The sequence below is a fragment of the Lactuca sativa genome, chromosome 4 (assembly GCF_002870075.4).
Source record: "Lactuca sativa cultivar Salinas chromosome 4, Lsat_Salinas_v11, whole genome shotgun sequence".
Taxonomy (NCBI): Eukaryota; Viridiplantae; Streptophyta; class Magnoliopsida; order Asterales; family Asteraceae; genus Lactuca; species Lactuca sativa.
In genome coordinates, this window is record NC_056626.2 from 284,430,474 (window position 1) to 284,502,562 (window position 72,089).

The 72,089-nt window shown below is 36.9% G+C and overlaps 2 protein-coding genes and 1 non-coding gene across 5 annotated transcripts; 1 reads left to right on the forward strand and 2 right to left on the reverse strand.

The window, feature by feature from the left end:
• The first annotated feature begins 3,567 nt into the window (after positions 1 to 3,567).
• On the forward strand, positions 3,568 to 6,913 carry LOC111921565 (aspartic proteinase Asp1). Of its 2 annotated transcripts, none has more exons than XM_023917144.3 (9): positions 3,568 to 3,918; positions 4,745 to 4,862; positions 4,946 to 5,172; positions 5,324 to 5,557; positions 5,654 to 5,792; positions 5,960 to 6,145; positions 6,220 to 6,292; positions 6,375 to 6,462; positions 6,544 to 6,913. In XM_023917144.3, exons 1-9 carry the CDS (start codon positions 3,776 to 3,778, stop codon positions 6,674 to 6,676), a joined length of 1,341 nt encoding a protein of 446 aa, XP_023772912.1. In that variant the 5' UTR covers positions 3,568 to 3,775; the 3' UTR covers positions 6,677 to 6,913. The 2 variants fall into 2 exon arrangements, with proteins under 2 accessions (XP_023772912.1, XP_023772914.1); XM_023917146.3 differs by having other exon boundaries at positions 3,570 to 3,918; positions 6,568 to 6,913.
• Positions 6,744 to 16,399, reverse strand: LOC111921564 (kinesin-like protein KIN-7C, mitochondrial). 2 transcript variants are annotated; one of them, XM_023917142.2, is made up of 25 exons: positions 15,989 to 16,399; positions 15,812 to 15,909; positions 15,190 to 15,279; positions 14,604 to 14,656; positions 14,352 to 14,417; positions 14,182 to 14,235; positions 13,874 to 13,933; positions 13,685 to 13,763; positions 13,306 to 13,373; positions 13,170 to 13,229; positions 12,915 to 13,019; positions 12,043 to 12,147; positions 11,832 to 11,939; positions 11,626 to 11,757; positions 11,348 to 11,530; positions 10,883 to 11,044; positions 9,640 to 9,876; positions 9,227 to 9,367; positions 9,009 to 9,134; positions 8,833 to 8,883; positions 8,703 to 8,750; positions 8,037 to 8,348; positions 7,262 to 7,936; positions 7,093 to 7,182; positions 6,744 to 6,966 (listed from the first exon to the last, which is right to left on the reverse strand). In XM_023917142.2, the coding sequence occupies exons 1-25, from the start codon at positions 16,216 to 16,218 to the stop codon at positions 6,952 to 6,954; spliced, it is 3,348 nt and encodes a 1,115-aa protein (XP_023772910.1). In that variant the 5' UTR covers positions 16,219 to 16,399; the 3' UTR covers positions 6,744 to 6,951. The 2 variants fall into 2 exon arrangements, with proteins under 2 accessions (XP_023772910.1, XP_052626553.1); XM_052770593.1 differs by lacking the exon at positions 9,227 to 9,367.
• A 4,567-nt stretch (positions 16,400 to 20,966) lies between these two features.
• TRNAC-GCA (transfer RNA cysteine (anticodon GCA)) lies at positions 20,967 to 21,037 on the reverse strand. Its single transcript has one exon. It is a non-coding gene; the product is annotated as a tRNA-Cys (tRNA).
• Positions 21,038 to 72,089: the final 51,052 nt, after the last annotated feature.

Sequence of the window (72,089 nt, forward strand, 5' to 3'; positions counted from 1 at the left end):
TTGCTCCCACCTAGAAAAAGAACTTTCTAAGTGTATGGCTTCTGGAATGACAATCAAAGGGATTGTAAAAACTTTATCCTAAACAATCATTTCGGATAGTCTACATAATGCAATTAATAGATCTCAGGTTGAGTTAAGTTTCTTGTATAACATAAGCTCCATAACTCTATACCTTTTAGATAAGGATAGAGAATTCCATCATTAGTCGAATGAAGTTATTTATTCTACTTGTTTGGTTGGAAATATATATTCAATGCGGAAAACTTTGGGGGATGTTGTGCAGTCATGTCGTGCCCTTCCCTTTCGGGCCGAAAGTACCTGAAACCATAAATATGAAAACGTAAGCACAAAGCTTAGTGAGTTCCCCAAAATACCACATACCAAAACGTACAAGTGTCATGGGCTACCCTTTGGTCTTTCCTTGCAATGTCGAGGATCAAATCCCAGTATTACCTATAAGTGTCAGGGGCCAGATCCTGGTCTTTCATAAAATTTCCAGGGACCAGATCTTGGTCTTTCATTCAATTGCCAGGGCCAGATCCTGATCTTTCGTACAATTGTTAGGGGCCAAATCTTGGTCTTTCATGCAAGCATCACAAAGACAACTAGCATTCCACGTAATGGGTCGGCATTGGTGTCTTTGGCCCATGGATATAGTGAGAAAACTCATCTCATAGTCTGAAAGAATAGTTGCACCGATCACTGCTCTAAAAGTTATATCTACCAATCACCTATACAACTAACAGGAACCCAAATCTCAAACTATAAATCAAATTACCCAAAATGCCCTTAGGTCAAACTTGGTCAAAATCCTGGTCAAAGTCAAAAGTTAATCGAGTCGACCGGCTCAACTCAGCTGAGTATGTTGGGCGTACTCAACACATATGTGGGGCGTACTATGCCTTGACCAAAAGTCGAGGGGCTGACCACATGCGCGCAGCGTACCCTTTGGTACGCCCAACGTATGCGGCTACCATCCTCCCAATCCATTAAGAGCTTAATCATTTAAGCTCTTTCAACCAAAATCCAGATCTAACCCTCAAATGATATCATTAACCATAAAGTTTCCAACTTTATGGTCTTGCATGGCTATTAAGTCTTCAAGATCAAAAAAACCCTAACTTCTTAACCCATTAAGACATCCAAGACCAAGCATAGAGGAAAACTAGGGACCAAGGTCACATTTTTATGGTTCGTAATGACTCCATAATGGATAAAGTTTCCAACTTTATCTATTAGAATGATCCAAACATCCAAGATCTGGTCTTTAAGTCTCAAAGGAACCAAAAGTGCATCTTTTTCAACTTAATACATTAAGGCTGTGTTTGGCGCGCCACAGCTAGCTGATAAGCTACTTATTTTTCGAGCTTTTTTATGTTGTCGTGTTTGGTAAGCCAAAAAGTAGCTGATAAGCTAGCTTTTTGAAAAGCTACTTAGACTAGTTTTTTAGAAGCTTTTTAAAATTTTTCCAAATACACCCCTTAATTAATTATAGAAACACATATTCTTACATGTCCTTTTATGTAATTTTATATATTTCAGCTAGCTTTTCAGCTAATTTTACCAAACGTTATTTTTTATTAGCTAGCTTTTCAGCTATCAGCTAGCTTTTTATTAAACAGCTAGCTTTTCAGCCATCAACTAGCTTTTCAGCTAGTCCGCCAAACATAGACTAAGTCCAAGTCTCCAACCTTTAGATTTGAATCAATATGATGTTTAGATGGATAAAGTTTCCAACTTTATCTATAACAAGGTCACAAACTTTCAAGATCTAAACTTTATGCACTAGAGTGACCAAAAGCTCATAACATCCAAAACTAGCTAGATCTAACAAATGCATCATCAAGAATCAAGCTTTTTACCTCTAAAAGAAAGATCAGGATGAACGAAGTCTAGATCTACAAGCTCTAATACAACCAACACTTCTTCAATGAGTTCCTTCATCTCCAGGGTGCACCAAGAACACTCCAAAGCACTTAAAAACACCTTCTTTTTGCTCACAATGCTCACACTAGGGTTAGGGTTTCAAGAGAGGGTGGTGGAAAGATGAAGGTTGAGAATAGAATGGGTTTGGGGAAGTTAAGGAGCTTAAATAGGGTTCATACCATGAAAATAAGGTTTGGGCACTAATTGCATACACCCAGCGTATTCAGGATACCCTAGTACGCCCAACATACTTTGCCCTATACACCCAGCGTATGCGGTTATCCCAAAACTGCCCTAACTTCAAACGGTCATAACTTCTTCATTCCAACTCCGTTTTCGACGATCTTTATATCCACGGAAAGGTATTGAAGAGCGCTACAATATTATCTAAATATATTGGACTAAAAACTTTTCGAACAAAAATCCATATTTTATGCAAGAACTCGACCTAAGACTTTCCAATTTTACCCTTTAACTCCAAAACACAATTCAAAGGTTTAGATCTCATAACCATCATTGCCTCCCTCAAAAAGGTCTAAACATCGCCTCATTAAGACCCAAAGTCTTTACACAATCGACTTACGACCCATGGCCCTAAATCACAGAATGATCCTGAACAGGATGTTATATTTATATATAATACGAAATTTTAACCGGATAATGGACTTTATTATAGTACTTGTATTGGTTTTCTATTTCACCAAGTACTTATATTGTCAAAGTTAGATTCATTAAAGTAATTGATTGCTAATTCACCAAGTACTTATGTTTTAAATTGCATTTTTTTCGGAAAAATTGTACTTGTAGTCTCGGAGAGGTTGAACCTGACCATTTTGATTCAACCCGATTTTCTTGAAAAAATTAGTACTTTCACACGAGAAAAACAGATTTCTGAAACTTATCGTCGTTAAAAAAAAATTAAAAAAAAAAATAAATAAATAAAATAAAATAAAACTTGGGTTTATATAATTTAATTTGTCGGACATTAGGGCCTAAGGGCCTTTTTTGTGGTTCAAGTCATGGGCATTTGAATCATCCAACCAAATCACCAAATGAGAATAGTTTATTGTTGAAGGCAATTCATACAATAATTCGACCAATGTAACGTTATACATTGCAAAAACTTTTTAGGTTCTCTCTTTAAGACCCTCCAATACACACAATAGTACTCTAAATACCTCATTGGATAAATCATTTTGATTTGTACTATATTTAGTTTGAAAAAGTGTGGAAATTACGTCCGAAGATATTGAAGACGAAGATATAAAACTAGAAAATATACAGCAAAAAAGAATCACAATTACACGACATATAATAATTTCGAAATTGGAGTACACAATATGACAGAACTACTTGTCAATGCTTTCTAAAAAACAAAGTGACAAATTACTTGTCAATGATTTCTAAAAATTTAGAGTTTCGATATACAAGTTGCGAAATAATAGTTTGTTTTGCAATCCATTAAATATTTTAAAACGAACCAATTTAAATTTTATGGTCACGATTGCATTGTTATTAGTAGTTGATTAATAGATTAGCGTACAAAACATAATGTACTCTCTAGTTAATTTATTATTTTCTATTTATTTATTTATTTTAAATGTGAAATGTTATATATTTGTATGCAATAGGATTTCCTTATGTGGTATGTAATAAATTAGCGCGTTTAGGTGGAAATAAAGGAGGTTCCAGGAAGCAAGTGTGTCCAGACTCCACTCCAGTGTCCACAGACACGTAGAGAGGAAGCAAGCAGAACAAGTCCAAGTCCAACTCCTCTCTCCACTCTCGTCAATATTTGTCTTCCATCCCGTCGTCTGATCGAAATTCGATTGGCTAATCACATTCAACAATGAACTTCATCACAACCCTCTTCTTCTGCGTCTTACCTCTCTTCTATGCACCATTCCAAGGATGCTATTCAGCAGCCACTCCGCCCGGGGATCACACCTCCTCCGTCGTCCTTCCAGTCACCGGAAATGTTTATCCTACCGGGTACGCATACCTCACACCTATTTTCTTCATTTTAATTTCTATAGATTATTGATTTTAGTTCAAATCTGTTTATGCAAATTCATTGTGGGATTGATTACGATTTACGAAGCTTGTGGAATGTATGTTTTCATCAATTGATGTTCCTCTGTTACATGTGTTATGAATTTCTCTCGGTTTGTTTAATAATTGAACTTTTAGTACCTTTACACCATCTCGCTTTTTTCCTTTTTTTTTCCTTTATTACCCTTTTCAACACTTCTCCTGCTTAAATGTTAATATTAATTTCTTACCCACTTTTCATCTTTCATATACTTCAAGCATTCGTCAAGCACGAATGCATCTTTTTCCTATTTATATACATACAAACATACCTTTCCTGACTTCAAAATGAGGTTTCTGTGAGGACTTACAAATCAGTTACACTTTTTTTTTTATGATTCTAGGGTTAAATACAAGAAATAACAATTAGTTTATTTAATATATCTATAGCAATAGCATTGATTTTAAGTGTTGTAATCGAGTATTTTTTTAAAGATAATATTACAGTTGAAAAAGAATTGAAATTATAATGCTGCCATAATTAGGTAGACCTATAAAGTATGATGTTCTGTTAAGAAAAAAAAAAGTATTATGGAACTTAAAAGTAGGAAAATATAGAATAGTTCTCCCCAAGCATTTTGAGTTTCGAGAAACAAAAAGAGAGGTGAAAGTTAGTTTATAATTCTAGGGTTAAATACAAGAAATAACTTTTATTGCATTTTACCTTTACATATTATGGGTTTAGGCTTTGGTAGGTTATTATTTTAAATAAAATGTTTGTATGCAGATACTATCATGCGACATTGAGCATAGGAAATCCACCAAAATCATATTTTTTAGATATAGACACAGGCAGTGATCTGACTTGGCTTCAATGTGATGCACCTTGCACCAAATGCACCCCGGTAAGTAACTCTTCCCTTAATAAAATGATAAAAAAAAAAAAGTTATGTTTTTCTGTATTAATATTTGGTTGTTGGTTGTGTAGGCACCTCACAAGCCTTATAAGCCTAACAAGGAACTCGTGGAATGTATGGATCCACTTTGCGAATCTGTTCATTGGCCGGAAACACACCAATGTCAATCTCCTAAAGAGCAGTGTGACTACACCGTTCAATATGCGGATGATGGATCGTCTATTGGTGTGTTGGTTAAAGACTCCTTTTCCTTACAATACATCAATGGAACCGTAGCCAAATCCATTCTAGCATTCGGGTGCGACCATCTTTAATCTTTTGACCTTGTTTGTTACACAACATAATAAATTCTACTTGTACTGTGTTTGGCATGCATTGGACTGGGACTGAGACCGATGTCAATGGGACAAAAATTGCAATTTTTAATGAATTGTAGTTTTATGTTTCAGATGCGGTTACAATCAGGAAGTTCCGGCCTCGATGGATCCGCCTTACACGGACGGAATCCTTGGTTTGGGTTTAGGCAAAGCAAGCATTTTACATCAACTCAGGGAACTCGGTGTTACAAGAAGTGTTGTGGGTCATTGTCTTAGTGCAAAAGGAGGGGGATATCTTTTTTTTGGTGATCAACTTGTCCCTTCTTCAGGGGTTGTTTGGACACCCATGTCCACAACCGAAATTGAGTAAGTAACTAACTAACTACTTTTAAAGTATTTGGCATCGCATCATTCATTCTTCTGCATATTACACTTAACTTTCACCATTTTTTATTTTTTCAGAAAACACTACTCTTTGGGAACTGCTGAGCTTTTTTTGGGTGGAAAAACAACTAGGATGAAAGGTCTTCCTATAGTGTTTGATAGTGGAAGTACCTACACTTACTTTAGTGGAGAAGCTTATAAAGCTCTATATTCCATGGTGAGGGAAAAATATTCTTGACTTCTTTTTAACAGACAACAAAATTTTGTTTTCAATCCATTGTTTGTGCAAAAGACGTGAATGTCCTTGTCATCCCTAGAGATTAGGTTGTTTTTACCATTTTGTGATGTTGGGGTCTAATATCAATACCTATGGGTGCACTGCAGCTTATGAACGATATGAAAGGAAAGAAGGTTTATATAACAAATGAAGATAAAAGCCTCCCAGTATGTTGGAAAGGGTCAAAACCCTTCAAGTCAATTTATGATGTCAAAAACTTATTTGAGCCAATAATTTTGAAGTTTAAAAAGTCAAAGTTCCAGTTGAACCCTGAATCATATCTCATCATCAGTGTAAGTGATGTGAAGTCTACAATTTCATTTCAGAATATAGTTTTAAGTTTTAACATTTGCATACCTTGTTCCAGAAAAACGGAAACGCCTGCTTTGGAATTTTAAACGGTTCAGAAGTTGGCCTGGAAAACATTAATGTAATTGGAGGTAAGCCTTAAAAGATAAGTCAACTTATTTTAAATCCTGTGTAGATTATGAATTACAAAGTTTGCTTACTTGGTATTTGCAGACATATCATTTCAAGACAAAATCATCATTTATGACAACGAGAAACAGCAGATCGGATGGACTCCTGCAAACTGCAACAGGCTCCCAAAGTCCTGACTCCTTCTCTTATAATAATTTCTTTATAAAAGAAAATAAATAATAATAATAGAGGAAAATAATTGTTAAAACAGGAACTTTTTCTTGTTTATTAACAGCATGGATGATGATGATGATGATGGTGATGGAGAACCAGATAGTGCAAGCCTTTGCAAGCCCTATGGGTCCAACTTGGGCATTTTACCACCCTATTGTACTGCAAACTGACATGACACCTAGTTAGTTGGTTTGGTTCATAATAAAGAGAGCTTCCAGATTCCGGACCCAATTGCAATTATTATATATGTTATATATATTATATATATTTAGCCAGTAAATACATAATGTTTGTTTAGTTGTTACAAGATGTAACTTTTTAGTACTGGCAAATGTACATTCGCTGACTGAGTACATGGAAATTTTGAGGAAATACAAAACAAATCCCGCATTATCGTTTTTTCTTTATATTTGTAATTCCTCCAACTGAATGTAGCATCATCAAATCACCGATACAATGCCTGCTTCGTTGACAACCAAAAAAACTAATCACAATTTAGCATTAACAAGAAATGTTCAATTGGGATTTATTTCCTTTAAAAGACATTGCTTAAATTCAAGTGTGTGTGTGTGTGTATGTGTGTTACCTTTGCATGGCAGATTTTGGTTATTGCCTCAACATGTAAGTTTTGTAGCTCCTCCAGTGAAGTAATGTCCAAACCAGCAATATCATCACCCTGAAATGAAAAAAATATTAAGTTAATGTAAGAAAACTGCATTATCTGAAGGGAAAAAGAAACAGGTAAATGTATGTACCTTCAATCTTGAAACATAAGTGTCGAGTTCCCGGCACCTTTGTGTTTCTTTATGATACAAAACTCTTAATTCATCCAGATCCAGTGACCTTGTCTCATCAAGACCAGAAAATACATTATCTTCAATAACTTTGTTGTTTTTAGACAAGATGTCCTTGGGCTCACAAGTATGAGACTTTTGTAAATTTGCAACAAGTCCCCACATTTTAGCAAGCTCGGTTTCCAAATCTTCCTCATGTCGCTTTGCAGCATCTAGTCTCTTTCTCAGCTCAATTTCTAACTTATCTCTTTCAGAAAGTGCACCAATCAAAGAAGCTTCTCTTTGGTGTCTTGCATTAAGCTCTTGTTGCAACTCCTCTATAAGCATACCATTACCATTACCATTACCTTCTTCAGGTTTTCTCACACATGTATCGATATTTTTTCGTGAATGAAATGACGTTGATCTTTGAGATAAGGCCTCTTTTGTTGCTGCCAGGTCAGCATTGAGTTTGGCATTATGGTAGGAAAGTTTTGTTACTTCTGCAGCTAAGTTTCTGAGCTCAACAGCTGCAGCTGCAGCCAGCTCTTTTGCATATGAACCTTCATCTGCTAGTTTTTGGCTGCAAATCATAAGCCCATCCTTTTCTTCACTCATTTGCACTTTCTCTTTCTTCAATGTCTCAATTTCTGCAGCCTGGACCATGATAAATTGACAATGTACTTTATTTTTTTACCCATTATTGCAACATACTTTCAAGTAATTAAGAATAATAACAGTATGTATTTAGTCAAACCTGAATAAGAAGCTGAGAATTCAAAGATACATCACTACTACTGCCTTGTATGAATTCATCTTGGGAGAATACTTTGTTTAAACTCATAACACTAGTTGGTGTACTTTCATTCATGTATTTTTCTTCATTTTGGTGAACCCAATCTCGTCCACTGTTTTTCATTTGAAATGACTCTTGAGAACATGGATCAAGTGTGACACTTCTGCTATCTGTACTTTGTTGTTGAGGACTCAAAATGTTATCTGACATCACAGACTCCAGCTGTTGCCTTAGCAAAAGAATGGTTTGTTGCATTTCAGCATTCTCAGATACCTTAACAGCAGTACTTGTTTGTTAGAGCCCAAAAACTATTTTAACAATGAAGGTGATAGCGATACGATACAATACAATACAATATTTCTGCAAATGATTAATTGCAAGAAATACTTTCACTTATTTTCTTTACTATAGCATCCTACTTTCCTTTCCGTTTTATTACAGCAATATACTTTCAATTTTTTTTCTAATAAAGGCATTGTACTTTAAAGATATACATAATTATAGCATTGTGCTTTAATTTTTTTTCTCATTGTAACAGTAAGAAACGAAAGTAGGATGCTATAATAGACGCATTAACAAAAGTACGTTGGTGTTTCTTGCATTTTTAGTACGCTACTACAGTACTACCTTCGCTTGTAGCTGCTCCTGAAGAATCCTGTTATCTGCTGTTTTTATCTTTTCCAGACATAAAATAAAGAGCCATTCTGTTAGCACCATGTTATCAAGAATTTAATCAAGTACATAGAGTAAAAAATACCTCAAGTTCGAATATTTTTTCATTTAGTTGAGTAACAAGCTCGGAGGGAACCTAAATAGACACATATATATGCACATTGAGACAATAAATCCGTATAAGAATATATATTAAGGAGAAATAACAAAAAAGTTAATAACCATATATAATCATAAATGCTATGTAGAGTCACATATTACCTGAGATATCTCAAAGCTATTTAAATTATGTGTGTTCATCTCAACTGAACTGATCATCCGTTGCTCCAGTAGATGCATCTGAAATTTCTTCCCTCTAATCTCATATTTCAAGTTTTTCATTTGTTCCTAATCAAAATAATAATCCAACCATCAATTCCACATTTTTGTAAGGTCAGCTTTATTAATAACCACTGTGACTGTGTGGGAAAATAGCTGACCTGGAGTTGCGAATCGTCAGGTCTATTAGCTGCTTGCTCAGAGAGCCTCTTGAGAGAACTAGTGCAAAGTGCCACCTCACCAGATAACATTTTCACTTGCTCACGAAGAAGGTCCATTTGGTCAGTAATAGTAGTTCCCGTCTGAAATAGTAAATGACCATTTTACCCTTTTGTGAGGAAGTGAGGTTGAATGACAAATGACTTTGTTTTTTACTTAATGCACAAAAAAAAAGACCTAATGGAGAAAGTCAAGGAATGAAGGCTTTCCCCATTAAGTCCTAACTATTTACAAATTTGTCCTCATGTGCCTTTATTTTCTCACTCAAATACTTTTTAAACATGATTTACACTGAAAGCACTTAATGGGGGAAAAAAATACAAATAAGGCAATGAAACAGTAGAATTTCTCTCACCGGAGGTAAATGGCGACCTCCAACAGTTGCACTAAACAAATCACCTGCTTGTGTTCTTTGTGGAAGTGAGTCACCAACTGCCACATCATCGCCTCTTCTTCCAACTGAATTTCTCATTCCTTCCCTCATATCACTAAGCATGATTCTTGTGTTTGATGATCTGGAGGATGCAGGTGAACCACTGGCAGAGCTTTCAAGATCAGTATATGGTGATAAGCCAGCCAAATGATCAGGTTTCTGCAAAAAAAAAAAAAAAAAAAAAACTCATAAATTATAACTAAGTTATTATATTTTTATTATTTCTATAAGTGGGTTAAATGCAAGGAACAGCAATGTACTTTGATTCACTTGTGCATTATAGCATTTTTTCAGTTCCTTTTATTACAGCATTTTACTTTCGGTTTGCACTTTGATTAAATCTACCCAACTATCGCATTGTACTTTTAAATTGTTCTGTTAAGACATTATATTTTAAGAAATCTACCAAATTATAGCAGTGAGATTTGCTTTGATAATGCTATGATTTAGATTTTTTAAAGTACAAGGTTGTAATAGAAAGACATAACACAATATAATCAATGCCACTCCAAATCATGATATTAGAAGTGACAACAAATTTGAAGAAAAAAGGTAGAATAACAAATTTATAATAGTGATCAGATTTCAGAATATCCAATATATACTTCATTACAGTAGGAATCCGCATTTAGTTAACCATTGCTGTTGCAATATTTTCTACTCAAAGTCTAAAACTGGAACCACTACAAGCAAAATTACTACATATTTTTAACCTCATAAGCAAACTGCCATTGACTATGATCAAAAAAGTAAGTCGGAACATTTAATAAAATTAGGTTAAATGCAAGAAATAGCAACGTACTTCCGTTTATTAGTTTAATGTAGCATCCTACTTTCATTTCTTTCGATTACAACATTGTAGTTTGAAAATGCTACCCAATTAAAGCAATGTCAGCCAAAAACAAAGCAACTTTCATTGCTATAGTTAAGTAGAATTTTTAAAGTATAACGTCCTAATAAGAAAATAAATGAAAGTGCAATGGTTTAATCAGGTAGATTCTCAAAGTGCAATGCCTTAATGAAACAAAACTGAAAGTACAATAATACACGGAAAGCAACCAAAACAGAATGAAGTAGTTAAATACCTGATAGTGATTATATATAGAATATTATTTCAGATTATGTTGGTAGTTAAATAAAGAAGTAGGAAACAAGAACAGCATACTTTAAGTTTAAACCATCCAAGCATTCCTCTTCTTCTATTCTTTCTGTAATCTTTGACCAGCTCATCAAGATCAGCCTTCCCCTGTCCTGAAAACTCAGAATCAATGCTTCCAGCATCATCATCAATGAAGATCCCCCGTTTTTTCTCTGGCAAGTATACTAGCTGTAAACAAGTGCAAAATATTAATAGCTGTTGAAGATGTAAGCCCATAATGAATAAGTGATATTTGAACGCAATGTACTTTCTCTGATATGTATATTAGCATATCCCACTTTCCCATTACAGCATTGTACTTTAAAAAGCTAGACAATTAATTATAACAATGTTATCTAAATACAAAGCAATCTGAATGTCCTAATAAAAAAAACAAACTGGAAGTAGGAAAGCTATAATAGGTAAGTTTTTAAAAAGTAGAATGCCTTAATGAGAAAAGAAAGTATGTTGCTATTTCATGCTGTTACATACTTCATCTTCACCAAAGGAATGCCTCCTTCGGTGGTCTGAATTTCCAGGTAGATTTGGTGCCATTGTGTTCTTGGTGGACACCAAAATCAATTTTGTCAATCTTTGAATCCTTCCCATCAAAGCCGCTTTCGCCTGTTCTTCCTCCTCCAATCTTGACTGTAATTTTACCTGTCCAGCTTCCAACTGCCACATCACATCACATGGTAAATTAAATTTCCATTTCTCTAATATCATTTTGGAAAAAGTAAAATTTGTAACTTCTAGTAGTACTAACAAACCTGAAGTTTCATGTTAACCAGATCCTCCTGGTTTGGTGCCATGCCCATACCACGTTTTAATTGCTGAAGCTCTTCTTTCAAACTGGAAATTTCCTTCTGATACTTCTTGATAAGTGACTTCTCATCAATAATCTAAAAATCAAACATATCAGCAGGTAAGGACAGAAAATTTCCAATGAAAGAAAAGATTGCCCAGTTAGTATCACCTTATTCTGAGAAGCCTTTATTTCCACATGCTTACTACGATGTGCAAACTTGAGGGTATTATGTGTTTCCTCTGTATTGCTTGAGGAAGGCGTCACAGTGCATATAAGCTGATAGAAAAATGTTCAAAAGATGAGAGGGACAGAAAAAACTGTAACTTGAGCATATATATCAATTTTGTAGTTACTCTAATAAGAAAATATTTGAACTTACAGAAACTCGTCCATGACCACTAAGGGAAGATTGCAAGAGACGTGTAAGCTTTGAATCTCGATAAGGAATGTGAGCAGCTTTACCATCTGTAAGTTTAGATATCACCTGGAAATGGAATATTACCAATCATTGCTCACAAGTCACAAGGAAAATACAAACATGCCAAGTACAAACTTTACCAAATCTACTCAGTTAATCATTAATAATGTTTTTATAAACTCTAGAAAAAGCAAATGTTGGCATTTATCACCATAATAGTATGAATGACCGATTTAACATAAATAATAACCAAGTTTTGACTTGTTGCAACAATTTCGCAATGGATCTCACTGTGAATTGCAAAAGTGCTTTTTTAATGGTCTCCACCACAAAAATAAACCTTAAAATTTTAAAAAACAGGATTGCAAAAATACACATACATATATATTGTGATTTGTGAAAATATGATTTTTCTTTGAAATATTCTTTTTTGTTGGGGACCATTCAAAAAGCAATTTTTCTATTTGCATTGCACCGGTTTCAACATCAGTGGTCATTTGTGCAAACAGTCATGGAGTTGCTCTTTAATCATTATGTTAAATGGATCACACTATTTTGGTTGTTTTTGTGATTAAATATTATGTTTAGATATAAGTTATATTTTAAATATAATTGCATCTGTATCACTATTATTTTCATTATTTGATTTTTATTTTATTTTTTTCATTATCGACAAGTGGTAACGCATCGCTTCTAGACAGAAGGGTAAAATGGTCATTTGCTCTCATGTCCAAAAGAACAGTTGTTCACACAGCACTTTCTCAAGACAAACTTCATTTATCCTTACAGCAGTTTATTCATTCAGTACTTAATTGAAAAAAAAAGGCTCTTACTGTGCCAAGAGTAAGCAAGCTCTTGTTTATGTATGAGCCCTCTTTTCTTCTCATTCCAGTCGTCTCTGTCTTAGAACTTTCAGATCCTGCCAGATCAATTAAGTGCTACAAGAAAAAGTGTGAGAATAAATATTGGGTTTACAAATTACAACAATAGAGAGGTGGTGAACTGAATCACATCAAACAAATCAACATATGTTGATAGATATAAATACAAAGCTCACAAAGTAAATGAAGATAAATCATATAGCATACCAGTTGTGACAAGGTCACATCCTCTTCCTGATTGTCCCCACATGGACTGCTTTCAATCATCTGGTACAGAAATAGACACAATTCAAAACAAGATACAGATAGAAAGATCATCAGTATAAATTATAAATATAATTACCAAGGTAAAAATAGTATGGCTACGACTACTCAGTAAGTTGAAGTTATTCGATCCCACATGTCTATGCGCTGCAGAAATAAAAACAGTAAATATAATAAGTATGATGTATGTATGTAAAATTCAAAAGTTCAAGTAGAAAGACAATTTAGATTTTAGAAGCAGAAATTTCTGTGTAGCAAATGCTAGTAACATATGGAGTCCATTTATTTTACTTGAGGAATAATTACAGACATGAAAGAATCATGTGGAGTATATCTATATCCAGTAAAACAAAAGGCATTTAAGGACTACAGAAACAATTTCCATGTGTTCTTGCTTACAGATAATATCTTTTCAAAAATGTTTCTAAATGAAGAAAGACAAGTACAAACCAGCATACCTTCCCCAGATGCTATTAGTGAAAGAGCATGAGCAGGTGACAGGACAACTTCCTCCTTGATTCCCTCAACATAAGTTCCCTGTTAATTTCAGAAATATAAACAAGTGTTTTACTAGTTTGTGACATTAAAAAAAACAGAGAGCTGATGAAGAAAATAATGCTAGAGCATAATGATTTCAATATATAAACCTGGTTATCTTCTCGTATTCTTAGATTCTGTCCTGTTGGATTAAGCAAGTCATTTATGACCTAGAGAAAAGAAACACATTAGATTCATAGTGTAATGACATCATAAGCAGCAGCTAAACAATACTAACTAATTAACATTATTAAAGTTTCAGGCATCTACCATTTGCAAAATATTAATTTATATGGTCACAGAGAGTATCTATTACATGTTTAGAAGAACTTTTTAAACATGGGTGTATACTTGTAGTCTTAAACTAATGAAAGTTATATGAAATTCAAGGAAACTAAGGGACAAAAACGATGAGTACCTCATTATAGATCTCCAAATAAGATACACGAAGTAGGAACTCCCTTCCAGGTGTCTGATACAGTAGTGATTTTAGAATGTATCAGTGAAACAAACATATCCCATTTTACAATCAAGTGTCTAAATAATAATAAATAAATAAAGAATGATTAATGGAGAAGAGGCATTTACCTCTTGTATAATTCCAAACACATCCTTCACAGCCAATGGAATAATACCAGGTGACTTTTGCTCACCCTAAACATGCAATAGATTCTTATTAGCAACTACAAGTTATATCTAAATTTTGGCCAAACATGATAAGCAGCATCAACTAATTATCATTTATCTTATAAAATGGTGTAATAACATCAATTTCTCTCCTTGTATTTTGACAAATCAAAAAGAAAGAAAATACAAAAGCATTATACTACAGTAGCATACATGCATCGTATGAGTCTTCCCACTGCTTGTCACACCATATGCAAACACTGTGCCTGCATAATAAGACAAATGTAAACAACTACATTGAAAATATGCAGGTATTCCAATATCCAAGTAGACACTCATTACTTTTTACCATGGTCAATAGATTGTATGTGAATGAAGCAATAAAAGATCTTCTCTATAACTGAGAGAGAGAGAGAGAGAGAGAGAGAAAAGAGAAGAGCTACTAGCCGATTATATGAAAATGATTACACTTAAAACAGTTAAGAAGTTCTTCATGATGAATTGGTGTTTCATATGTCATAAAAAGTATTAAGCTTTCTTTAAGGAAACGAAAAGATTCCAATTTATGACATCTTAGATTCAGCTAATCTGTAAGCTTCAGTTTTTTGAGAAATTGTATGCTCCAAGCTTCCAATGGCTCATAAAATGGATACAAAAAAATAATTATCAAGTGTTATGAGATTTTTGTTTCTTTGAGCATGTTTGAGAAAGATAATGCATGGAACTTCTAGCTTCTATATGTTAACTTAAAACAAATGTTACATTTGGAATATTTCAAGAAAAGAAAAGGAGCAATTACCATTAATTCCTTCCATAGCACCATTGACCACATGATGGGCTGCAACATCATAAACTTGGCGCGTAGTTGTTGCTGGTCCAAACACTCTGTCTGCAATATGAGTGTGATATTGAATGAAAAATCAAGAGAGAAAAAGAAAAAAGCATTGAAGCTATTGCTTGTAGAAAAATGTTTTGAATATAGTTGATTAAGAGTATTCTCATTAATCATTCATGAAATGCATAGAAAGTTGCAGCTTTGGTTCTTAGGATCCCATCCCACTTCCCAACATCCCTTTCAAATTTTGAGTTGGTCTCATGAAGACAACCGATCCATTATTGCAAGGGAACTAGCTTGTTTCTAAAAGGTTAGTTGAAAGTTTTGCACTAATCACACTATTTCAACAAAATACGTGTATAACTGATATAGATTGAGTTGTTGGTGGATCTTTTGTCGCTTATTTTAAAAGTTGTTTGACCTTCGTCCGATCACAATTAAAATGTATATCAGTGGCATAGAAACATTTACGTTTCTGTGTAACGTCCAAAAGGAGATTTGTGGTGTTTCGATGTTTTTGAAATAAAAGCAATTGAAGCATATAAGACCTTTAGTTGAAACTGAGATAGAGATTATCGAAACTGACCGAAGCCGTAAGCAAGGGCGGGATTGAACTCATTCTGTAGTGAATAATCTCCGTCAGCGAACCATGCTATCTCATCCCCTTTGCTGATTTCCCTTGAACTGTAAACAAAACCAACAATTTTAAGTGAAGAAAACGAATTCATTATTACTTCAAGCGACACGGATGAAATGAGCGTACTTTAGGGGCCGAAGCCTCACGGTGACAGTCACATTTTCTTTGATTTTGGCCGAAATGGGACGTTCAGAGAGTTTGGTTGAGGAAATCGAGGGAGTCGACGGAGAAATAGGTGGCTTCGGTGAGTGAGGCTTGGTGGGGCGAGCAGTGGTGCCTTTGGCAGGTGGTTCCGAAGACTTTCTCGACCTGAAAGGCGAGATGGAGGACCTTGAAGATCTGGAAGTGAAGGACATTGATAGGGCGGAGGTGGCGATTGACGGAGAGGGGCCGGCTATAGCACTGGTTTGCCGCCCTTGGTTTATCCCTCCAAATTTGTTCAACTTTGAAATTTTCAGAGCTGAAAAGAAAAATGAACTGAACACTGTTTACACCTCTTTTGCTACATAAATCTCCGTACCGACAAAAAAAAATCAAAAAAAGTAATAATAACTAAAACAGTAGCTTCTTTTTTTTCCTAAGGTTAAATATTTTTAAAAAAATACAAATATATTCATATAAATATATTAGTTTTATATCCTTACAAATAAATGTTATATATATATATACCTTGGTAAATGTTCAAATGAAAATCAAAAAATATTAAAAACCTAAAAACCTCTAATTTTAGATGTTTATAGATCTTATAAAAAACATTTGTATCTATGGTTAAAGAAGAATGGCATGGTTGTAAATAAAATGAAGTTTAATCCTATTTTCACAAACATTATTATTACATCTAAAACCATTATATTTACAGAACTTTATTTATCTCTCACACCAAAGATCAATTCCTTTCCATCACACATCTGGTGGCTTTCCCACGCCACCACCACCTCCGGTGCTGCCACCAACCACCGCGATCTACCTCCGGCAAAAACAACCTCAACCACCACATGTCTACCACTCTTACAACGTTGCTCCCGTGACACATCTTTATCTCGTCTTCATCTTTCTCTCTTGATCTCCATTAAACACCACTAGATCTATTCAGATCTCCTCCACCAAACTATAGAAGCTTGTCGTCAACCTCCAAAGCTTTTGTTTTCATCAGACCAGTAGCGATTTAGTCCATATTTATGATCTGCGGCGGTAGATCTACAAATTACAACGACATATCTATGATTTTTGCTTTTAAATCTATCACTTACGCCTATATATATATATATATATATATATATATATATATATATATACGTGTTCCGGTGAGATTAAGTGGCCAAATCTTGCTTCGGTAACACATTTCTATCTAGACTCGGTTTTTTTCTCGATCTCCATGAAACGCCACTAGATCTTGTGCATATCTGGTCCACCGCCTCTTCTACAAATCGTTGTTGCATGTCGCCTCTATGCTCAGTATTATATGTCGTTGGGTACTCATCTCCAACATCGTTTAAGTTCTACCTTTTTTATTTGACCGGCGGCAGGCTTCCTTGGTGGTTATCGAGGCCAACAAAATTAATAAACATAAATCTTTTACACTAAAATAATGTATAGTGGTAAATGGGTCGAATCCACATAGATTGGTTCAATTTTATAATTCTATGAAAAATCTATTTGTAAAAAAATACTTGTAAAAAAAACAATAAAAAAATGTGGGGGGGGGGGGGGGGTGTTTTGAAATACTTGAAACAAACTAGAATTAAACTAAGATTTAAATAAACAATTTCAACAAAAACAAGAGTTTGATGTAAAATCAACAAGAGAAAGATGATTGACTTGAAGTTTCATCGCTTTGACTTTTTTATGAACATGTCATTAGAATCCAATGGTGCAATACTTGTTGTAAACCTTTAATTTGGCTATAGTAATCCAAGGAGCTTGAGATTACCTAGACTTTTCTTAGTTGTTGAAATGGTTAGAGAAGCTCATAACAATTTCCTTAGTCAAAGTCACAATTTCCATTAAGCATGTAATTAGTGAAAATCAACTAGCATTAAGAACCAAAAAGTCGCCAAATCCAAGATGAGTCAAATGCTTTCACTACCTTGTTGGAGGAAATGTTTTTATGATTGTGTGAAGCAAAAACAACACAAAAATCATTTGTTGCTTGCTAATTTGAGGATCCTTTACTTAATCAAGAAATTATCCAACTAATCACCACAAACACATTTAAACTCATGAATAAAAATACACAAGTAGTGATAATATGTTAAAACACAAAACATTCCCATAAAGATTTAAGAACAAGTTCATGGATTCTTCTAACATTCAACAGAAGTTCAAAGGATTCAACAAAAGTCAACCAATTTTAGTTTAGCCAAGCATGGCTAAACTAAAAGAAACAAAGTTAGAAAAGATTTTACCAAACATTCTACAAGATTCAAGAGCAAAATTGATGAAGTTCTTGAGGGTTCTTGGCATTCCAAAAGCTCCAAAATCTCCAGAGAGTTGTTCAATTTTCGGATGTGCTAGAGTCTCCAAAAGATGGGCACCAACCTTCCTCAAATAGCCTTCCAAATGAAATTCCGAATTTGCCCCTGCAGTGCTGTACGCGACCCGCGTGATGTTGCATGGGTGGCTCCTGAATGTGGACTATTTGAGGTTTAGTCCTCCATAGCTTAGCCCACTTAGCCCAATTCGAGTCCAATAAGCTCCTAGCCCATTTTTTCTTCAAGTTTTCTTCATTTTAAGCCCAATTTGGCTTCTCTAAATCCTCCATAGCTCGTAAACTCTCCCGATTAATAATATACGCATGCTTAAATATTATCCCGCATCTTGCAAATTTAAACTTTATTTCTCTCCAAGCCTTCAAATAATCATCAAGCTCTCTCCATGCATCATCTCCACTACCTGTAACATCCCAAAATTCAAGTCCAAAAATTTCATTTTTAATTAAATTGTTCATAAAACGTTCACTAGAAAATATTGAATCAACATGTCATCTCATAAAATCAAGTATCATGTTTCAACCCACATCATAAGCAAATAACATATCAGAGTACAATCCCAAAAAACACTGTGCGGAAAATCAAATGTGTGTGTGTGATGCCATGCTACGCCGCCGGCTCTTTCCCCTTAGACGAAGAGGTACCTGAAACCAAAAACTGAAACCATAAGCACAAAGCTTAGTGAGTTCCCCCATCATACCACATACCATACAATACCATCGGTATCTTTCAACCGATAATCACCATCGATATCTTTCAACCAGTAACTAGGGACTATTCCACCCTTACCACTAGCATACAATAGCAAGATATAAGCACACAGTCAGGCATATCCGGGTACTGACCTACCCCTTGGTCCTAAGGACCACTATCAGGGAAACTATCCCTATCATGTAACATATCATACAGATATAACTCATAACCAATACGCATACCAGACCAAGATAAATTATCACAAAGACAATTATCTTCTAAATACTCCTCATTGGTGGGCCGACATTGTGGCCTTAGACCCACCACTACTGGAAGGTAACTCACCTCATACAAGTAGCTGTTGATAATCAGTGCGGGAAACCTTCGTCCGCTGCTACTCCAGAAATTCTCCGGCTACAAACCCCACAAACACTCAGTTAGAAACCGATCTCTATACTTAGGGTAAAATGACCATTTTACCCTCAACCAAGTCAAGTCAACGTCAAAGTTAAAGTCAACTTCCAGTTGACCCGACTCGCCGAGTTGGGTCATCAACTCGCAGAGTCCCTCGCTCTCTACTCGTCCCCATCCGCGACCTTACTCGTCGAGTTGGGCCGACAACTCGATGAGTTCTTCTCCCATTCAAAAGCCACAAGGAAATTCATCAGACTCGCCGAGTTTGAAGAACAATTCGCCGAGTCCCACGAGCAGATCCCCTACTCGCTTCCAAATCCTCACCGGAGTATCCATCTTGAGGATTTGGGTTTCTAGGGCTATCGCTACTCGATAAATTGCTAATTCAGCGAGCAGTGACGAAGGGTTGGACCTTCTACACTTAAACCCCTCTTAACTCAATAACTATTCATATGACTCGCCGAGTTTGAAGAACAGCTCGGGGGAAGGGGCCAGATTTATCCTGACGGGAGCAAGAGTAACAATACAGTTTATAATGCTACAGCATCCGGTATAGTAAGCAAAATCCTACGAAAAGAAAAGGGGGGATACGAAATAACCATAGCGGATGCATCGGATGGACGTCAAGTGGTTGATATTATCCCGCCGGGGCCAGAACTTCTTGTTTCAGAAGGCGAATCTATCAAATTTGAGCAACCGTTGACAAGTAATCCTAATGTGGGCGGATTTGGTCAGGGAGATGCAGAAATAGTACTTCAAGATCCATTACGTGTACAAGGCCGAGTTTTTGGTGCGATTGCCCGAGAATTGAGACAGTTCAATTTTACTAAAATAGTTTCATTAGCCCCTGAGGTATTATAGGTATTATAAAATCAGAGCACGATATGGTTATAGTAGGGTATTTAAAAAAAAGAAATATATTAAGATTCATTTAGTAGATTTTGTCTCACGTATATACCTTTCAAAATTAATATTCATAAACAAATACGTAAAAAAAAAGAAAAACATGTTGATTATATCCAAATTTGGAGGCACCAATAATTTTAATTAATCATGGGTAGTGATACTATTGCTGACATAATAACCTCTATACGAAATGCCGATATGTATAGAAAAAGCATGGTTCGAGTAGCATCTACTAATATCAGCCAAAGTATTGTTAAAATACTTTTACGAGAGGGTTTTATCGAAAACGTGAGAAAACATCGAGAAAACAACAAATCTTTTTTGGTTTTAACCCTACGACATAGACGGAATAGGAAAAGGACTTATAGAAATCTTTTAAATTTAAAACGGATCAGTCGGCCGGGTCTACGAATCTATTCTAACTATCAAAGAATTCCTAGAATTTTAGGTGGGATGGGGATTGTAATTCTTTCTACCTCTCAGGGTATAATGACAGACCGAGAGGCTCGACTAGAAAGAATAGGCGGAGATCGCCTTATCTGTTGGGTAAAATTTGGGTGATTTATATCAGCAGATAATAAATTTTGATTCGTTTGTTGATGAGGCGGCACCCGGATTTGAACTGGGGAAAAAGGATTTGCAGTCCCCCGCCTTACCACTCGGCCATGCCGCCAAAACGATACATAATAAGATAAAATTTTATGGGTTGGATTACTAAACTTTAGTTTATTGTACTTGCATCCCTTTTTTAATTTCATCCTTTTTTTTCTAAATTTATAAAAATTCTAAAAGAAACCCTTTTCCCCTTTTGTTTGACCACCCCTTCGATTGATTGTATAGTATCTCAAAACATAAAATGTCGAAAAACTTCCCCTCACTTTTCTATTGAAAAATCAAATGTATATTTTCATTCAAAAAAGCCAAAATTTATGTCACAAAATTTATGACAAATGGGAACCATTAACTATTCGTTGACTGAGAATTCCTGAATGATTCTTGGATTTGAATCTAAAATTGGGGTTGCCTAATGACATAAGAAACTACAAAACATACTTAATTGATTCTTAATCCTTTCAATTTCCATTATAACAAAAACGATAAGTATATGTAAACCCCACAATGGAAATTCTTACACAGATACCAAATTGGGTATCTTTTTTAGAGTATGTTTCCTATACCTATAAATATATGGAATTCGTTGGAACACAAAAAGGCCCGGCTGGGTATTGACCGGGCCAGGCCCAAAAGGCACTTCAAACAAAATAAAAGCAGTTCCAGGCAATCTTCATAGGATTCGCCGAGTTGTTCATCCAACTCGTCGAGTCTAAGACCATCTTCATAGAACTCGCAGAGTTCCACTTTGGGACTCGGCGAGTCCCTTCGACCCACTTCCCATACAGCCCAAATCCGAGACATGCAACGCTTCCAAACCATAGATTTGTGATCCTAGGGCATGCTTATCACGTAAAGTTGCAAACTTTACGTGCATGCATGGCCCTATATAAGCTCAAAAAGGCAAATCCAAGCTCTTTATGAGGTCAAACACTTAATAGGGACCTCAATCACTTCAACCACAGAAACTTTACACTTCTAAGATGTCCATAAGGCCCATATCTGAAGTCCTTTCAGAATATAGAGCATAAACACATAGAGTTTGAGGTTTTGGGGCTTAAAACCCACAAATTAGGGACAAAAGGGGATCTAATGAACTAGAGATCAAGGTAGGAACTTTTCTACCTTAATGGAAGCCTTTCACAGAGTAGATTTCGGATCTACTTCCCCTCCTTGCACCCTTCAACCATCTCCTTCTTCTTCTAAGCTCCAAACTTCCTTCACAAAGCCAAAATCACTCACAAGAACAATATGGGGGATAGGGTTTCGTTCTGCAGCTCTTCTGGAAGTGTTAGGGCAAAGGAAGGCCGAGTTAGAGTGTTTAAATAGGGTGCACACTCTTGGATTAGGGTTTTGTCCACACAGCAGCTTACTCGCCGAGTCTGGGACCCGACTCGGCGAGTCCACAACTTAAACCCCGTGCCCCTTCCCGCTTCTACTCGGCGAGTTGATCCTTTGACTCGCCGAGTCCAAGGCCAAGATACAAAACTCACAAGGAATTAAATAAGAGAATACGTACCAAGAACTAGGTGCTACAAATCTCCCCCACTTATTTTAGACTTCGTCCTCGAAGTCTGCTGCTCGATCCTATAACAGCTCGGGGTAATGCTCCATCATCTTGTCCACTTGCTCCCAAGTCCACTCTGACCCCTTACGGTGCTGCCATTGCACCTTCAGGAGTTCCACTTTCTTGTTCCTCAGATCCTTCAACTTCCGGTCGAGGATCGCTACAGGCCGCTCGATGTAATTCAGGATGTCATCAACCTGAATGTCCTCCAAAGGTATCACAGTTGAGTGATCCACCAGGCACCTTCGCAGCTGAGAGACGTGGAAAGTGTTGTGGATCAGACTGAGTTCGACTGGTAGATCCAGCCGGTACGCCGCCTTGCCCACTCGGGCTACAACCCTGAAGGGTCAAATGTACCTAGGGCCCAACTTGCCCCGCTTCCTGAATCGGATGATGCCCTTTCATGGAGACACCTTCAGGAGAACCATATCCCCGACCTAGAATTCCAGGTCTGATCGGCGCTTGCCGGCATAACTTTTTTGCCGACTTTGAGCAGTCTGAAGCCTGCTCCGGACCTGTTGAATCTGTTATGTCGTCTTGAGCACTACTTCGGTGCTCCCCATTACCCTCTGGCCAACCTTGCCCCAACATATCGAGGTCCTACACCTCCTCCCATACAACATCTCGAAGGGAGGACGGTCGATACTCGCATGATAGCTATTATTATACGAGAACTCCGCCAACGGGAGGTAGGTATCCCAACTACCTCCGAAATCTAAAACACATGCCCGCAGCATATCCTCTAGAGTCTAGATGGTCCGCTCGCTCTGTCCATCCGTCTGCGGATGAAAAGCGGTGCAAAAATGCAGACGAGTACCCAACTCGTCATGAAACTGTTGGATTAATGTCTAAGTCCATAACTATAATTGGTAAGACTTGACCCAACCCGGCATGGTCCATTTGGGTTGCATGGCATCATGCACTTGGATAGACTAAATGAGAGAAATAAGACACTTATGGTTATTAATATATTATAAGTTCTAGTATATTAATAATAAGAATAATAAGATTATTTAATTAGTATTGATCAAGAATTAATCTAGGATTACTTAAGTGATCAAAAGAATACTAATTAAATATATGGGTTGATTGTGTAAATCATCCATACTTGTATAGTGGGCTAATGCTCCATGGATAATCAAGTTGGGCTAAAACCCATAGGATGGTCCATGGATGCTCCATGGTGTATTTGAACCCATGGATCCAAGGAAATGGAAAGTCATGACAATTAGGGTTTACCCTAATTGTAACACTATATAAAGATCTTATTCTTGACAAAATCGGCCACTAGTATCATTCTAGAGAGGGCTAGCCGATTTTCATGAAGTGTAGAATTCTCTCAAGTTATTCCAAGTGTATTTGGTGTTGTGTGAACCATTTGAGGTGTCACACCTGGCACTAAAGCTTCATGAAGACTTTCTACATGAAAGAGGTATGTATTCTATCTTGTTAGATTCATTATTTTATATGCTAGATTAGGATAATACCTTGGATGTTCATATTTGTATGTATAATAGAGAAAACATAGATCCAAGATATTTAGGGTTGCATGTACACTTAGGAGTGTTAGAATGCTCAAAACCCAACAGTGGTATCAGAGCCTAGGCTTGTTTTCTTGTTATACTTGCAAATGGAGCTGAAAAATCGAGTTTTGATGCTGTCTGCCCAACAGACTCGTCGAGTCCATGAATGGACTCGTCGAGTCCAAGGCAAAAAGCATCCAACTCGCCGAGTTGGTTCGTGCACTCGACGAGTTGGACCCCCAGACAGCATAAATTCGACTTTTTTGGCTGGAATTGGACTAGGAACATTACCCTAAGATGTATTTGAACTTATAAACTTGTTTTTGATGTGGTAATGTTCATGCTAATCCAATTTCAAAGATAATTGTCAATAGATTCATGTTTTGTATTAGTTTAAGGCTTAGACTAATGACATGAAAAAGTTTGATTTGAATTATCTTGTTCTTATGAGTTACTTAGATTAATAGAAAAGTTGAGTGAAATAGTTGTTTTCAATCCAAATTAATCTAAGAGTTGATTCTAAAATGTGTTTTTGTAACTTGTCCTCAAGTTATATGAAAAGTCACATTAAAGTTTCATAAAACTCATAAAAGTTGGCAAAGGTTACAGAATGAATAGTCTAGTTCTAATTAAATGGTGTTATGACTCCATAATTTGTCCTCAAGTTATGGAGGACCAAGAGTCTCTTCATTAAATAATAAAAAAAAAGTGTAACCTTAATTAATTCCATAAGTTATAAAATAAAAAAAGTTAATCTTTTTATTAGTTTAAAGTCTTCCATAACTTGTCCTCAAGTTATGGAACTTGAAGAGTTTTTGGATTAAAACTACTTTAAACACATAAGTTATGGAATTAATTAGTTTTGAAAGTTACAAAACTTGCCCTCAAGTTTTGGAATTTGAAAAGTTTTCATTTATGAATATTTTAATTCCAAGTTAGCCCTTGGAATTTTAAAGAGTTAAAATTCAACCCTTATACTTTATAATATTATAAGTTAATAATATATATATATATATATATATATATATATATATATATATATATATATATATATATATGTATAAGAGTAAAGTCAGTCTTACCGCTAGTACGCCTCATTCACAAAGCTGGTCTATAAGGTGGGTATAAGGTTGTTGCCTATAAAATGGAAACTTAATGGGTGTCCACTCTCACCCACCGCTTGCTTGACTGGTGGAGGGTCGTTAGCCGAACGGGTTTGACAGGACTATAATTCTCCCTTCATTAAAAGTATTAATGATAAATACTAAGTAACTAAAATCTTAATAATACCCAATCTTAGTTACTTAGGAAAATGTGAATAAGGTGCTAATCCATGAAATTACACTTTGCACTCTGTTTAAGTCGGTTAGTGGAGCGTGTGTGGTTAACCGGCACACTAAGTCGTATTTAACAAGGTAGGCAAAGGGTAACTTAATGTTTATCATAGTATCGATGGAGCGTGTGTGGTTAACCGACACATCGATTGAGGGCTAAACACTTAAGGGTACCAAGTAATTTGCATGGTTACTTCACACCTTGTTTTGTGATCCTCGGCATCCCAGTCACAAAACCTAAAGGGCACACTCGAGATTGAAACATGCCATTGAACAGTTCAATGAATCTCAAAAGATCTAGGAGTTTCAAAACCAATTAAAACCTAATAATACATTTCGTTTATCTTGGTGGAAATTGGTGAATCGTCATTCACCTACCTTCAAATATTTTATAGCTTGGATTACGGCATACCTCTTCTAAGTTATAAAATAGTTTGTTGGGTCCTAGCCTTAATATTTCATATTGGGTGTCATATTAAGGACTTAAGATCAACTATCTTGAATATCTCCCAAAAGATGTATGGTTTAGACATTTATGATCTTCCCAAATCTCTTGAAACAAGCTTTCCTAATAAAGATGATGTCCCTTGAAAATCATACTTCATTCACCTCCTCCAATTATTCTCCCCAACCCACAAGTTCTTCAAAAGTTTAAGGTCACTCAAGCCCAATTGGCAAGGCAAGGTCTAGGTGTGGTCACGTCTTGGAGATGTAGTCACATATTGACAAGCCGGGAGAGTTGGGTGTCAAAGTCTTGAGAAAATTGGTGGTTCAATCACTTTCTAAGTCACATAGTGAGTTCTTTTGGGACACCTATGAAACAGACTATGACAAGACCCTTAATGATCTTATCTATGTGTTAAGATCAACTTCCTTAAAACTTGATGGACATTGAAAATAGTGACACAGGAAATCTAGGAAAGCGTTCTCTTCCCAATGGAAAGGGATCGGCCATAGTCAACTCGGTTGACCAAAAGGTAAAGAGAACAGCTAAGTCTGTGATAGTCCCGTGTACCATTATCAAAGGGTCCATACGTTTATATTGCCAAGAAAGAGGCATTGGTTGCGAAGCTGCCAAATTTACCTAAGGATGTTAAAGTCAATAAGTTTGACTCTACTTCAGGTAAAGTCCGCTATCTAACTCTGTTAAGTTTCTGTTATGAGATTCTTGATACATGATGTGACTAAGTCACATGGTGATGTTTTAAGAATCAAAGAAAAATGAAGAAACTTAAAGAAAGAATATGCTGAATCTGATCGCGTAGATCGATTTCTATTGCATAGCTTGAAGATCGGTTTCTTGAGCTACTTCTTAGGAGTTATGAGATATTGCTTAGGAATAGATAACAACAAGTTTTCATATGGATTGTAAGGACAAGTTCTTCCGCAAAGTTTTTTAAAATAAAAGGAAATTTTTGATTTTATTTATTTTAAAATATCCTTACAATGGAATTTGAGGAAAAATTGTTGCTTATATAGTTCCATTAATAGCAAGAGTGGAAATATGAAATTGATTCTTTCATTTGTGGTAATGTCTAAATTTACCAAATAAGGAAAGATTCTCATCACCCAAGTTTCAGTTGGATAGAAACTTGGAATTATTCAAGTTGAATGAGAACTTTCAAGTATTGGAAAAAAATTAAGACTAATTACTTGTTCACATGGATGTGTGAGTCAAGTGAAGGACTAAGGGATCGAGTACACATTCTTGTGCACTGGTCAAGTCCACCACAAAAGATCAATAAGATTATTCGTCATAATTTACTAAAGTTTAGTAAATATGGTTATACTTACAAGCTTAAGTGTAATTCATAGACATTGGAAAAAGGTTTCAATGTATGACAGAACGAATAAGAAGAATCAACTTAGGCAGAAGGATAGAAGTTTCTCAAATCTAAAAAGATGGGAGAGTACTTTCGTATCAGTTGTTATGATCATCTTAATGATTTAGAGACCTTATCACAATTCATCCTCTGAGTGCTTTCTTATAGCTAAGAAGAGGAGCTATGAATTGTTGAAGTTGTTAAATTAAGAAGATGAGTCATACCTCGTTCCAATACAAGTCTTAGAGTCATACTCCAAGATTGTAACTTGAGTGACATGTCTCAAAGAAGGTTTAAAACACTTGTCAAATGTAAGAGTAAAAGTTTTCTACTCTTGTACATTTGAAATTGGTAAGTTGTGATGTTTTGGATAAAACAAGGACCAACTTAGGCAATTGTGTGAAGTGTTTGTCTTGGTTAGAATCCACACTATCTCTTGGATGTTTGACAAAGGAGTCTTATAGTTCAAGAGGACAGTGGGAGTCTTAAAGGTCTTGAAAGTCTCAAGAACTAATCAAGAATAAAACCTAAAGTTCTTCACTAGCACACGACTTGAGGTCTATAACCTATCGTGTTGACATATTATGTGCCCATTCTAGTTAAATTTGGCTTTGCATATGAGTTCTTAGAGTTCTCAATGTGTTGCACAACAACTTGGAAGCAATGGCAGGCCCTTGAGCTGCCAGGTGGCAAGAAGTTAAGATCGAGTTCAATCCATATGAGTTTGGATTTGTCATTATCCTTGTCTTGTGACTATGGTTTTGACAATTCACATGGATAAGAACACATACACCATAAAAATCTAAGTGTCATAAGGTTTCTCTCCGATTCATGAAAATGATGGTGAGGAAACACTTTCACTAAGTAGATTTTAGCTAGATAGCAATTGTGATATTTGCATTCTCAAATTCGTTAGTGGAGCGTGTGTGGTTTATCGGCACACTAACCTGGACTTGTGAGAAGTGGCAAAAAGGTCTAACCATTATGATTACGGCATCCCTCTTCATAATTGTTTAGACACACAAGTGTGTTATATAAGGGAAGGTGTATGATTTTGATAAAGTCTTATCAAAACAATCTAGTATCAGAAATCTGAACTTTGGTAAGAAAGTCAGCTGATTTCTGAGTACATGTCAAAGCTAGTGGGAGCATAAGTGTTATGCTAATAATCATCATGTTAGTGGGAGCATGATAATTATGATAAGTATTGCAAGCTATCAATGTTAATTATAGAAAACAAAAGTTTCAATTGGGAAAGAGTTGTTTTGCTATAATTAAGGGAGAGGAAATTATACTTCATCTCAAATATATAAGCTTAGATCGTGAGGTTTTAATCAGTTAGTCAAGGAAATATATATGAATTTCATGTTGGAATGGCTCAACATAAGGAAATTTTGTATATGGGTCCATTATTTGCGTTCTAAAATTCAATTATGATTACGGCATCCCTTTTCATAATCTGAATTATGAGAACTTGGCAAATTGAAACAGAAATGTTATAGCAAAATACTGGTTTAGTCTTTATGTGAGACATCATGAATCGTGTCCCATATGCTTCGGATATAGGATCGATTACATGTGCTATATTCATCCTTTCTAAAATTTTACAAATGCCTGGGGCATTAAGAAGGGAAAAGGTCTAGAATTGGATATGACTAAAAGGATTAAACAATTGTCGGGGACAATCTAAGGCTTACCAAAGATTGGTTGCTCAAGGACAGTTAGAAGTATAGTGATAATTCTGGAAGGACCATATTGACATAATCTGTAAGGAGGCAACTCTTGTTCAGAAGTGATAGTCAAAATGGAATCTGGAAATGTTTCAAAGTTAAAAATTATTTAATCTGTGTAAGATTAGGAAACTTAATGCAAGAAGGATGTTTCCGAGGAGCTAATCTCTTTTGGAATGCTCTGTAATGATTGTTGTCAAGTCTTTCTGACTTTGTGCATAATCATTACAAGAAGATCAATGCATATAAGTTTAGAATCTAACAGATTTCAGTAAATGACATGAATTTGGAACTCTTTCATTTGCAGTAAGGATTTGGGAGTGTGAAAAGATAATCATTGAAGTTATGTTCAATTGATCTAGTTCACAAAGTAAAGATCATAGACAAACATAGTATGCATACTTGGTGTATGGCATGACTAGTGTTTAGAAAACATAGTGTACATGCTTGTAGCATAGGACAACTATTGTTTTAAATTCAAGAATAACGTTGATAGCTGAAACAATATACAATGAATAATATGTAATCATATGGTGATAAATAAAAGGTGTTTTATTTATGTTTATATGTTTTGATACCATATTGGATTCAATTATGATTGTGTTTCACTTTGCATGTTTTGACTTCCCGAATAAACTGGGTTATTCTTCCGGAATGACTAAGTTATTCAAACCATCCACAGTCGGTCATATGTTGGAAGTAGATATGAATTAAGACTGTCATGGGTTGGCTTGTAGAGGTCTAAGGTGTTGGACAAAGGGCTAGAACACTCATGAGTGCTCATAAGTTCTGAGTATTGGATTCAACCCACGCTCATTGGAATCACTTCATGGATTTTATCACGAGTGATCATGAGACGATAATATCTTATATTCTTCAAACCTAGAGATATGAGTTGTTACTATGAGTTGATAGTACATTGATTGCACGAAAACGCATTTGGTAACTCGGTGCTATAAAACGTGTCTTTGTGTATGATTCAACAAGTAGTAGAACAAGCCATATGAGTCGAAGTTTATCCATTCCTTTTACCTTCGGGATAAAAGCGATATCTGTGGGCCCCTCGATGATTTGATGATGACAAATGGAAGTGCTCGGCCGGGCCATGACTGATTTGATTTGTTCAATTAGTCAGTCGTCATAAATCGGAAATCGGGAAACAACAAATGGACAAAGAGAATGATTATAATCCATGTATCGGTCCATATGATATCTAGAATGGAGGAATATATGATCCCTTATCTAATGGACAAGTCACTGACAAAGGTCAGAGTTCATCTACAAGGTCAGAGTTTGACAGAAGCTTTTAAGAGCTACGATTGCCAGTCGGTTCCTGAAGTCATACGCAATATTAGTTTTAGACTTATCCAAGTGGGAGACTGTTGGATTAATGTCTAAGTCCATAACTATAATTGGTAAGACTTGACCCGACCCGGCATGGTCCATTTGGGTTGCATGGCATCATGCACTTGGATAGACTAAATGAGAGAAATAAGACACTTATGGTTATTAATATATTATAAGTTCTAGTATATTAATAATAAGAATAATAAGATTATTTAATTAGTATTGATCAAGAATTAATCTAGGATTACTTAAGTGATCAAAAGAATACTAATTAAATATATGGGTTGATTGTGTAAATCATCCATACTTGTATAGTGGGCTAATGCTCCATGGATAATCAAGTTGGGCTAAAACCCATAGGATGGTCCATGGATGCTCCATGGTGTATTTGAACCCATGGATCCAAGGAAATGGAAAGTCATGACAATTAGGGTTTACCCTAATTGTAACACTATATAAAGATCTTATTCTTGACAAAATCGGCCACTAGTATCATTCTAGAAAGGGCTAGCCGATTTTCATGAAGTGTAAAATTCTCTCAAGTTATTCCAAGAGTATTTGGTGTTGTGTGAACCATTTGAGGTGTCACACTTGGCACTAAAGCTTCATGAAGACTTTCTACATGAAAGAGGTATGTATTCTATCTTGTTATATTCATTATTTTATATGCTAGATTAGGATAATACCTTGGATGTTCATATTTGTATGTATAATAGAGAAAACATAGATCCAAGGTATTTAGGGTTGCATGTACACTTAGGAGTGTTAGAATGCTCAAAACCCAACAGTGGTATCAGAGCCTAGGCTTGTTTTCTTGTTATACTTGCAAATGGAGCTGAAAAATCGAGTTTTGATGTTGTCTGCCCAGCAGACTCGCCGAGTCCAAGGCAAAAAGCATCCACTCGCCGAGTTGGTTCGTGCACTCGACGAGTTGGACCCCCAGACAGCATAAATTCGACTTTTTTGGCTGGAATTGGACTAGGAACATTACCCTAAGATGTTTTTGAACTTATAAACTTGTTTTTGATGTGGTAATGTTCATGCTAATCCAATTTCAAAGATAATTGTCAATAGATTCATGTTTTGTATTAGTTTAAGGCTTAGACTAATGACATGAAAAAGTTTGATTTGAATTATCTTGTTCTTATGAGTTGCTTAGATTAATAGAAAAGTTGAGTGAAATAGTTGTTTTCAATCCAAATTAATCTAAGAGTTGATTCTAAAATGTGTTTTTGTAACTTGTCCTCAAGTTATATGAAAAGTCACATTAAAGTTTCATAAAACTCATAAAAGTTGGGAAAGGTTACAAAATGAAGAGTCTAGTTCTAATTAAATGGTGTTATGACTCCATAATTTGTCCTCAAGTTATGGAGGACCAAGATTCTCTTCATTAAATAATAATAAAAAAAGTGTAACCTTAATTAATTCCATAAGTTATAAAATAAAGAAAAGTTAATTCTTTTATTAGTTTAAAGTCTTCCATAACTTGTCCTCAAGTTATGGAACTTGAAGAGTTTTTGGATTAAAACTACTTTAAACACATAAGTTATGGAATTAATTAGTTTTGAAAGTTACAAAACTTGCCCTCAAGTTTTGGAATTTGAAAAGTTTTCATTTATGAATATTTTAATTCATGCAGGGCCACGAATAGTCCTGACAAAGATCCCTATACATCTTCGTCGCTCCGAGATGAATAGAGAATCGGTATTTGTGCGCCTCCTGCAACAGGACCTGGCGCACGCCTCCATGATAAGGGACCCACACCCTACGGTGAAGAGTCAATAATCCTCGGCTATCATAGTCGAAGGAGGAAACCTGCCTCACAATCCACTCACTCTTCCGATGTTCCTCCTTCATAGCCTCATGTTGAGCCTCTCGAATCCGCTCCAGAAGCGGAGTCACCACTGTCATCCTCAGACAGATATCCCTGATCGGTGCTGCCTTGCGGCTAAGCGCATCGGCCATGACATTGGCCTTCCCCGGATGGTAAAGGATCTCACAATTATAATCCTTTACCACATCAAGCCACCGACGCTGTTTCATATTCAGATTTGGTTGGTCCATGAGATACCTCAAACTCTTGTGATCCGTGTAAATCGTACAACGAACCTCATAGAGGTAATGATGCCAAATCTTGAGGGCGAAAACAATAGCCCCCAACTCCAAATCATGTGTCGGGTAGTTCGCCTCGTAAGGCTTCAGTTGTCTCGACGCATAGGCGATGACATGCCCTCACTACATCAATACCGCGCCTAAACCTGCGATGGATGCATCGTAGTACACAACAAAATCCTCCATGCCCTCTGGCAGGGCTAGAATTGGCGCCTCGCACAACCTCTGTCTCAATGCCTCGAATGCGGCCTGCTGCTCAGGCCCCCAACGATACACCACCGACTTCATAGTCAGTTGGGTGAGCGGAACTGCTATCTTGGAGAAGTCCTGAATGAATCTCCGATAGTAGCCTGCCAATCCTAGAAAGCTCCGAATCTCAGGTGGAGACCTTGGGACCTCCCAACTCATCACGGCCTCTACTTTGGCCGGGTCTACCGAAATGTCGTTCTGGTTGACAAGGTGCCCAAGAAACTGCACCTCGCGCAACCAGAACTCACACTTGGAGAACTTAGCGTACAAGCTCTCCCTCCTCAAAGTCTCCAGAACCTCCCGTAGATGCTCATCACGCTGTTCTCGCGTCTTGGAGTAAACCAAGATATCTTCGATAAACACTATCACAGACCGGTCTAACATCGGTCTATATACGCGGCTCATGAGGTCCATGAACGCGACAAGAACATTGGTGAGCCCAAACAGCATCACCACGAACTCATAACGGCCGTAGCGCGTCCGGAACGCGGTCTGCTGCACATCCTCTTCTCTGACTCTCATTTGAGGATAACCTGAACGCAAATCGATCTTGGATAACCAAGATGCTCCCTGTAACTGGTCAAAGAGATCATCAATCCTCGGGAGTGGGTAACGGTTCTTCACTGTTACCTTGTTCAGCTCCCGATAATCTATACACATTCGATGCGACGCGTCCTTCTTCTTCACAAACAGAATCGGGGATCCCCAGGGTGAACTGCTCGGTCTAATGAAACCCTTGTCCAACAGCTCCTGCAACTGTGTAGACAACTCTTGCATCTCAGGAGGAGCCAACCGATATGGTGCCTTGGCTATCAGAGCCGCACCAGGGACTAGGTCGATCCTGGACTCCACCTGTCGCTCTGGAGGTATCCCAGGCAACTCCTCGGGGAATACGTCCGCAAACTCTCGTACCACAGGTACATCGTCCACCGTCGCCCTACCCGTCTCCCGAGTATCCATAACATACGCGACATAACCTGCGCAACCCTGCTAGAGGTAACGCCTAGCTCTCGTTGTTGAACATAAAGCTGGTCCTCGTTGTGGCCTCTCGCCCTGAATCACCAGCTCTCCCCGACTTGGGGTCCTAACCCGCACCAACTGTTGCGCGCAGTCGATCACTGCCCCATTAGGGCTGAACCAATCCATGCCTATAATCACCTTGTTCCCACGCAATGGAATGGGAACCAAGTCTACCAAGTAGCGCTCCTCAAATAACCTCAACACATAATCTCGGAAGACCTCAGATGCTCGCACTGACTGGTCGTCCGCAATCTCGACCTTTAGAGGGCAATCCAACATGCCCGAAGACTCAGAAAACTTCTTGCTAAGCGCAAGAGAAACAAATGATCGGGTAGCACCCGAATCAAACAATACCTGAATTGGGATGCCCTTCACGTAGAATGATCCTAAACAAAGCCCATATCAATATCACAAACATCATATACATAAATCAGAGGGAAAGAATCATACCCGTCACCACATCGGGTGCAGCACGTGCCTCCTCGGCTGTCGGCTGAAATGCTCGGCTCCTCACCACTGGAGCCTCTGTCTTGACCTTCCGGCCATCTGTAACCCGCGCCGTCCCTGAGGCCGGCGTCGCTGCTGACGTTGCTGTCAATCTCGGGCAATTGGACCTTTTGTGGCCCCTCTGATTGTAATGGAAGCAAATCAGGTCTGTCATCTGTACCACAGGGGCGGGGGCAGTACAATCCCTGCCGAAAATGCCCCACCTTGCCGCACTTATAGCAGCCCGAACCCGGCCCAGTACGACAAGCTCCCTCATGTGACCGACCACACTTTCCACAGCGGTCCCGTTCTGCCTGGCCTTTCGGCCTACCATCAGATCCCTTGGGCTTCTTCCCCAAAGCCCCGATCGTCAGCCCCTCCACTGCCTTCCTCTTTTGGACGTGCTCGAGATCAATCTCCCTCTCCCTAGCCCTGACAATCATGGAATCCAAGGTAGGGCAAGCTGAAAAAACTAACATGCTCCCGAATGTCAGCTCGTAGCATGTCATGGTAGCGGGTGCTCCTCATATCCTCATCACCCGCATACTAGGGCACCAGCAATGCCCTCTCCTGGAACTTGGCGGTGATCTCCGCCACAGTCTCCGTAGTCTGCCTCATATCCAAAAACTCTCTGGCCAGCCGCTGAAGCTCCATAGCCGGCGCAAACTCCGCCCTGAATCTATTCACAAAGTCCGACCAAGTCATAGCCTCAATAGCCGAGGCTCCCAATGAGTCACTAACAGACTCCCACCAATCTTTGGCCCTGTCTCGCAAGCATCCTGCTGCATATCTCACCTTCGACCCCTCGGGGGCAGAAGCTGGTCAGCTGTGCGGACTTAATGTCCGCAATCCATCGTCTGGCAGCAATGGGGTCCTTCGCCCCATGGAAATCCGACGCACCACTGCCCTTGAAGTCCTTAAAGGATAGTGTGCGAGATCCCGACTGGCTAGATGCCATGTCACTCCTGAATGATCGGAGGCGATCCTCCATCAGCTCAACAATCCCCTCCTTGATCGACCCGAAGATGATAGCGGTCGACTCAAGGATGCCTCTCGTGATCTTAGACGCGATGAACTCGCGTAGCCCGTCATTAACCTGCTCGGATCCTGCACCCGAGCCTGATCCTGATCCTGATCCGGAACCCCCTGTCCCATGACGTGTGGTTACCATGCTGGAAATACACGCATAAACGTCAGGATCATACATATACTCGAGAGATCTAACTCACTCTCCAAGGTCTCTGGTTCCATCTAGGCCCTCCTTGATTTGAGTACAGGTCCTCTGCTTTCAGTAGTACGGGCCCATACTACCTTCCACATCTACCTGTACTTTCCTCAAGGATTGCTTCGACCTCACCAAGTCCCTTTTTTCGATACCCTTTCCACTGACCTTATCCTAGGCTCCCCTAGGGCACTCTCCGACCTACCCTCCGCCATCAGCTGCACCAGAAGCCACTACCATTTCCCCCTAAATAACTGGCATGTACTGTTACATATCCGCTCCTTAGTTAGTTGGAAATAGCCAGAACCCCCATAGCACAAAGCAAGCAGCATTCATGCATCGAGTAACCAAATCTGGCATAACCTATACAGGCCATCCTACTGTTGACTAAACAATCCTAGCATACAACTCATACAACATGCATATAAGGCATCCTCCTAGATCCTTAGCCCTAACTAGCATGCAATTATAAGAAATATATATCAGGCACACAAGGCATCTTCCTAGATCCTTAGTCCTATTCTAGCATGCAATTCTGAATAAAAGCCATATAGCATAACATAACATGTATGGGTATCTTGGGGAAAACTTACTTGAGCCCGGCTGATCGCACGCATCACACACCTTTTCTTTCTTAAAATCCTTCCGTTTAGATCTTTAGAAAACCATTTTATTGTAAAAATCTTTTAGCCCCTTAGTTTGAGTCCAGACACCCGCCGAGGGTGTGTCCGAATCCCTCAAAGCAGGGCTCTGATACCAACTTGTAACATCCCAAAATTCAAGTCCAAAAATTTCATTTTTAATTAAATTGTTCATAAAACGTTCACTAGAAAATATTGAATCAACACGTCATCTCATAAAATCAAGTATCATGTTTCAACCCACATCATAAGCAAATAACATATCAGAGTACAATCCCAGAAAATACCGTGCGGAAAATCAAATGTGTGTGTGATGCCATGCTACGCCGCCGGCTCCTTCCCCTTAGACGAAGAGGTAACCAAAAACTGAAACCGTAAGCACAAAGCTTGGTGAGTTCCCCCATCATACCACATACCATACAATACCATTGGTATCTTTCAACCGGTAATCGCCATCGGTATCTTTCAACCATTAACTGGGGACTATTCCACCCCTACCACTAGCATATAATAGCAAGATATAAGCACACAGTCAGACATATCCGGGTACTGACCTACCCCTTGGTCCTAAGGACCACTATCAGGGAAACTATCCCTATCATGTAACATATCATACAGATACAACTCATAACCAATACACATACCAGACCAAGATAAATTATCACAAAGACAATTATCTTCTAAAATACTCCTGATTAGTGGGTCGGCATTGTGGCCTTAGACCCACCCCTACTGGAAGGTAACTCACCTCATACAAGTAGCTGCTGATAATCAGTGCGGGAAACCTCTGTCCGCTGCTGCTCCGGAAATACTCCGGCTACAAACCCCACAAACACTCAGTTAGAAACCGATCTCTATACTTAGGGTAAAATGACCATTTTACCCTCAACCAAGTCAAGTCAAAGTCAAAGTTAAAGTCAACTTCCAGTTGACCCGACTCGCCGAGTTGGGTCATCAACTCGCAGAGTCCCTCACTCTCTACTCGTCCCCATCCGCGACCTTACTCGTCGAGTTGGGCCGACAACTCGATGAGTTCTTCTCCCATTCGAAAGCCACAAGGAAATTCATCCGACTCATCGAGTCCCACGAGTAGATCCCCTACTCGCTTCCAGATCCTCACCAGAGTATCCATCTTGAGGATTTGGGTTTCTAGGGCTATCGCTACTCGATAAATTGCTAATTCAGCGAGCAGTGACGAAGGGTTGGACCTTCTACACTTAAACCCCTCTTAACTCAGTAACTGTTCATATGACTCGCCGAGTTTGAAGAACAACTCGACGAGTTCCAGGCAATCTTCATAAGACTCGCTGAGTTGTTCATCCAACTCGCCGAGTCTAAGACCATATTCATAGAACTCTCAGAGTTCCACTTTGGGACTCGGCGAGTCCCTTCGACCCACTTCCCATACAGCCCAAATATGAGACATGCAACGCTTCCAAACCATAGATTTGTGATCCTAGGGAATGCTTATCACGTAAAGTTGCAAACTTTACGTGCATGCATGGCCCTATAAGCTCAAAAAGGCAAATCCAAGCTCTTTATGAGGTCAAACACTTAATAGGGACCTCAATCACTTCAACCACAAAAACTTTACACTTCTAATCACTTCAACTGTTGGGTTTTGAGCAATCTAACACTTCCTAAGTGTGCATGCAACCCTAATAAACCTTGGATCTATGTTTGTCTAAATACATGCAAAATAATAATTTTCCAAGGTTCATAACCTATCTAACATGGCATGGGGTACTTTTAAACATAAAAGAGTTAGAAGAGATTACATACCTTTTTTGATGAGTTTGATTCTTGAGGAGTTTGAGGGCCAAGCACCAATAGTGTGAATGCCTCAAATGGAATCACAAATCACCACAAACTCTTGGAAAACTTTGAGAGAGTGTATACACACATAAAAAGTCGGCCTCACACAAACACACACACACACATACTAGTGTCACTAGTGGCTATTTCATGCAACATAAGCATGCTTATATAGTGTACATGATTAGGGTGAAACCCTAATAACCCATGACCTTTCCTTTTCCAAGGATCCATGGGTTAAAAGCTCCATGGATCATCCATGGACTTTCATACAAGCCTAGCCCATTAACAAATGAGTGTTAGCCCACACTATATAAAACCAATAGCCCACAATCTAATTAGTCTTCCTTTTAATCTCTAAATTAATTCATAATTAATTTAAGACTAAGACTAATTAAATAGCATGACTTCATATTAATATATTATAACTTATAATATATTAATAATCATATGTGTATAACTCTCATAAAATTATCCATAAATAGTTTGGATGAAATGCAACCCAAATGGACCATGCCGGGTCGGGTCAAGTATATACCAAATAAGTTATGGACTTAGGCACCTTATCCAACATCAACATCAAACAATACCCAATTAATAATTAGGTTCCAAGCCCCAAGGTCCAGCTCACACTACAAAAACCCAAAAGTCAGATAATGGGCCAAAGCCCAACATATGGCCTAATTTTCCAAATTGGACCCAGACCTCAGCATAGTCTTCCCTTAAGGCCCATCTAATTATTCCAATCCAATTCCCATGGACCAATATCACATAATCATAAAGGCTCAATTATGGCCCATTTATGGCCCAATTTTCTAAATTGGGCCCAAGTCCTCACATGGGCCTTATCCTAAATCCCATCTAATTACTTTGGTCCATTAACTTGTTCTTGGATGGCCCACCAATAGTCCAATCGCCAAAGACCAATAAGAAGGCCCAACTCAAGGCCCCAGTGAAATTAGGGTTTTCACATGAAATGACTATTAGGGTTAAGTGCTCCTACTTAACCCATTAAGGACTTAATCTATTAAGGAATTAATCCATTAAGTCCATCATTGCCTTAGGTTAGTTTGCCAATGATTATTAATTATTATTTTAGGTTTAATAATTAATTCTCGTGTGTGTCCCAAACAATTCCCACAATTAGGGTTTTATGCTCTTAGGGTTTTCCAAACCCTAATTAGGATTTACCAACCCAATGCTAGCCCATTAGTCCATTGGTTGGGCTTTTAGGTCACTTTGGGCCTTATTAGGCCCATTAGAGTCTCTTTGGGCCCACTAGGGTTTTATTGGGCCCATTCTTGTCCAATCATCCCAAACGAGGTCCAACGCAATTAAAGCACACCGCCACCTGACACGGCGGCCGGTGACGGCAGGAGGCGGTAACCACCACCATACGATGGTGGTTTAGACTTTTCTTTCATCATTCCACTTTGTTACAATTTACAATGCCATCCAATTGACACACACACACACACACACAAACACTAATAAACACACACACACATAGCTACACTTTGATGGACGAGGGTGGCGCATGGCGGCAGCCAGCACCCTATGGTGGTGGTGATGCCAATCCCGAGAGCTACAACTATACACACACACACCAACTAAAACGTGCATCTTTGCTTCTTCACTTGGAAAGGAAATCCAACCACCCACCTGACGTGCGTACGGTGGCGGTGGTGACATGAGGAGGCGGCAGAAACGTCGACATTGCTTTGATAGCCACCACCTCACGGTGGTGGTGGCGTTTGTTGTTGATCCACTGCATAGCAACACCTCAACCGCGCTTATCATGTCATCTGGTGCAAGGCGCTTCATCTACGCCGGCAACGGAGGCTCGCGGTGGCTTTCTGACTTCACTTGACGTCGGCAGCAGAAGCCCACGGTAGATTCACAACTCCGACAGTGGCGGCAACGTAGGGTGCTCCGTCTTCAGTGGGTAAGGATGCGGCGGTGGCAGCGCTGAGGTCGTTGGCGGCCTTCGCTGATCAGGAAAGTGGCATGGCGACATTGCGATGGCGGAGGAAGGATAACAGTGGCTCCGATTGTCTACTTCCGACGCGACTTGACGTGATGCACACACTCGGTAAGCTGAGGGTGATATGGCGGTTTGTAGTGGCATCTATGGAACGGACGGTGGCGGAGGGTTGAGGGTGGAGAGGTGGCGCCGAAGATGGGAGGTATAAGGTGAAGAAGTGGCGGCTAAACCTAATAACGTTAGGGTTAAGGTTTGCTTAACCCTTTATACCCGACTCCACTCAAGGGTTTGCCATAATGGCAATAACAGTCCCTCCATGCCCCTTTTATAATGTAATCAATATTTTACCTTTTTAACCCCTGCCATCTAAATACATTACAAAATAGGTTCGAGATTTACAATACAGCCCCTTCCCCCACCAATCATTTTCATATTTGGCCTAGGATTTACCAATATTGTTGTCTTCAAAAATCCTTTGCATAATAAATCCCAAAATTACATTTTAACCCCCGATGATTCAAGTCTTGTCATTTGGCTCCTCGAAACCAACAACCCACTTATTATTATTCGATCTTGGGCCAAAATAGTATAAAATAATCATAATAATTACTTCCCGGGATTCCTGATTTATTATTTAATTACTCCATTTAATCAGGATGTTACAACTCTCCCCCACTTAAATTTGATTTTGTCCTCGAAATCGTTTCTTATCATTCTTTACACGCCAAACAACTTAAACTACTCGACTACAACCCCAAGCAAAAACTCTAGCCCTTCCAAGGAAACCATATCCAGCCCTTACATGGCTCTAAAACCAGGAAAATAAATGAATCCCTTACAATATGATCACATTTACTCAATCTAAGATCTGGAGTCTCGAGATGGTCTGGCTTCCTGACAGACCACCCACACAGGATCATTGTCGAGTTCATTGCACTTATCTCCCAACTGGCTTCTCAACTGCTAATAACCTGGGGTTTTCCACCCGAAAACAGAATCACAAATTCCACACTGCCACCTATAATTCTCTTGTCGGCAAGATATTAGGTACCCCTTCAAGAGAAATTTGTTCTGATAACCAACTCAAAGCGATAAAATGAACAACGAGATGTAAACTGGGAGATGAACCCTTTTGGATCAACACGACAACGTTTCCTTTGGTTCCTGAACCACATACATATCATAGCCGACTCATAAGCCCAAACACTCATACCTGGCCCAATCATCCTTGGCTGGAATACCAGGCATGCCCACGCTGGGTCCAGTCATCCTCAGGATGGAATACCCTCGATCAATATAGCACTATATACGAAACTTGGGTCTAAGCTCATAACTTGAAGTTCAAGGACCTGCCCTTGTATTTCTCACAAAATCGTATGATTCCTCCTGGCTAATTACGGCTCGCCCGAATCTCAACAATATGTCCATTCCTAAAGCGCTCAAACAGAAGAATATAGACTTATTAAGATCACCAGACCCACAACTTATGACTGGAATACCCCTGCAAGGCCCTCAGTATAGGTAGGGGTGTCAATTTATGACAGGACACGACAAAAATACACGAAACGAAACAAAATCGGGACGAAATAAAAATTCGAATTCGTTTTCGTGTCGTGTTCGTGTCAAGTTTAAAAAACACGTTGTCGTGTCGTGTTTGTGTTTATAAATCCACACGAAATTGACACGATTGAGCATATGTTTATCGTGTTTTTCGTGTTTGTCGTTTTTATCGTGTTATATATGATTAAATGTGAATTAAATAAAATAATATATATATGTAATATTATCTTTGTTGTGTGGTGTCGTGTTGTCGTTTTTTAATCGGTTCGTTTTCGTGTTAGTGAAAAAAAACACGACATCGTGTCGTGGCGTGTCGTGTTCGTGTTACAAAAAATCTTGTCGTGTCATGTCGTGTTAGACCAAAACACGACACAACGGCCCGATTTGACAGGCCTAAGCATAGGTATGGATTGCCTATGAGCCCCCAGCATGAGTTTGGTATGCCCTACCTGACCCTCAGCTCATGACTGGAATGCTCCTGATAAACGACCAACCTTATCCAAAAGAAAAGGCCTAACCATTGTCCTTTACAACACCAACCTGCACAACAATGCTGAAATCCCACTATGCACGATGCACATATAGAACAAGTTACTTATCTAAGCAAAATCCTGCAACCTTGGTCGCACACGACCCCATAATAGAATGATAGCCGGACTTTAGATCCAACTTGCAAACTATAACCCAATCCTGACCACCCGTACATCGAACCAACTCTATTGCCACCTTGAATACCCGCAGATACCCACGAAGAGTCACTACCATGCACATATTTGGGAATCCCTGACTCCATACTTACTCGCCACAACGCCTATACTTGATCGAGACTGATCTGCTCCTAATACCAACTAGTTCGAGAGGACTTCGACAATTACCCCGAAGGTTACCGACATCCGAGTCCGATATTAATCAAAATTCTATTCCACTATTGAAGGGAAACATACCCCAAAGACATAGGAAATATAAGCACATTGCACAAGGAAATCGGTAACGCGTTCCTAACTTCTCAACTGTCGTCTCTTAAATTCCTTCGGAGAATTTCCCGCTTCCTGGGAGGTTCACTGATTAACGCTTGTCTGACCCTTCTTGAAACCATAGTCTGAACAACAACATACAAAACTTTCAATGGATGACGTTCAACCTGAACATTCCCAATCCTGCAATCAAGCACCGAGATAACGCGATTCGCACGCTAAGGAGTTTTACCAAACTCCCAACTCACACAAACCTCAAGCCAAACAACCACTTGGGTTGTCTTCCTTTCTGACAACGATGCGAAACTTATCCTATTTTCAAAACCGCTCCTGTTTCTGAATCTCAGGACAATTCTGTTGGATTAATGTCTAAGCCCATAACTGTAATTGGTAAGACTTGACCCGACCCGACATGGTCCATTTGGGTTGCATGGCATCATGCATTTGGATAGACTAAAATGAGAGAAATAACACTTAAGGTTTATTAATATATTATAAGTCCTAATATATTAATAAGATTATTTAATTAGTATTGATCAAGAATTAATATAAAATTAATTAAGTGATCAAAAGAAGACTAATTAAACATATGGGTTGATTGTGTAAATCATCCATACTTGTATAGTGGGCTAAGACTCCATAGATTATCAAGTTGGGCTAAAACCCATAGGATGATCCATGGATGCTCCATGGTGTATTTAAACCCATGGATCCAAGGAAATGGAAAGCCATGACAATTAGGGTTTACCCTAATTGTGAAACTATATAAAGATCATATTCTTGGAAAAAATTGGCACAAATGTGTGATAGAAACGGCTAGCCGGTTTTCTTGAAATGTGTATGTTCTCTCAAGTTATTCCAAGTGTATTTGGTGTTGTGTGAACCATTTGAGGTGTCACACTTGGGGCACTAGGCACTCAAGCTTCATGAAGACATCCTACATCAAAGAGGTATGTAATTCTAACTTGATATATTCATATGAATCAATGTTATTATGCTAGTTAGGATGAATACCTTGGAAATATCATATTTGCATGTATAATAGAGAAAACATAGATCCAAGGTATTTAGGGTTGCATGTACAGTTAGGAGTGTTAGAATGCTCAAAACCCAATGGTGGTATTAGAGCCTAGGGCTGTTTTCGATTATACTTAATGCAAACTGATTTTTCGAAGCCAAGAATCTGTCAAGACCTGAAACTCGACGAGTTTTAGAGGAAAACTCGACGAGTTTGTCTCCCAGAATGCATATCTTCGTGCTTTTTGGCTGGAATTGGACTAGGAACATTGCCAAAAGCTGTTTTTGGACTTGTAAACCTATTTTTTGATGTGGTAATGTTCATACTAATCCAATTTCAAAGATAACTGTCAATAGATTCATGTTTTGTATTAGTTTAAGTGTTATGCTAATTACATGACAAAGTTTGATTCCAATTATCTTGTTCATATGAGTTGCTTAGATTAATAGAAAAGGTTGATTGATTATGTGTCTTTGATCCATTTTAATCTAAGAATTGATTCTAAAATGTGTTTGTGTAACTTGTCCTCAAGTTACATGAAAAGTCACATTAAAGTTTCTTAAAACTCATAAAAGTTGGCAAAGGTTACAAAATGAAGAGTCTTGTCCTCATTAAATGGTTTTATGACTCCATAACTTGTCCTCAAGTTATGGAGGTTTAAGAGTCACTTCATTAAATCATTAAAATGTGTAACCTTAATTAGTTCCATAAGTTACAAAGAAGAAGGGTTACATTCTTTAATAGTTTAAAATATTTCATAACTTGTCCTCAAGTTATGGAACTTGAAGAGTTTTTTAATTAAAACTACTTTAAACACATAAGTTATGGAATTAATTAGTTTTGAATATTTTCAAAACTTGCCCTAAGGTTTTGGAATTTGAAAAGTTTTGTCTTATGAATACCTTAATTCCAAGTTCAGCCCTTAGAATTTTAAAAGTTAAAATTAAACTCTTATATTTTATAATATTATAAGTTAATAATATATATATATATATATATATATATATATATGTATATATATATATATATATGTATGTATAAGAGCAAGTCAGTCTTACCATTAGTAGGCCTCATTCACGAAGCCGGTCTATAAGGGGGTATAAGGTTACTGTCACACCCCCGAACCAGACGGCAGAAATGTCCGAGGACTCGCGTGACTTAAATTGAATATCATCACAACGAATATACATGAATCATAACATAAACATCACCGTGCATCAACATATTACAACTGACATTGATCACATTAAGTACATTGTTTTAAAGTTACAATTCCATACATAAATTGTTTAATAGTTTTCAAAAGCAAAACACACTAACATACTTGGTACTTATCCCTCAGCTTACCTGTTACCTGAGAATACAAGTTATTTTGAAAACGGTCAACATATGGAATGTTGGTGAGTTCATAAGCAGGTTTGATATGAAAATGTTTTGTGTAGTTTGAACGAAAACAACCCAGAAAATCTGATATTTTCTGAAAAGACCATTGTTTATAATAAGGTGTGAAGATCCGTAAATATATGCATGATGATTTCAAAACATGTATAATTGAAAGACTTTGTATTAAACGTACAAGTGAAAAATGTTGAACTTCCCCTGAAAACCCGATGTTTTCCAAATACATAAAATACACTTATTTCTCTAATTGTTATACCGCCACAATGAATGATTTTGATTACTCTTCCTTGATTACTCGGATGGTATTGGATTAATTAATGGTTGTGAGTCATTATAACCATGCATGATAATGACTAGTTATAACTACAGACTACGAACGATCCTTAGAAGTGTCGCCCGTTATTACTCACCTAATCCAAACAACCTTGATTACTATTGATTAACAACCTGAATCTGTTTACTTTGATTACTCATAAGCCTAGCAAACGAGGAGAAGAGGAGTACAAAGTCCTGCTGCTTCCATGAGTTATTTTAGGCTGTTGGGTATGCGAAGGACACGTTGGCCCATTTCACATTTGATTACTTTGACCTTACTAGCAATGCTAATGGGCCACTATGGTCCAATAGCACTTAAAAGCAATTGAGGGTCCCTTTAATATGGAATCGGGGTCATAGAAGGCCTAATAGCATATATTATCATTATCCCTTGGGCCCAAAGATCATGTTAATGGATTTCAAGGGTCTAACAAGCATGATTGAAACATTAGAGCCCAAAGTTTTGGAATGTTTACTGGTTTTAGGTATTGCATAATTGTTAGAAGGTTTGATCGAACGATTGTTATTTTTGTATCGACTCGAGACCGATCGATTTGTTTATAACGATACTTGGAGTTATGCGTGTATTCATCTTTCAATTTTCTGTACGTCATAGTTTAGTATTTTTGAATCAATATTCTAGAAATAAAATAATTGACTTAAGAATATTGGTTTGACCTTTTCAGCCCTTCTTTAATAAAAACGACAATTTTAGTCCCTTATATAAAAGAAAGACATTTTTGCCCTTAAACTCTTTTCTTGACACTTTTGAGTCATAAACTTGTTCAAATGATATTTTTAGCTCAAAAATTATTATTTGGCAGTTTCAGCCCTTCCAGAAAAGTATTTTTCGGTTAAAGCCCAAACGTTTGCAACTTTTACAATTTTGGCTCAAAATCCAAAAACTTTACATTTTTGATCCTTTTTGGAAAAGAAAAGCATTTTTAACCATTGAGATAGTTTTTCTTAAATTTTTATCCCCTGTTTTGAAGAATTTACCATTTCAGCCCTTTGAAATTTATATTTTTCGCAACTTTGGGCTTATTGGGCCGAAAAGCCCAAAATTTGGCCCATTAAGCTAATATTTACATTTCAAGTCCTTTGAAAAGCATAATATTCATAAAAACATTTATTGTAACTATTTTGACTCTTTTTACCCTTGAGAAAACCGTGAATGATGATTTTAACCCAACTTTTGTTTATTTGACAATTTAAGCCCAAAAATTTGGTTTTATGTTACAATATGTTTATCAAACTCTTAGAAGTTAATATTCTTGACTTGCTTAGTGTAATATAACTTAGATCATGTTTGTTTTCCTTCTTATGGCATAGATCTCGAGATGTCTTCTCTTTTTGGTTACATATTCACCACAAAAACACATAAAATCACACATACATGCGTAAAATCATACATAACATATACATACACATAGTTCTACACATTTTTCTTGTATTCTCCCCCATAAAACTTATGAAAACCGAAAAGAGAGGGGTATGAACTTACCTTTGCTTGTTGTTTTTGATTTAGAAGGAAAAAATGAAGAAAATTTGGTCCTAGCAAGCCTTCTTGGAAGATCTCGAACTTAGAGGTTTCTAAGATGGTGATCATGAGTTTAAATGAGTTAAGGAGAGATTTTTGATAAAACAAAGAATCTAGATCATGGATCCAAGCATCAACTTACCTAAGATGATGATTTTTGTGGAATAACCTCCTTGGAATGCTTCTAATTCTCGAAAATTTGATGGAGAAAGTGAGAGTGTTCTTCGAGAGTGTTTGAGTGAATTGTGTGTGTGTGTCTTCTCTTGTGTTCTCGGCCGAGAGAAAAAGAGAGAGGAGAAAGAGTGAGAGTTAAAAGGATGTGCATGGGAACATGAGATGAGTGCATGGAAGTCCAAAAGATAATAAAGAGGTGGCAAGTGGAAAGTCAACTCTCCCCCCTCCTTTGTGTGGTTGGGCCGAGAAGAGGAGAAGAAGAAAAACAAATTGGGCCTTTTTTGTGCTTAAATCCATTTTATGACCCAATTAGGTGATTTTTGGCCCAATTGGTCTTGTGAGAGGGTTCACGGCCCAAAATAAATCAAGGAATGATTTTTATGGTCCATTAGGGCTAATTAGATTTTTTATGGCCCAATAGGGCCCATTAAAGATAACCTAGTTCATTTTAGGCTTATAAGGCCCAAAATATTAAGTATCTTGTATATGGATCCAATTAGGGCCCATTTAATAGTTCTAAGCCCAAAATAATCAAATTGGAAACTTTTTGGTCCATTAGGCCCAATAAGAAAATCCTAGTCCAAAATGGACTTAAATCGGGATTTCTAGGGTTTCCAAATCTTTGTTGATTAGTTGTAGTGCTTGTATAAAGTGTTTGATGGAAGTTTTGTTGTTATTGAATAAGCATCATACATGCTTTCACATTTTTGGTTTACAAATGTTATCATTGTTGTTGTTACAAGGTGTCAAAATTCCTAGTTGTGACAGTTACTGCCTATAAAATGACAGTTTAATGGGTGTCCACTCTCACCCACCGCTTCCTTGATTGGTGGAGGGTCGTTAGCCGAACGGGTAGGACAGGGACTATAATTCTCCCTTCATTAAAAGTATTAATGATAAATACTAAGTAACTAAACTCTTATAAATTCCCAATCTTAGTTACTTAGGAAAATGTGAATTTGGTGCTAACCCATGAAATTACACTTTGCACTTTGCTTAAGTCGTTAGTGGAGCGTGTGTGGTTAACCGGCACACTAACCTGGATTTAACAAGGTAGGCAAAGGGTAACTTAATGTTTATCATAGTATCGATGGAGCGTGTGTGGTTAACCGACACATCGATTGAGGGGTAAACACTTATGAGTACCAAGTAATTTGCATGGTTACTTCACACCTTGTTTTGTGATCCTCGGTATCCCAGTCACAAAACCTGAAGGGCACACTCGAGATTGATACATGCCATTGAACAGTTCAATGAATCTCAAAAGATCTATGAGTTTCAAATACAAGTAAAACCTAATTAATTTATTTCATTTTTCATGGTGGAAATTGGTGAATCGTCATTCACCTACCTTCAAATATTTTATAGCTTGGATTACGGCATCCCTCTTCCAAGTTATAAAATATTGTGTTGGCTCCTAGCCTTAATATTTCATATTGGGTGTTATATTAAGGACTTTAAATCAACTATCTTGAATATCTCCCAAAAGATGTCTACTTCAGACATCTATGATCTTCCCAAATCTCTTGGAACTTCACTTCCTCCACCTCCTCCAATTATTCTCCCTAACCCACAAGTTCAAGGTCACTCAAGCCCTATTGGAAAGGCAAGGTCTAGGTGTGATCACATCTTGGAGATGAAGTCACATATTGACAATCCGGGATAGTTGGGTGTCAAAGTCTTGATAAAGTTGGTGGTTCTATCACTTTCTAAGTCACATAGTGAGTTCCTCTAGGACTCCTATGAAACAGACTATGACAAGACCCTTAATGATATTATCTATTTACCTGGTACCGCTGAATCAACAATGATTTGGAAGGCTAGTGAAACAAATTTGATTAGAAGATCGACTTCCCAAAAGTTTATGGATATTTACAATGATGACACTGGAAATACAGGAAAAGCATTCTCTTCCCAATGGAAAAGGATCGTCCATAGTCAACTCGATTGACCGAATGGTAAAGAGAAAAGCTACGTCTGTGATAGTCCCATGTACCATTACCAAAGGGTCCATTTGTTAAAATTTCCAAAGGAAAGGGCACTGTTTGCGAAGCTGCCAAATTTACCTAAGGATGTTAAAGTCAATAAGTTTGACTCTACTTCAGGTAAAGTCCATTGTCTAACTCTGTTAAGCTCCTATTTGGAGATTCTTATTACATAATGTGACTGAGTCACATGGTGATGTTATAAGAATCAAAGAAAACAAAGAAAGCTTAAAGGAAGTATATGCTGCTTCTGACCGCGAAGATGGATTTCGATCACTTCAGAATTTTGAAGCTGTTACTTAGGAGTTATGACACATTGCTTAGGAATAGATAACAAGGTTTTCTTATGGATTGTAAGGATAAGTTTTTCCGCAAAGTTTTTAAAATAAAAGGAAATTTTTGATTTTATTTATTTTAAGTATCCTTACAATGGCATTTGTGAAAAATTGTTGTTCGTATGATTCCATTGATAGCAATATTGAAAAAAATGGATTTGTTTCTTTCATTTGTGGTAATGTCTAATTTACCAAATAAGGAAAGATTCTCATCACCCAAGGTTTCAGTTGGATAGAAACTTGGAAATCATGCAAGTTGCATAGTATGATGAATGAGAATTTTCATCTTTGGAAAATTAAGATTATATCCTTATTCACATGTATATGTGAGTCAAGTGAAGGACTAAGGGATCGAGTACACATTCTAATGTACTGATCAAGTCCACCACAAAAGATCGATAAAACTATTCGTCATGATTTACTAAAGTTTAGTAAACATGGTTATACTTACAAGTTGAAGTATAATTTTGAAACATTGGAAAAGTTTCGATGTATAGCAGAACGAATGAGAAAAAAAAAATTAAATTAGACAGAAAGATAAAAGTTTCTCAAATCTGAAAAGATGGGAGAGTAATTTAGTATCAGGTTTTGTGATCATCTTAATGATTTAGAAATCATATCACAATTAGTCCTCTAAGGAAATCTTAGTGCATTCCTATGGCTAAGAAGGGGAATCAAGAATTTTTGAAATGGTTAAATCAAGAAGATGAGTCATACTTCTTTCCAAAACAAGTCTTAGAGTCATACTCCAAGACTGTAAGTTGAGTGACATGTCTTAAAGAAGGTTTAAAACACTTGTCAAATGTAAGAGTAAAAGTTTTCTACTCTTGTACATTTGAAAATGGTAAGTTGTGATGTTTTGGATAAAACAAAGACCAACTAAGGCCAATTGTGTTAAGTGTTTGTCTTGATTAGAATCCACACTATCTCTTTAATATTTGGCAAGAAAGTCTTATAGGTCAAGGATACAGTGGGAGTCTAAAAAATCCTAAAAGGGTTTCAAGAAGTAATCAAGAATAGAACTTGTATTTCATCACTAGCACACAACTAGAGGTTTATAATCTATCTTGTTGACATTTATGTGCCCATTCCAGTTAAATTGGCTATACATTTGAGTTCTACATGTTCTCAATTGTTTGCATAGCTGCTTGGAAGCAATGGCAGGCCCTTGAGCTGCCAGGTGGCAAGAAGTTAAGATTGCACAAGTTCAATCCATATGAGTTAGGATTTGTCACTAACCTAGTATTGTGATTATGGTTTGACAAATTCACATGGATAAGAACACATACACCATAAAATCTAAGTGTCATAAGGTTTCTCTCCGATTCATGAAAATGATGGTGAGGATATTCTTTCACTAAGTATATTTTAAGTAGATAGCAATTGTGATATTTGTAGTTCTCAAAGTCGTTAGTGGAGCGTTGATGGTTTACCGACATACTAACATTAACTTACGAGAAATGACAAAAGGTCTAAAAAATTGAGACTATGATTATGGCATCCCTTTTCATAGTTCTGAAATTGTTTAGAAACACATGTGATCTATCTAAGATAAGGTGTATGGTTTTGATAAAGTCTTATCAAAGCAATCTAGTATCAGAAATCTGAACTTTGGTAAGAAAGTCAATTAGGTATTGATTTCTAGAAGTCCAACTAATTTATGGATACATGTCAAAGCTAGTGGTGTTGGATTAATGTCTAAGTCCATAACTATAATTGGTAATACTTGACCTGACCCGGCATGGTCCATTTGGGTTGCATGGCATCATGCACTTGGATAGACTAAATGAGAGAAATAAGACACTTATGGTTATTAATATATTATAAGTTCTAGTATATTAATAATAAGAATAATAAGATTATTTAATTAGTATTGATCAATAATTAATCTAGGATTAATTAAGTGATCAAAAGAAGACTAATTAAATATATGGGTTGTTTGTACAAATCATCCGTACTTATATAGTGGGCTAATGCTCCGTGGATTATCTAGTTGGGCTAAAACCCATATGATGCTTCATGGATGCTCCATGGTGTTTTTTATACCCATGGATCATGGAAATGAAAGGCCATGTCAATTAGGGTTTACATGGTGTAACCCTAACTATATATGCATCTTATTCTTGACCAAAATCGGCACTAGTGAGTGTGAAAGAAGGGCTAGCCAATTTTCATGAAGTGTAGAATTCTCTCAAGTTATTCCAAGTGTATTTGGTGTTGTGTGAACCATTTGAGGTGTCACACTTGGGGCACTAGGCACTCAAGCTTTATGAAGATAATCTACATCAAAGAGGTATGTAATTCTAACTTGATATGTTCATATGAATCATATTATTATGCTAGTTAGGATGAATACCTCGGAAAGTTCTTATTTGCATGTATAATAGAGAAAACATAGATCTAAGGTATTTAGGGTTGCATGTACACTTAGGAGTGTTAGAATGCTCAAAACCCAACAGTGGTATCAGAGCCTAGCCTTGTTTTCTTATTATACTTGCAAAAGTAGTTGAAAATTTGAGTTTTGATGCTGTCTGCCCAGCAGACTCACCGAGTCCAAGGCAAAATGCATCCAACTCGCCAAGTTGGTTCGTGCACTCGACGAGTTGGAACCCCAAATAGCATAGATTCGACTTTTTTGGCTGGAATTGGACTAGGAACATTACCCTAAGATGTTTTTGGACTTATAAACTTGTTTTTGATGTGGTAATGTTCATGCTAATCCAATTTCAAAGATAATTGTCAATAGATTCATGTTTTGTATTAGTTTAAGGTTTAGACTAATTACATGAAAAAGTTTGATTTGAATTATCTTGTTCTTATGAGTTGCTTAGATTAATAGAAAAGTTGAGTGAAATATGTGTTTTCAATCCAAATTAATCTAAGAGTTGATTCTAAAATGTGTTTTTGTAACTTGTCCTCGAGTTATATGAAAAGTCACATTAAAGTTTCATAAAACTCATAAAAGTTGGGAAAGGTTACAAAATGAAGAGTCTAGTTCTAATTAAATGGTGTTATGACTCCATAATTTGTCCTCAAGTTATGGAGGACCAAGATTCTCTTCATTAAATAATAATAAAAAAAGTGTAACCTTAATTCCATAAGTTATAAAATAAAGAAAAGTTAATTCTTTTATTAGTTTAAAGTCTTCCATAACTTGTCTTCAAGTTATGGAACTTGAAGAGTTTTTTGGATTAAAACTACTTTAAACACATAAGTTATGGAATTAATTAGTTTTGAATAGTTTCAAAACTCGCCCTCAAGTTTTGGAATTTGAAAAGTTTTCACTTATGAATACTTTAATTCCAAGTTAGCCGTTAGAATTTTAAAAGTTAAAATTCAACCCTTATACTTTATAATATTATAAGTTAATAATATATATATATATATATATATATATATATATATATATATATATATATATATATATATATATATATGAGCAAGTCAGTCTTACCTTTAGTAGGCCTCATTCACGAAGTCGGTCTATAAGGGGGTATAAGGTTACTGCCTATAAAATGGCAGTTTAATGGGTGTCCACTCTCACCCACCGCTTCCTTGACCGGTGGAGGGTCGTTAGCCGAACGGGTTTGACAGGACTATAATTCTCCCTTCATTAAAAGTATTAATGATAAATACTAAGTAACTAAACTCTTAATAATACATAATCTTAGTTACTTAGGAAAATGTGAATAAGGTGCTAATCCATGAAATTACAATTTGCACTTTGTTTAAGTCGGTTAGTGGAGCGTGTGTGGTTAACCGGCACACTAACTCGTATTTAACAAGGTAGGCAAAGGGTAACTTAATGTTTATCATAGTATCGATGGAGCGTGTGTGGTTAACCGGCACATCGATTGAGGGGTAAACACTTAAGGGTACCAAGTAATTTGCATGGTTACTTCACACCCTGTTTTGTGATCCTTGGCATCCCAATCACAAAACTTGAAGGGCACACTCGAGATTGAAACATGTCATTGAACAGTTCAATGAATCTCAAGGATCTAGGAGTTTTAAATCCAATTAAAAACTAATAACACATTTCGTTTATCTTGGTGGAAATTGGTGAATTGTCGTTCACCTACCTTCAAATATTTTATAGGTTGGATTACGACATCCCTCTTCTGAGTTATAAAATAGTTTGTTGGGTCCTAGCCTTAATATTTCATATTGGGTGTCATATTAAGGACTTTAGATCAACTATCTTGAATATCTCCCAAATGATGTCTGGTTTAGACATTTATGATCTTCCCAAATCGCTTGGAACAAGCTTTCCTAAATGAAGATGATGTCCCTTGGAAATCATACTTCTTTCACCTCCTCCAATTATTCTCCCTAACCCACAAGTTCTTGACAAGTTAAAGGTCACTCATGCCCTATTGGCAAGGCAAGGTCTAGGTGTGATCACATCTCGGAGATGTAGTCACATATTGACAAGCCGGGAGATTTGGGTGTCAAAGTCTTGAGAAAGTCGGTGGTTCAATCACTTTCTAAGTCACATAGCGAGCTCCTTTGGGACTCCTATGAACCAGACTATGACAAGACCCTTAATGATCTTATCTATGTGTTAAGATCAACTTCCTTAAAACTTGATGGACATTGACAATAGTGACACAGGAAATCGAGGATGTGATTGGGTCACATGTTGATGTTTTAAGAATCAAAGAAATGTAAAGAAACTTAAAGAAAGAATATGTTGAATCTGATCGCGTAGATAGATTTCTATCGCATAGTTTGAAAATTGGATTCTTGAGCTACTTCTTAGGAGTTATGATATTTTTGCTTAGGAATAGACAACAACAAGTTTTCATATGGATTGTAAGGACATGTTCTTCCGCAAAGTTTTTTAAAATAAAAGGAAAATTTTGATTTTATTTATTTTAAAATATCCTTACAATGGCATATGTGGAAATTTTTGTTGCTTATAAGATTCCATTAAGAGCAAGAGTGGAAATATTAGTTTGATTCTTTCATTTGTGGTAGTGTCTAAATTTACCAAATAAGGAAAGATTCTCATCACCCAAGTTTCAGTTGGATAGAAACTTGGAATCATGCAAGTTGTATAGCGTGATGAATGAGAACTTTCAAGTATTGGAAAATTAAGACTAATTACTTGTTCACATGGATGTGTGAGTCAAGTGAAGGACTAAGGGATCGAGTACACTTTCTTGTGCACTGATTAAGTCCACCACAAATGATTGATAAGACTATTCGTCATGATTTACTTAAGTTAAGTAAATATGGTTATACTTACAAGTTTAAGTATAATTCTGAAACATTGGAAAAGTTCCAAAGTATGGCAGAGCGAATAAGAAGAATCAAATTAGGCAGAAGGATAAAAGTTTCTCAAATCTAAAAAGATGGGAGAGTACTTTAGTATCAGTTTTTGTGATCATCTTAATGATTAAGAAACCATATCAAAATTAGTTCTCTAAGGAAATCTTAGTGCATTCTTATGACTAAGAAGAGGAAATTGAATTGTTGAAATGGTTAAATCAAGGAGATGATTCATACTTCGTTCCAATACAAGTCTTAGAGTCATCCCAAAGATTGCAATTTGAGTGACATCTCTTAAAGAAGGTTTAAAACACTTGTCAAATGTAAGAGTAAAAGTTTCATACTCTTGTACATTTGAAATTGGTAAGTTGTGATGTTTTGGATAAAACAAAGACCAACTAAGGCCAATTGTGTGAAGTGTTTGTCTTGATTAGAATCCATACTATCTCTTGAATAACTGACAAGAAAGTCTTATATGTCAAGAGGACAGTGGGAGTCTTAAAAGTTTTGAAAGTCTCAAGAACTAATCAAGAATAAAACCTAAAGTTCTTCACTAGCACACGACTTGAGGTTCATAACCTATCGTGTTGACATATTCTGTGCCCATTCCAATTAAAGTTGGCTTTGCATATGAGTTCTTAGAGTTCTCAATTGGTTGCACAACAACTTGGAAGCAATGGTAGGCCCTTGGACTGCCAGGTGGCAAGAAATTAGATTGAGTTCAGTCCATATGAGTTTGGATTTGTCATTATCCTTGTCCTCTGACTATGGTTTTGACAATTCACGTGGATAAGAACACATACACCATTAAATCTAAGTGTCATAAGGTTTCTCTCCAATTCATGAAAATGATGGTGAGAAAACACATTCACTAAGTAGATTTTAGCTAGATAGCAATTGTGATATTTGCATTCTCAAAGTCGTTAATGGAGCGTGTGTGGTTTACCGGCACACTAACATGGACTTGTGAGAAGTGGAAATGGTCTAAACAATCGAGACTATGATTACGACATCCCTTTTCATAGTTTTTAAAATTGTTTAGACACGCAAGTGTGCTATCTAAGGCAGGGTGTATGATTTTGATAAAGTTTTATCAAAGCAATCTAGTATCAGAAATCTGAACTTTGGTAAGAAAGTCAGCTAATTTCTGAGTACATGTCAAAGCTAGTGGGAGCATAAGTGTTATGCTAATAATCATCTTGTTAGTGGGAGCATGATAATTATGATAAATATTGCAAGTTAGCAATGTTAATTATAGAAAACAAAAGGTTTCAATTGGGAAAAAGTTGTTTTGCTATAATTAAGGGAGAGGAAATTATAATTCATCTCAAATCTAAAAGCTTAGATTGAGGTTTTAATCGTATTTAGTCAAGGATATATATATATATATATATATATATATATATATATATATATATATATATATATATATATGAATTTCATGTTTGAATGGCTCAACATAAGGAAATTCTGTATATCGGTCCATTATTTGCGTTCTAATATTCGATTATGAATACGACATCCCTTTTCATAATCTGAATTATGAGAACTTGGCAAATTGAAATGGAAATAGTATGGCAAATTAAAATGGAAATAATATAGCAAAAGACTGGTTTAGTCTTTATGTGAGACATCATTAATCGTGTCTCATATGCTTCGGATATAGGATCGATTACATGTGCTATATTCATCCTTTCTAAAATTTTCCAAATGCCTGGGGCATTAAGAAGAGAAAAAGGTCTAGAATTGGATATGACTAAAAGGATTAAACAATTGTCGAGGACAGTCTAAGGTTTACCAAATATTCGTTGCTCAAGGACAGTTGGAAGTATAGTGTTAATTATGGAAGGACCATCTTGACATAATCTATAAGGAGGCAACTCTTATTCAGAAGTGATATTCAAAATGGAATCTGGAAATGTTTCAAAGTTAGAAATTATTTAATCTGTGTAAGATTAGGAAACTTAATGCAAGAAGGATGTTTTCGAGGAGCTAATCTCTTTTGGAATGCTCTGTAATGATTGTTGACAAGTCTTTCCGACTTTGTGCATAATCATTACAAGAAGATCAATGCATATAAGTTTAGAATCTAACAGATTTCAGTAAATGGCATGAATTTGGAATTCTTGCATTTGCAGTAAGGATTTGGGACTGTGAAAGAGGATCATTGGAGTTATGTTCAATTGATCTAATTCACAAAGTGAAGATCATAGACAAACATAGTATATATACTTGGTGTATGGCATGACTAGTGTTTAGAAAACATAGTGTACATGCTTGGAGCCTGGGACAACTATTGTTTTAAATTCAAGAATAAAGTTGACAGCTGAAACAATATACAATGAATAATGTGTAATCATATGGTGATAAATAAAAGGTGTTTTATTTATGTTCATAGGTTTTGATACAATATTGGATTCAATTATTCTTGTGTTTCATTTTGCATGTTTTGACTTCCAGAATAAACTAGGTTATTCTTCCGGAATGACTAAGTTATTCAAACTATCCACAGTTGGTCATATGTTGGAAGTAGATATGAATTAAGACTGTTATGGGTTGGCTTGTAGAGGTCTAAGATGTTGGACAAAGGGCTACAACACTCATGAGTGCTCATAAGTTCTGAGTATTGGATTCAACCCGCGCTCATTGGAATCACTTCATGGATTTTATCACGAGTGATCATGAGACGATAATATCTTATATTCTTCAAACCTAGAGATATGAGTTGTTACTATGAGTTGATAGTACATTGATTGCACGAAAACGCATTTGGTAACTCGGTGCTATAAAACGTGTCTTTGTGTATGATTCAACAAGTAGTAGAACAAGCCATATGAGTCGAAGTTTATCCATTGCTTTTACCTTCGGGATAAAAGCGATATCTGTGGCCCCCTCGATAATTTGATGATGACAAATGGAAGTGCTCGGCCGGGCCAGGACTGATTTGATTTGTTCAATTAGTCAGTCATCATAGATCGAAAATTGGGAAACAAAAAAAATGGACAGAGAGAATGATTATAATCCATGTCTCAGTCCATATGATATCTATAATGGAGGAGTATATGATCCCTTATCTAATGGACAAGTCATTGACAAAGGTCAGAGTTCGACAGAAGCTTTTGAGAGCTACGATTGCCAGTCGGTTCCTGAAGTCATACACAATAATAGTTTTAGACTTATCCAAGTGGGAGACTATTAGATTAATGTCTAAGTCCATAACTATAATTGGTAAGACTTGACCCGACCCGGCATGGTCCATTTGGGTTGCATGGCATCATGCACTTGGATAGACTAAATGAGAGAAATAAGACACTTATGGTTATTAATATATTATAAGTTCTAGTATATTAATAATAAAAATAATAAGATTATTTAATTAGTATTGATCAATAACTAATCTAGGATTAATTAAGTGATCAAAAGAAGACTAATTAAATATATGGGTTGTTTGTGCAAATCATCCATACTTATATAGTGGGCTAATGCTCCGTGGATTATCTAGTTGGGCTAAAACCCATATGATGCTTCATGGATGCTCCATGGTGTTTTTTATACCCATGGATCATGGAAATGAAAGGCCATGTCAATTAGGGTTTACATGGTGTAACCCTAACTATATATGCATCTTATTCTTGACCAAAATCGGCACTAGTGAGTGTGAAAGAAGGGCTAGCCGATTTTCATGAAGTGTAGAATTCTCTCAAGTTATTCCAAGTGTATTTGGTGTTGTGTGAACCATTTGAGGTGTCACACTTGGGGCACTAGGCACTCAAGCTTTATGAAGATAATCTACATCAAAGAGGTATGTAATTCTAACTTGATATGTTCATATGAATCATATTATTATGCTAGTTAGGATGAATACCTTGGAAAGTTCTTATTTGCATGTATAATAGAGAAAACATAGATCTAAGGTATTTAGGGTTGCATGTACACTTAGGAGTGTTAGAATACTCAAAACCCAACAAGTGGGAGCATAAGTGTTATGCTAATAATCATCATGTTAGTGGGAGCATGATAATTATGATAAGTGTTGCAAGTTAGCAATGTTAATTATAGAAAACAAAAGTTTCAATTGGGAAAAAGTTGTTTTGCTATAATTAAAGGAGAGGAACTGTAGTTCATTTCAATTCTAAAAGCATAGATTGAGGTTTTAATTGTCTTTAGTAATGGTTATATATATGAATTTTATGTTGGATTGGCTCAACATAAAGAAATTCTATATATGGGTCCATTATTTGCGTTCTAAATTTCGATTATCATTACGGCATCCCTTTTCATAATCTGAATTATGAGAACTTGGCAAATAGAAATAGAAATATTATAGCAAAAGATTGGTCGAGTATCATGTCTTTATGCGAGACATCATGAATCATGTCCCATATGTTTCGGATATAGGATCGATTGCATGTGCTATAATATTGATCATTTCTAAATTTTTCAAAATGCCTAGAGCATTAAGAGGGAAAAGTCTAGAATTGGATATGACTAAGATGATTAAGCAATTGTCAAGGACAATCTAAGGTTTACCAAAGATTGGTTGCTCTAGGACAGTTGGAAGTATAATGTTAATTCTGGAAGGACCATATTGACATAATCTGTAAGGAGACAACTCTTGTTCAGAAGTGATAGTCAAAATGGAATATGGAAATGTTTCAAAGTTAGAAATTATTCAATTTGTGTAAGATTAGAAAAAGTTAATGCAAGAAGGATGTTTCCATGGATTTGATCTCCATTGGAATACTCTGTATTGTTTGTTGACAAGTCTTTGTGACTTTGAGCATGATCATTACAAGAGGATTAATGCATATAAGTTTAAAATCTAACAGATTTTGGTAAGTGGCAGGAATTTGGAATTCTTGCATTTGCAGTAAGGATTTGGGACTGTGAATTGAGAATCATTGGAGTTATGTTCAATTGATCTATTTCACAAAGTAAAGATCATAGACAAACATAGTATGCATACTTGGTGTGTGGCATGACTAGTGTTTAGAAAACATAGTGTACATGCTTGGAGCATGGGACAACTAGTGTTTTAATTCAAGTATAAAGTTGATAATTTGAAATAGTATACAATGAATAATGTGTAATCATATGGTGATAAATAAAAGGTGTTTTATTTATATTCATAAGTTATGAGACCATATGGGATTCGATTATTATTGTGTTTCACTTTGCATGTTTTGACTTCTAGAATAACTAGGTCATTGTTCTGAATGACTAAGTTATTCAAACCATCCACAGTCGATAATATGTTGGAAGTAGGTATTAAGGCAAGACTGTCATGAATTGGGTTTGTAGATGTCCAAGGTATGGGACATATTTGAATCACTTCATGTATTTTATCACGAGTGATCATGAGACGATAATATCTTATATTCTTCAAACCTAGAGATATGAGTTGTTACTATGAGTTGGTTATAAAACGTGCCTTTGTGTATGATTCAACAAGTAGTAGAACAAGCCATATGAGTCGAAGTTTATCCATTCCTTTTACCTTCGGGATAAAAGCGATATCTGTGGGCCCCTCGATGATTTGGTGATGACAAATGTAAGTGCTCGGCCGGGCTTGGACTGATTTGATTTGTTCAATTAGTCAGTCGTCATAAATTGGAAATCGGGAAACAACAAATGGATAGAGAGAATGATTATAATCCATGTCTCAGTCCATATTATATCTTGAATGGAGGAATATATGATCCCTTATCTAATGGACAAGTCATTGACAAAGGTCAGAGATCATCGACAAGGTAAGAGTTCGACAGAAGCTTTTGAGAGCTACGATTGTCAGTCGGTTCTTGAAGTCATACTTGCAATAATAGTTTTAGACTTATCCAAGTGGGATACTGTTGGATTAATGTCTAAGTCCATAACTGTAATTGGTAAGACTTGACCCGACCCGACATGGTCCATTTGGGTTGCATGACATCATGCATTTGGATAGACTAAAATGTGAGAAATAACACTTAAGGTTTATTAATATATTATAAGTCCTAATATATTAATAAGATTATTTAATTAGTATTGATCAAGAATTAATCTAAAGTTAATTAAGTGATTTAAAAAAGACTAATTAAATATATGGGTATTGTGTAAATCATCCATACTTGTATAGTGGGCTAAGACTCCATGGATTATCAAGTTGGGCTAAAACCCATAGGATGCTCCATGGTGTATTTGAACCCATGGATCCAAGGAAATCGAAAGCCATGACAATTAGGGTTTACCCTAATTGTGACACTATATAAAAATCATATTATTGGAAAAAATTGGCACAAATGTGTGATAGAAAGGGCTAGCCGATTTTCTTGAAATGTGTATGTTCTCTCAAGTTATTCTAAGTGGATTTGGTGCTGTGTGAACCATTTGAGGTGTCACACTTGGGGCACTAGGCACTCAAGCTTCATGAAGACATTCTACATCAAAGAGGTATGCAATTCTAACTTGATATATTCATATGAATCAATGTTATTATGCTAGTTATGATGAATACCTTGGAAAGTTCATATTTGCATGTATAATAGAGAAAAAATAGATCCAAGGTATTTAGGGTTGCATGTACACTTAGGAGTGTTAGAATGCTCAAAACCCAACAAATTCTCCCCCACTTAGAACACTAACCACACCCACTGGTGTGGAACCCGACATAACCTAGCCGACAATCCCTGATGCTTGAATGATCCCACACCCAAATCTTGAAGTCCAAGGATATATGCTCTACTAATACTTCAGCAACAAGCTACTTTCCTTGGCGTTTTCCTCCGCTAACCAATAACGGTTACCGAACTACTAAATCCTGACAATGGTGAATAACCATCCTATGAGACCCTGTCCGCAGACCTCCCACATAATACCCTTCTTCCCAAAGTGTTCCAACAATCCTCCCGCTCTCGACTCCATAACTCATATCATTCAGGGCCTCGCACCCCGACTCACTCACCAATTCAATCATCCATAGCTGAACTGCAGGAGCTGAAACAACCTTTGCCCTAAACTAGGCTACAACCACTCCCAAGACATAGTCTACAATCCCAAAAGTGAAATAGATCGCACAATCAATCCTTACCGTCCGATACAAGAGATCTAAAGAGAACTAGACCTCCAAAATACTTATGCCACATCGACCCACCCGCGCTTACCATCACTAAACTACTGTCGCCAATCCCGGCGACCAACTAACCCCAAGCTAGAATACAATCTGATCCTGGGGTCACAAGCCAGATCAATCCTTCGAGCTCGTAAACCGAAAGGGCATAATCCTTGCCCTAGAAAATGACGTTCCAATCCATCAATTAGCCCTTCTACTTCTAGCTGCAAAACCCCAGCTGAACATAATTATCACTCATTTCCGGAGTCCTCGCGACTCACATTCCGGCCTCGAGCAAAACCCCCGAGCCTCAAATCTAGAAACTCATGTACTATCCTCCCGCTCAACCCGCAGAAATATAACGAGTACATATCATCTTCCTGATCCCAGATAACTGCAGTCCTCTACTCATCAGAATATGTACCAATAATAAGTCCCGGTACTGGAAAACTCGACCAACTCCTTTCCCTGCCGTTGTTACAGCTGTTGAAGCTGCTGCGGAAGCCGTCTCAGCAATGGCTGTGTTGCGCTCATCGAAATACTCAACCATGGTGGTCTAAATAGACCCAACGTCTCCGGTAACTGTCCCTGGACAAACTCGATCACCTCCTCCCGGATGATCTCATTGACACGATCCTCTGACAGTGTTGGCCTATCCTGCCCGCTAGCTCCCGATCCTAACCTGGATCCGGTCTCAAGACGTCTCGTAACCACCATTCTGGTAAGACACCAGAAAGATCTCTGATAATCCATATAATGACAGGGGACCAACTCTCAAACCAACCCTAGGGGTTGTGCCTTCCTTGCTACACGTATGGGTCCTGTGCTTTCAGTAGTATGGGCCCATACTACCTTCCACACCTACCCATATTTGTCTCAAGTATCACCACAACACCCTAACAATATACAAAATGTAGCGAGCGCTCAATCCTCACTCCTAGAGGAAGGCTATTCTACCTCATAACTGGCCTCCCGACCTCTCATAACCCACCCATCCATGAAACTTCCACCAACCCTGCAGTACTAGTGTATGCTAACCATACATAACACTGGACCCTATAGACTTTCGAATATCCATTCCTACCCTAAGCTCTTAAAACAAGAACAGAACATAAGGTCAAATCGAACATTTTCATGCTATAAGATCTTAATTATGTATAATTGTGATGCATAAACTAAGCAACTACAGTAATGATGTCAATCTCATATAAAGGAAACTCTAGGCTAACAGACATCATGTAATTAGGCAATACTATCATGCAATTCCTGAAGATCCCTAGCCAAGCACTAACATGCTGTTCTAACATATCACAAAATCAAATACTGTATAGTATTTTGGGGTCTACTTACTGGCTTCGGCTGATCGTACACCCTGCATCCTCCTTTACTTATTTTGAAAACCATTTAAGACCATTTTGAAAATATTTCCTTGATTTGAGACTGGTTTCACACGAATGTTCCTCCAATTCACTCAAACCAAGTCTCTGATACCAACTTGTAACACCCATAAAATTTAAGCCAATTTAAACTTTTAAAAATATTTCAAATCCATTAACTATTACAAACTTGTTTTCAAAATGTATCATATCAGAGTATCCCAGAAACAAAGTCATAAAGAGTGAGGAGCTATACGATCACGCATTTGCCTTGCCACGATCCCCTGATGTACCTGAAACAATAAACTGAAACTGTAAGCCCGAAAGCTTAGTGAGTTACCCCCAAAATACCGATATGCATACAGTCCACATAACCATGTCAGTAACATCATAACATAACAAACTAAACATCATGTAATGAGTCCACAACTTTACCGACTGGATTACCCCTGGGCCCACAGTGTGAGTTTGGATTGCCACTGGCCCACAACTCACATCTGGATTGTCACCGAGCTCATAGTATGAGTCTGGATTGCCTACCGGGACTGCAACTCGTAACTGGAATGCTCCCGAGCCCACAGTACGAGTCTGGATTGCCTACCGGGCCCACAACTCGTATTTGGAATGCTCCTAGGGTTTGTTGGCAACCACACGGTGCAGTAAAACCTCAACCCACCCCACATAACATGTTGACATATAACACAACAAATGCACATACAAATAATCACATAATACTACGATAGTCCAACAGATCTACAATAACTGGCATAGCAACTAGCATGCAACTCTAACTCATACTCAACATACTACCACTGCTAGGATGTCATATCCAATGCACATACCAATAATCAATAATATCACAGGTAGTCCTACAGGCCTACCAAACTAGCATATCCAATTAGCATTCATATCTAATACATATTTATCATAACAACTACTAGGATATTAATCCATTGGGCCGGCCTTGGTGCCTTAGACCCCTTAGTATAGTGAGGATAACTCACCTAGCACTGTTGAAGTCCTGCAGATAAAACTCCAGTTGCTGGTTGACAAATCCCCGAACTATCAACATCAAACAATACCCAATTAATAATTAGGTTCCAAGCCCCAAGGTCCAACTCACACTACAAAAACCCAAAAGTCAGATAATGGGCCAAGCCCAACATATGGCCCAATTTTCCAAATTGGGCCCATACCTCAGCATAGTCTTCCCTTAAGCCCCATCAAATTATTCTAATCCAATTCCCATGGCCCAATATCACATAATCATAAAGGCAAACAATTATGACCCATCTATGGCCCAATTTTCCAAATTGGGCCCAAGTCCTCACATGGGACTTATCCTAAAGCCCATCTAATTACTTTGGTCCATTAACTTGTTATTGGACGTCCCACCAATAGTCCAATCGCCAAAACCCAATAAGAAGGCCCAACTCAAGGCCCCAGTGAAATTAGGGTGTTCACATGAAATAACGATTAGGGTTAAGTGCTCCTACTTAACCCATTAAGGACTTAATCCATTAAGTCCATCATTGCCTTAGGTTAGTTTGCCAATGATTATTAATTATTATTTTAGGTTTAATAATTAATTCTCGTGTGTGTCCCAAACAATTCCCACAATTAGGGTTTTATGCTCTTAGGGTTTTCCAAACCCTAATTAGGATTTACCAACCCAATGCTAGCCCATTAGTCCATTGGTTGGGATTTTAGGTCACTTTGGGCCTTATTGGGCCCATTATGGTCTCTTTGGGCCAACTAGGGTTTCATTGGGCCCATTCTTATCCAATCATCCCAAACGAGGTCTAACATAATCAAAGCACATCGCCACCCAACACGGCGGCCGGTGGCGGCAACCACCACCCTACAGTGGTGGTTTAGACTTTTCTTTCATTATTCCACTTTGTTACAATTTACAATGCCATCCAATTAACACACACATAAACACTAATAAACACACACACACACATAGCCACATTGTGATGGCCGAGGGTGGCGCATGGCGGCATCCACCACCCTATGGTGGTGGTGATGCCAATCCCGAGAGCTACAACTATACATATACACACCAACTAAAATGTGCATCTTTGCTTCTTCACTTGGAAAGGAAAGCCAACCACCCACCTGGCGGCGTACGGTGGCGGTGGTGACACGAGGAGGCGGCAGAAACGTCGACATTGCTTTGACAGCCACCACCTCACGGTGGTGGTGGCGTTTGCTGTTGATCCACTGCATAGCAACACCTCAACCCCGCCTATCATGTCGTCTGGTGCAAGACGCTTCATCCATGCTGGCAACAGAAGCTCGCGGCGGCTTTCTGACTTCACTTGACGCCGGAAGCAGAAGCCCACGGTAGCTTCACAACTCCGACAATGGCGGCAACGTAGGGTGCTCCATCTTTAGTGGGTAATGAAGCAGCAGTGGCAGCGCTGAGGTCGTTGGCGGCCTTTGCTGATCGGGAAAGTGGCATGACGACATTGCGATGGCAGAGGAAGGATAGCAGCGACTCCGGTTGTCTACTTCCGACGCGACTTCACATGTTGCACACACTTCCTAGGCTGAGGGTGATATGGTGGTTTGTAGTGGCATCTATGGAACGAACGGTGGCGGAGGGATGAGGGTGGAGAGGTGGCGCCGAAGATGGGAGGTATAAGGTGAAGAAGTGGCGATTGAACCTAATAACGTTAGGGTTAGGGTTTGCTTAACCCTTTATACCCGACTCCACTCAAGGGTTTGCCATAATGGCAATAACAGTCCCTCCATGCCCCTTTTATTCAAATGTAGTCAATATTTTACCTTTTTAACCCCTGCCATCTAAATACATTACAAAATAGGTCTGGGATCTACAATACAGCCCCTTCCCCCACCAATCCTTTTCATATTTGGCCTAGGATTTACCAAATACCCTTTTCTTCAAAAATCCTTTGCATAATAATTCCCAAAATTACATTTTAACCCCCGTAGATTCAAGTCTTGTCATTTAGCTCCTCGAAACCAACAACCCACTAATTATTATTCGATCTTGGGCCAAAATAGTATAAAATAATCATAATAATTACTTCTCGGGATTCCTGATTTATTATTTAATTACTCCATTTAAACGGGATGTTACATCCATGGTATCCAAGGGGGTGAGAATAAACAGACAAAAAAAAAGATGAATGTTAATGCCCTAAGCTAAATGTTATGCAAAAATAAAAAGCGAAAAAAAGAAATTAAAATCTTTTTGAAATTTTACAAAATATAAGAAATGAATGCAAATTAACTTAAAACTAAAATGATATGCAACCTAACTAAAAAAATGCATGAAAAAGTAAAAAGTTTGTTAAATGCCCCACCCCAAACTTTTTCATGGACTTTCTATGGTAGAATTTTGTCGGTTGGATTGTGCGACCCCGAAGGTTGGAGTGATAAGCTTTGATTTCAGCCAAGGTTGTCAAGATTGGGATCCTACGTAGGATCGTTTTTGGGTTTGCAAGATCGAGATCATAAGATCGGGATCGGGATCCTAAGATCCCACAAAATAAAATATAATTTTAATTTATAATTTTTAATCATGAAAAATATTTCAAACATTTAATTTTTCGTTCAAAAGAAATAAAAAACTTCAAAATATTAATAATAAGCCACAATACAATATGATAAATGGTAAATTGGTAAAGGGTAAAAGAGATAAAGTGGTAAAAAAATTCACTTGCAAAAAAAATCAAGGAAAGGTAGGATCGGATCGGATCTCGATCCTACGATCCTACTTACGATCTTACGATCCTACCTGCGATCTTACCCCAAATACGATCATTTTACGATCCGGATCGTTTTTCATACCTAGGATCGTAGGATCGTACGATCCTACGATCAGGATCGCGATTTTGACAACCATGATTTTAGCATTGGTGAAGGAAATATCTCTTCCCTCTTGTCATCCCTTTTTTGCGTTTACCGACTGCTTTGCGTGATGGACCGACCACATCCTTTTGCGGGTTAAGATCAACGAATGATCCATGGGATCGTGGCTGAGTTGTAGTTTTGCCCATTTTTAGTCATACGATATCAAAAACAATTCACCAAAGTAATCCCTCACCTCACCACTCTCAAATTAATGCAATTATTTTCAAACCGAACACAAAAATTCCAATAAATAATTGCACCCAACTTTTGACAATTCAAAATGGTTTCAACAACACCACTCGGTTATATTTGACAATTCTAACAAAAATCTGTCAGCATTTCTTGACAAAATGAGCAAATGCCAACCAAAGTTTAAACAAGTTTTAAACAAATTCCCAAGCAAATTAACCAATTTGTAGCTATTATCAAACAAAATTATCTAAATAAAGTGGGCAATAACTAATGATCCTATGCAATTTTCAAAGCATAATTGGTTGCAATTATCGTATTAGAACAACACAATGTAATAAAAACCAAGGAAAGAATATACCCGATTCAATCGTTTTCGTCCCAAAAATTGAACTTGAACCCGAAATCCACTACCATGCACCCCCCAAGCTTAGTGGTTGTTTGTGGGTGTCAAAATGCAAGACTTGTTCATTAAAACAATATTTTCAACTTGATTTTTGCGAAAAATCCGGTGGCGGCTCGTGGTGGCTCAAAATTCCCGACAACATTTTGGTGAGCTTTTGAGGTTTTGTTCGGTTAGATGTATGGAGCTTGGAAAAAGAAACACTTTGGTGGTGTCAGAATCGCGAGAGATGGCCAGAATTGGCCGGAAAATGGCGAGGTGGGCGGTGGATCAGAGGAAATCTTGGGTGGGGTTTGTAGAGAATGGAAAATGGTGAAGAATGGCGATGGTCTCGCCGGATTCCGACCGGTACAACTCCAGGAAATCGAATTTTAGTGAGAGGTGGGTGTTTGTGTTCTTGAGAGCTTGACAGAAAATGGTGAGGGTTTGATGGGATAAAATGAAGAAGATGAGTTGCTGGAGGTTTTCAATCCATATTCAAGTGTGGTCAACACCCGGTCAAAGTTGGTCAACTCATTAAACTACTTGGTCAACGAGAGTCAAAGGATGGTCAACAAAATAAGGATTGGTCGTCAGGAAGCACGCGGGTCGTGCAAAGGGGGCACGCGGGCCGCACAGGTCATGCAGTTACGAGGGTCTTTTTGTTGCATGGAGGAGCCTGGCCGCGCACATTAGCTGTGCGACCCGTAACCACGCCAAAATTTGGTGGTTATCGAGGCCAACAAAATTAATAAACCTAAATCTTTTACACTAAAATAATGTATAATGGTAATGGGGTCGAATCCACATAGATTGGTTCAATTTTATAACTCTACGAAAAATCTCTTTGTAAAAAATACTTGTAAAAAAAAACAATAAAAATAAAAATGTGTGTGTGTGTGTGTGGGGGGGGGGGGTTGTTTTGAAATACTTGAAACAAACTAGAATTAAACTAAGATTAAAATAAACAATTTCAACAAAAACAAGAGTTTGATGTAAAATCAATAAGAGAAAGATGGTTGACTTGAGGTTTCCTCGCTTTGACTTTTTTATGAACATATCATTAGAATCCAATGGTGCAATACTTGTTGTAAATCTTTAATTTGGCTATAGTAATCCAAGGAGCTTGAGATTACCTAGACTTTTCTTAGTTGTTGAAATGGTTAGAGAAGCTCATAACAATTTCCTTAGTCAAAGTCACAATTTCTATTAAGCATGTAATTAGTGAAAATCAACTAGCATTAAGAACCAAAAAGTCACCAAATCCAAGATGAGTCAAATGCTTTCACTACCTTGTTGGAGGAAATGTTTTTATGATTGTGTGAAGCAAAAACAACACAAAAATCATTTGTTGCTTGCTAATTTGAGGATCCTTTACTTAATCAAGAAATTATCCAACTAATCACCACAAACACATTTAAACTCATGAATAAAAACATACAAGTAGTGATAATACGTTAAAACACAAAACATTCTCATAAAGATTTAAGAACAAGTTCATGGATTCTTCAACATTCAACAAAAGTTCAAAGGATTCAACAAAAGTCAACCAATTTTAGTTTAGGCAAGCATGGCTAAACTCAAAGAAACAAAGTTAGAAAAGATTTTACCAAACATTCTACAAGATTCAAGAGCAAAATTGATGAAGTTCTTGAGGGTTCTTCGCATTCCAAAAGCTCCAAAATCTCCAGAGAGTTGTTCAATTTTCAGATGTGCCAGAGTCTCCAAAAGATGGGCACCAACCTTCCTCAAATAGCCTTCCAAATGAAATTCCGAATTTGCCCTTGCAGTGCTGTGTGCGACCCGTGTGCTGTTGTGCGGGTGGTTCCTGAATGTGGACTCTTTGAGGTTTGGTCCTCCATAGCTTAGCCCACTTGGCCCAATTCGAGTCTAATCATCTCCTATCCCATTTTTCTTCAAGTTTTCTTCATTTTAAGCCCAATTTGGCTTCTCTAAATCCTCCATAGCTCGTAAACTCTCCCGATTAATAATCTACGCATGCTTGAGTATTCTCCCGCATCTTGCAAATCTAAACTTTATTTCTCTCAAAGCCTTCAAATAATCATCAAGCTCGCTCCATGCATCATCTCCACTACCCATCAAGCCCAAAATCCTCGACGTCCTCTTATTCCAATCGCTTTCCATACGTCCTGAACATTCCCGCTCCACTAATCTCCATGAAAACTGCAGTAGAGCTCACGAAACTATAAAGCACCCGAGATGGTCGTAAAATAACAAAAAGGAAAATACGAATGAAAATTAACTAAATTATGGATGAAATATGCTAAAATAAACTATAAAATGAAGTAAATAAAATGAAACTATCATTCCTCCCTATCTCGAAGGTATCATTCTCCCACTTATTTTCTCTATGTTTTTGTATTTACTATTTAGTCATTTATTGTTATATGTATAGGTAAATATAAATTGATCGCTGATGTATAGGCTATTGGCTAAAATAAATCAATTTTATTGTCTATAAGTCAAAGTCTAAAAAGTTGAATTCACTATAGCATTTTCGTATATATGAAAGAGAACTTTCAACTTCTATTCAGTTCAAAATTCCCAATTGATATGATATTGTTTTTTGAATTTTATTTAGTTTAAAGTGATATATAGAAAACTGAATTAAAAAATTTAAAACAACTTCAAGTGTATATTTATTTTTAAAACAACTTCAAGTGTATATTTATTTATTGAGTTAGTTTTTATTTAGTATTACTTGTTTAATTATAACTTGGTTAATTTGACATATCAAATTATATTTTATCTTTGTTATAAAAATTAATATATTATTTACATTAGTTTCTATTATCAACAACTCGAACCCATAACCAAAATTTTATAAGTCGTTTATTTTGTTATCTTATTTAATTTACACACACGTGAGTTTGAATCTTTGATTCGTTAATGGTTATTAAGTTATAAATCCAACTTTATTTTTTTATTTGCTATAATATTTGCATAAAATATTAATTTTGAATCTATTGCTATTAAGTTGTGAATCGAAGTTTGTTTTCTTATTTGTGATAATATTTGGCTAAAATTGGTATTCATAGCTTATGTTTTATGTTTTTATATTATGAATTGAGTTTAGAATGTGTGTTACTATGTTAGTAGTTTCTCCAAAAAAATGTTAATTTAGATTTTTTATGTTGTGATTGTGATGTTTTAACGTTTCAATTATTGTTTAGTTATGTTAATGTTAGTTTTAATTGTTATTAATAAGAATATATAAGTTTTAAGTTGTGAATGCATGAATCTTTATAAGTTTTATCGTTGTGAATGCTTGATTAATATAAGTTTTTAACTATAAATACATGATTTTTATAAGTTTTAACCTGTGAATACATGATTTTTTATATAGATCCGATTCTTTCAATAAGGACATTTAAATATGTTTAGTTCTGTTAATGTAAGTTTTAACTGTGAATAAGTGAATGAATATATTTTTAAGTTGTGAATACTATGAATGAGAGTCCAGAACGGTTTTATTAAACTGTGAATGAGAGTCTTGAAATGTTCCATTAAATTGTGCATTTGTGTGGTGCATACAAGGTGTTTGATGAAATGCTTCCACAAAACCAAGTATGTTTTTGAGTTGTAAATACTGTGAATGAGAGTTTTAAACTGATTTATTAAATTGTGAATTAAAGTCTTGAAATGTAAAATTTAAGTTAAGAATATAGTCTTGAATGTATAGTTTTGTATTAAACTTCAAATTTATTATATTAAGTTATGAATTTTGTGTATTAAAGAGCAAAATGATTATATTAAGATGTGAATTGAGTGTATTAATCTGTGAAATAATTGTATTAATCTATGAATTGACTGTATTACGCTGTGAATTTGATATGATTTTTTTTACCTTCTAAAATATAAGATGAAAGTAACATTATACACATATCTTATTTTATAATTTTGAATAAAGTATGTAATGATTAAAGTGTGAATATTTGTGTAAATAAACTTTGAAATAAGTACTAACCTATAAATCTAAAGATATAAATGTAAGTTTGAAATTGATAATTGGCTATGAATGTATAATTTGTGTGTATTAAAAATTGAATTTCTTATACTAAGCTATGAATTTTGCATATTGAACTATGAATCGACTGTGTTAATAAGTTGTAAATTGATTCTGTTAAACTGTGAATTTTTAGTGAATTTGTGTTAAAATATGAAATATTTATGTATGAATGTTTGTATTAATTTTCTTGTGAATATATTTATTTTTGTGTAGTATAAATATATAAGAATGTATTAGTTTTTATAACTCTTTTGCAATAAACTCCAAATTAGTGAATTAGTTAGTTAAATTAAACTATAAATATATATTTAAGATATGAATCCATGATTTTACTTACAAATCTGATTTGGAAGGATGAATGTTTACGACGGTGGCATAGGTGGTTGGTGGCGACTTATTGTAGTTGATGGTGGTGGTGGTGGTAGAGTTTGAGTTTGACTTTATTTGAATACATGAATTAGTGTATAATGGGATGTATTAAATTGTGAATTTTATGTATTAAACTGATAATGGACTGTTTAAATTGTGTATTTTATTTAAATTTTGTGTTAAAATATGATTAAATGCATGCATGGGAATAAGAGAATGTGAAGTAACGAATTAATAGTTTATTAAACTGTGGATATGTCTTCTAGACAATATATTTTTTTAAAGAGATTTACAATACAAAAAGAGGAGAAAATGAATTTATCATGGCATAATTCTATTTTTTTTTCATTAAATTTGATATATTTG

Coding starts and splice junctions, on each gene's coding strand:
- LOC111921565 (XM_023917144.3), top strand. CDS start 3,776: ATGAACTTCATCACAACCCTCTTCTTCTGCGTCTTACCTCTCTTCTAT. Junction 4,863..4,945: donor CTTGCACCAAATGCACCCCG/GTAAGTAACTCT, acceptor TTGGTTGTGTAG/GCACCTCACAAGCCTTATAA. Junction 5,793..5,959: donor ATAAAGCTCTATATTCCATG/GTGAGGGAAAAA, acceptor GGTGCACTGCAG/CTTATGAACGATATGAAAGG.
- LOC111921564 (XM_023917142.2), bottom strand. CDS start 16,218: ATGTCCTTCACTTCCAGATCTTCAAGGTCCTCCATCTCGCCTTTCAGG. Junction 13,230..13,305: donor GCCATACTATTTTTACCTTG/GTAATTATATTT, acceptor TTTCTGTACCAG/ATGATTGAAAGCAGTCCATG. Junction 11,531..11,625: donor TGGTTAACATGAAACTTCAG/GTTTGTTAGTAC, acceptor GTGATGTGGCAG/TTGGAAGCTGGACAGGTAAA.